Source organism: Zea mays, chromosome 2 (genome assembly GCF_902167145.1).
Source record: "Zea mays cultivar B73 chromosome 2, Zm-B73-REFERENCE-NAM-5.0, whole genome shotgun sequence".
Taxonomy (NCBI): domain Eukaryota; kingdom Viridiplantae; phylum Streptophyta; class Magnoliopsida; order Poales; family Poaceae; genus Zea; species Zea mays.
The window spans coordinates 199,871,280-199,941,807 of record NC_050097.1 but is presented as its reverse complement, the minus strand read 5'-3'; the positions used below and the strand labels follow the sequence as shown (position 1 = coordinate 199,941,807).

The 70,528-nt window shown below is 44.2% G+C and overlaps 6 protein-coding genes, 2 long non-coding RNA genes, 1 other non-coding gene and 1 pseudogene across 9 annotated transcripts; 4 read left to right on the top strand and 6 right to left on the bottom strand.

Moving 5' to 3' along the window:
- Positions 1-22,045: 22,045 nt before the first annotated feature.
- Positions 22,046-23,916, top strand: LOC109944063 (uncharacterized). The gene has a single exon (XM_020548530.3). The coding sequence runs from the start codon at positions 22,476-22,478 to the stop codon at positions 23,514-23,516; it is 1,041 nt and encodes a 346-aa protein (XP_020404119.1). The 5' UTR covers positions 22,046-22,475; the 3' UTR covers positions 23,517-23,916.
- A 1,033-nt stretch (positions 23,917-24,949) lies between these two features.
- On the bottom strand, positions 24,950-28,712 carry LOC109944064 (uncharacterized). Its single transcript, XR_002267327.2, has 2 exons — positions 25,701-28,712; positions 24,950-25,561 (listed from the first exon to the last, which is right to left on the bottom strand). It is a non-coding gene; the product is annotated as an uncharacterized lncRNA (long non-coding RNA).
- A 3,889-nt stretch (positions 28,713-32,601) lies between these two features.
- LOC100277178 (uncharacterized) lies at positions 32,602-34,964 on the bottom strand. Its single transcript, NM_001328636.1, has 3 exons — positions 34,820-34,964; positions 34,524-34,622; positions 32,602-32,804 (listed from the first exon to the last, which is right to left on the bottom strand). Exons 1-3 carry the CDS (start codon positions 34,886-34,888, stop codon positions 32,763-32,765), a joined length of 210 nt encoding a protein of 69 aa, NP_001315565.1. The 5' UTR covers positions 34,889-34,964; the 3' UTR covers positions 32,602-32,762.
- Positions 34,965-37,440: 2,476 nt separating this feature from the next.
- On the bottom strand, positions 37,441-41,457 carry LOC109944062 (ankyrin repeat-containing protein At5g02620). The gene is made up of 4 exons (XM_020548529.2): positions 40,936-41,457; positions 40,153-40,846; positions 39,056-39,465; positions 37,441-38,674 (listed from the first exon to the last, which is right to left on the bottom strand). Exons 2-4 carry the CDS (start codon positions 40,559-40,561, stop codon positions 37,805-37,807), a joined length of 1,689 nt encoding a protein of 562 aa, XP_020404118.1. The 5' UTR covers positions 40,562-40,846; positions 40,936-41,457; the 3' UTR covers positions 37,441-37,804.
- A 3,391-nt stretch (positions 41,458-44,848) lies between these two features.
- Positions 44,849-45,516, top strand: LOC118476409 (uncharacterized; annotated as a pseudogene).
- Positions 45,517-48,180: 2,664 nt separating this feature from the next.
- On the top strand, positions 48,181-48,258 carry TRNAR-ACG (transfer RNA arginine (anticodon ACG)). Its single transcript has one exon. It is a non-coding gene; the product is annotated as a tRNA-Arg (tRNA).
- Positions 48,259-53,656: 5,398 nt separating this feature from the next.
- Positions 53,657-54,766, bottom strand: LOC103649209 (crocetin glucosyltransferase 2). Its single transcript, XM_020548528.1, has one exon. The coding sequence runs from the start codon at positions 54,602-54,604 to the stop codon at positions 53,888-53,890; it is 717 nt and encodes a 238-aa protein (XP_020404117.1). The 5' UTR covers positions 54,605-54,766; the 3' UTR covers positions 53,657-53,887.
- A 3,292-nt stretch (positions 54,767-58,058) lies between these two features.
- Positions 58,059-59,526, top strand: LOC100275961 (uncharacterized). The gene has a single exon (NM_001150408.2). The coding sequence runs from the start codon at positions 58,169-58,171 to the stop codon at positions 59,207-59,209; it is 1,041 nt and encodes a 346-aa protein (NP_001143880.2). The 5' UTR covers positions 58,059-58,168; the 3' UTR covers positions 59,210-59,526.
- A 1,116-nt stretch (positions 59,527-60,642) lies between these two features.
- On the bottom strand, positions 60,643-64,760 carry LOC118476410 (uncharacterized). Its single transcript, XR_004856406.1, has 2 exons — positions 61,394-64,760; positions 60,643-61,254 (listed from the first exon to the last, which is right to left on the bottom strand). It is a non-coding gene; the product is annotated as an uncharacterized lncRNA (long non-coding RNA).
- A 781-nt stretch (positions 64,761-65,541) lies between these two features.
- Positions 65,542-67,925, bottom strand: LOC103647592 (UDP-glucosyltransferase UGT13248). The gene is made up of 2 exons (XM_008672103.3): positions 67,177-67,925; positions 65,542-66,501 (listed from the first exon to the last, which is right to left on the bottom strand). Exons 1-2 carry the CDS (start codon positions 67,840-67,842, stop codon positions 65,773-65,775), a joined length of 1,395 nt encoding a protein of 464 aa, XP_008670325.1. The 5' UTR covers positions 67,843-67,925; the 3' UTR covers positions 65,542-65,772.
- Between the last annotated feature and the right edge of the window lie 2,603 nt (positions 67,926-70,528).

Below are 70,528 nucleotides of genomic sequence, written 5' to 3'. Positions count from 1 at the left end.
ATCGCAGGTGAGTTTGTTACTTTTGTTCTACTATTTAATTGGGTTGGTATTTACTTATACTTAGTAATTGCTAATAAAATTTTGACCAACTTTAAAAGCAATGCTCAGCTCTAACCATCTCCTTTGGTAAGCCTTACACTTCATGTGAGCTCCCACCTTTGGCGAGTTCATGCACATTATTCCCCACAACTTGTTGAGCGATGAACGTATGTGAGCTCACTCTTGCTGTCTCACATACACCACAGGTCAAGACCAGGTACTGCAGGATGATGCTCATAGAAGATGCTGCGATGAGTTCGTGAGTGGTCTAGGTCGTCGTCTCCCAGTCAACTTTGGGTTGCTGGACCGTTGTCTCCTTATAATGTAATTATTTATTTTGTATAGAACTCCTGTGATATATAATGTTGTGACATTCGATCCTGTGCCACTATACATCATATGTGTGAGACTTGGTCCCAGCATACCTGGTGTTTATGTTAACCCCGGGTTTTGGACCCCTAAAATCCGGGTGTGACAGAAGTGGTATCAGAGGAATGTTGACTGTAGGACGAAACCTAGATAGAACTGGACAACCATTATCTACTCACCTTTGCTACTCTGATCCTTTCTAAACTTATCTTAATCTTTTCTCATCTATTTCCGCTTTACTCTGATTATTCTTATCTTTTCTTTCTGAAAGACAAATGTGGATTTCACACTTTGAAATCCTATGCCTAAAGTGACTTTTAGGAATAGGAGACCTAATCCTAGGAACAAAAACAAAACTATTTTTATGAGTGTTTATATATTTGAATGTTTGTTCTTATGATACCTGTCTGATTTGGATCTTTGATTGAGTGTGATGGGTTGTGGAGTAATGTCCACAATTGCATCTGTATATACACATAGGTATAAAAATATATTTATAAAGTAACTAGACAACCTAGATTATTCCCCATTGGAACATATCTAGCTTAAGAGATTTATCTTATCCTAAAAGATCTCATTCTAACCAATTCATCTCATCTTAAAAGATTCTCCCTTATCTTAATAAATCCATCTCATCTTAAAAGATACTCATCTTATCTTGAAAGGATTTTATCTCAGCCTAATAGATCTAACTGACCTCAAAAGATTCATCTTATCCTAATAAGCATACTTATCCACCCTAGATTAAACAGCCATGATCTAATGCAACTTAATTAGATCTTATTTAGTCAAACTAGTAATACCAATCTAACCTAGATTCAATCTTGTGTAATAGATCCATCTTATATTAAAGGATATTCTATTACCTTAATAGATTCATCTTACCTTAAAAAGATTTTATCTGGTCCTAATAAATCTAACTAACTTCTAAAGATTCTAACATATCCTAATAATATTTATCCTACCCTAGTAGATCTATTTAACCTAAACTAGTCTAATCTAGTCATATTCAATCTAATCTAGCTCCTACTTAATCTAATACGATCTAATCTAGTGTGTGTTACTTAATGCTGGTACAAAGGATAAGGCCATACTCCTAAATCACTTAAGCCTAATTTGGAGACTTATATCAACTTGGCCATACACAACAACTCGATCTATATAACAAGTTATATAACTTACCCAATCAATAAAGTCTTAATGGATTGCATAATCTATCAACCGCCACCTGACATCAAACCAGATTTTGACCTATATCATGTAGTCTATCTTACCACATATATCTTAACCATATGTCCTTAACTCGGATGGCAACTCCAAGAAGAAAGGCCAAAGAAGACCAACCACGTCAAAGAAGGATAAAGCATCAACTCAAGACTTCAAAGATCAAGTTGAATCGCCAACGGAGTCAAGATCCACAATCTTGGATGGAGTCTTTCTTTACCCCACTCTTTCTTACCCAAACCTATATATACCCTAAAGACATCTTCTATCCTACATAATAAAGTGGACATACATATAATACCCATGCTCTCCTATCACTTACTAATAATAAAAAGAGAGACCCTTGATTTAGAAATTAAAAGCTAAATTGCAAACCAATCCTTTTGTATTCCCTTTTCTTACAAATCTCGAGGACGAGATTATTTTTAAGGGGGGTAGGATTTGTAATACCCAATTTGTGCATATAAAATAAAAGGATTATTTTCCTTTATCTATATATGTGTGTTGTATCTACTTACTATCACAAGGGAACACCTCATGTAAAAATAAAGGATTAATAAAAGCCATTAAATTGTACATCATGCTGGAGTTTAATTGCTTGTGCATTTAATAATAAAGAAAATATTAATAAGGCTACATTAATGATGTGAATTGAGGATTAAAAACCTAATTCAAATCTTAGAGTTAGGAAATAAGAAAAGAGAAGGGATATAAAACAAAAATATAAATAATATACATATAAATAAATATATTCAGAATTAATATCCCTAATTTCACAAAAATAAGTTGAAGTGATGAGCCATAGAAGTTTGAACTCAAACTTGAAATTCAAATGGGATTTGAAAATGGAGAAAAGGAAATAGAAAAGAAAAAGAAAAAGAATAAAAACCTTATTTGGGCCAACAACCTCACATTCGGCCCACTTAAGCTTCTCCCCTCCCGCGCGGCCCAAGTCCCTCCGCCGCGTTTACCTCACGAGTCACTGACAGGTGGGGCCATGCTGTCGGCGCGCTGTGGAGCTTGTGCGTGAAACGGGCTCTCGCTGACGCATGGGGCCCCCTGCCCGGTCTCTCGCCCCGCGCACGCTTACGCTCGGATTCACTGCTCCGCGGGACCCACATGTCAGCTCGTTCTCTCACAACGGAAACGCGCGCGATCCCGCCTCCGTCGTCGCCGGGGATCTCGTTCCTCACTGGCGGACTCCGCGCTCGGGCGCGTGGTAATCGGCGCTTCCGTTGCGCCCTGGACTATATAAGAAGACCGCCGTGATCCCCCACCCTCATCTCATCCAATTGTACCCGCCTCCGTGCACCAACACCGTCGCCGCCGTGAGCTCGTAGGGCCGTAGCGACCCGTCGCCGGCGACCCTCCTTTGTACTCGCGCTCGGGTTTGCGCGTGTGGGCGGGGAGCTCCGCCTTGACTCGGCGGGTGTTTCCGTGGCATCGACATCGGGTTGGAGGGCGGTCTACACCGGCAATTTCTCACCGGAGCTTCAACGCCGCCGCGGATCCGCACCGCGCCGTGGACGGAGCTGGACACTGCCGGAATCCTTGTAAGAAGCCGCCTCCCATGTTCGCCTACTTCTCCTTTACGTGTAGAACCTAACGGATTAGAGTTTTGGGCGTTGGTGCCCTGGATTGGTTTCCACCGGCGAGGACTCCGCCGTGGCTAGCACGCGCGCCGCCAGACTCGGCTGCCGGGGAGGAAGATGGGTTTGGTACCGTTGATCGGTCTCTGAACGGCTGCGATTAGGCAAAGGGATACCCCTTCGCGCTTTAGATCTGGACCGTAGGATTCAATCGGAGGGCTGCGGCGTGATCTCGGTGTCATTAAATCTGGGCCGTTAATCGTCGATCGAACGGTTGTAGATGCGTACCGGTTCGGGTTATACTAAATCTAATCCGAGCCGTCCGTGTCTGATCCAACGGCCTAGAATCACCCATACCCCTTCGTCATACATTTTTGTTAAAGAGACCCTGACAAACACTGGAATCAACCCGCCGTCCCTCGGGCACTATTCCCTGTGTCTCGGGCTTCTTGCGCTGAGCCCCCTGTGCTTCTGTTTAAATGAGGCCCAGTCCAGTGAATAGGAAAATCATAGAAAATGATTTTTAGTGTTAAAATAAATCCAGAAACTTAATTAATTCATAACTAATTCATTTTAGCTCCAAATTGAGTCATTCCAATTCCTAAAATTTTGTAATAATATTCTCTACCATTTAGAATCACTGTTTTGACATGAACTCTGTCAGAAAATTTATTTATCATTTAATCATATTATAATCACCTTAAATCTTTGAAAATTCATAACTTAAAATCTATAACTCCAAAATTAATGAATCCTGTTCCTATGATCTTATTTTAATATGTATATTAATAATGTGTATTTTGTTCTTATGTTTGGTGTAATGTTAATCTTGCCTATACACTGTTTGTTGTATTGCTACGACTAGTGCGAGGTCACGAGTCATCTGAAGATCATCCTGGTACCTGGAATCTCAAGGCCCAGGCAAGTTGTGCCCTTGATCACTTCTTTTTACCCACTCATGTTCTAATTAATCATAATGATCTGCATAGGTTAATTTGATGGGACCCAATAGGTTACCCTAGTTTGTCTATCTTTATACCTTGTTTACCACTGAACTTTTTGGGTAGTACTTGCTAGTGCTTTATGTGGTTTTGGGTATGAAGATACATTATTCATGATCACACTTTTATTATCTGTTTATTATCACTGTTCATGATAAGATCATTATGTTAATTGGAACATGGAGAACCACCCGGGAAAACAGTGCTACCACAAGGGTTTAATGGGACGCCCTTGGCCGATTAATTAGGAAAGCTAGTGGAAGACTACCTTACCCGAAAGGGGCAAGGGCAGTAGGGGAGTGGTCAGTGTAGGGAGGCCCTCGGGAGGATTTTGCTGTGATGGCGGTCCTGCAAGGGATTCCTGGGAAGGCCCTCGGGAGGATTTTGCTGTGATGGCGGTCCTGCAAGGGATTCCTGGGGAGGCCCTCGGGAGGATTTTGCTGTGATGGCGGTCCTGCAAGGGATTCCTGCATTGGAGCTTCCTATAAACTGTAGCGGGTTTTCTGAAGCTAGTGGAACTTTGTAAAGGCCTCGTAGTGTTACCCTGCCTCGCCTCCTCGGTAGAGGTGTATGGGAAGTCGCGATCCCTTGGCAGATGGGTAACATGACTTGTGGGTAAAGATGCGCAACCTCTGCAGAGTGTAAAACTGGTATACTAGCCGTGCTCACGGTCATGAGCGGCTCGGACACTCACATGATTAAATTATGGAACTTAAACTCAATTTGTCATATGCATTGCATCGCAGGTGAGTTTGTTACTTTTGTTCTACTATTTAATTGGGTTGGTATTTACTTATACTTAGTAATTGCTAATAAAATTTTGACCAACTTTAAAAGCAATGCTCAGCTCTAACCATCTCCTTTGGTAAGCCTTACACTTCACGTGAGCTCCCACCTTTGGCGAGTTCATGCACATTATTCCCCACAACTTGTTGAGCGATGAACGTATGTGAGCTCACTCTTGCTGTCTCACATACACCACAGGTCAAGACCAGGTACTGCAGGATGATGCTCATAGAAGATGCTGCGATGAGTTCGTGAGTGGTCTAGGTCGTCGTCTCCCAGTCAACTTTGGGTTGCTGGACCGTTGTCTCCTTATAATGTAATTATTTATTTTGTATAGAACTCCTGTGATATATAATGTTGTGACATTCGATCCTGTGCCACTATACATCATATGTGTGAGACTTGGTCCCAGCATACCTGGTGTTTATGTTAACCCCGGGTTTTGGACCCCTAAAATCCGGGTGTGACAATTTGCCTTTTGCTTTCATCCTTTTTGATGGTTATCTTTCTTGACCGTGCAAGGTCTTGATTCTTCATGTGGGGGCATGAATCAATTTCATGGCCCTTCTCCTTGCATCCATAGCACCTCCTATCGCTTCTCTTTGATCTTTATTTGTTGAAGCACATAGGTACATTGTTAGAGCAAATCATATGAGCATTAATTTTCTCCCCATGGATTTTGCTGATGTCCTTCTTGGAAAGCTTGGTATTCTTTTGAAGGGGTTTTGTGCATGCTACGGTTGTCCCCTTCTCAAGCTTTTTCACCATATTATCACGGTTATCTTGAGAAGGTTGAGCATGACACTTTCCCTTCAAAAGAGTTAAGCTCTTTCTTAGCCTTCCAACTTCTTCCTTGAGCTCTTTATTTTCTTGTGTGATAAAAATATCACTAATTCCTGAAATTTCTAGCTCAATGGAAGATTGGCTTTCTTGAGAGCAACATTTGTTAGCACATGATAATATAGTTTCTATTTGAGTACATGTGCATATGTGAGGTTGGTATGATTTCAAATTAGTTAACACAACCTCATGAGCCATTTCTAACATGATATGTGAATCCATAAATTTATTATGAGAGCACACAAACATATCATGTTTTTCTTGCAAAGCTAGTTTTTCAATATTTAGCCTTTCTATCGTGTTCTTGAACATAGCATTTTTATATTCTAATTGAGCAATATATGATGAATGATTAACAACTTTAATTTGCTCAATTGAAATGTCTTCATACCTTTGGACCAAATCATCATGAGAGCACTTTAGCTTCTCATGCTCTTTGGTCAACTTCTCTAAGTCTTCGATTTTTCTGATGAGGAAGTCTTCTTGCTTATGAAGCATTTCTTTTTGTTCTTCCGCTCTTTTCATGAGTTTGAGCAAGCTCATCCGATGTTTCTTGCTTAGCTGAGCGAAGAATTGTTGAAGATCATCCTCATCTTCACTATCACTTTCTTGCTCCTCCTCATCCTCACTTTTGCTTTCACTGTCACTCCCATTAGCAATAAAGCACATATGAGAAGTAGATTTGAAAGACGAACCTTGTGAGGAGGGGGATTCATCGTTTGGTCTCCATCGATCATTTTCTTCTTCAATCTTGTTCTTCGCCTCATCTTCCTTCATTTTGAGGAACATCCTTTCGGTGATTCTCATGGCAAGGTCTATTGCCCTAGGATCAACATCTGCACCAAAAGATGAAGTCGAGGCAACCTCAACTTTTTCAAGCATAGAAGCACTTTCGTTTCTTAGTCCCCCCCAACATGATCTTTTCCTCACGCGGTTAAGCGTTAGAACGAGGATTAGGCTCCGATACCAATTGAAAGTTGCCTAGAGGGGGGTGAATAGGCAAGTTAAAACTTTTTCAACAAAAACAAGAAGCAAACTGGGTAAAACTGAATTGATCTTGAAATTCACCCAGTTAACTTTGGAAATGAGATGTTCTAGTTGATCCACAGGGTTCAAAGTAGTAGATCTGAGAAGGGCTTTTCTCAAAATCCACACACCAAAAATATATAAACAAATCTTCCACGCAATGGTGAGAGAACGAAGAACACGAATAAGCACAATGAACAAGAACACAAAAGACACAAGATTTATCCCGAGGTTCGGTCACACCACCAAGGTGCCCTACTTCCTCGTTGAGGCGCCCACAAAGAGCCGGGTCTCTTTCAACCCTAATCCTCCCTTTGCTGACCACAAAGGTCAAGCTCACACACTAATCTTTGCTCAAACGAGCGGGTAATACAAACTTTCTTGTGGTCTTCCACAAGATTTGGAGACTCACAAGAGACACCTAGTCGTCTAGGAGCTAGAAGCTCCAAGAGTAATGAATCCACAAAGAACTCGATGTAGTACCAAAGCTCGAATGAAGAAGAGCAAGAGAGATTTGGAGATGAAGCTCAAAAACCGCAGCTCTCAAACTCACTCAAAGATTTCTCTCCAAAGATTTGAAATGGGAGAGGCAAGAGATGTGTGGGAGAGAGTGGGAGGTGTTCTTCAAGTTAGAAATGGAGTTTGGGTCGTGCTCTTGTGTGTGGGGAGAGAGGTAGGAGTGAGTATATATAGGTGGAGCTCAAAACTAGCCGTTGGGCAGATTTTTCTGTCTGAGACCGGTTGAACCGCCCCCTAGGGCGGTTGAACCACCCCTGGCAGGTCAGGCAGACTGTCTGCCAGTCTGACTGTCAGACTGACTGGCAGACTGACCTACAGACTGATCAAGTTGACCAAGACCGGTTGAACCGCCCCTAAGACCGGTTCAACTGCCTGGGGCAGGCTGACAGACAGTCTGCCAGTCAGACTAGCAGACTGCAGGTCAGACTGCAAAAAATAGGTCCTGACACCGGTTGAACCGCCCCTAGGGCCGGTTCAACCGCCTAGGGGGTCACACTGGCAGTCAGTCTACCAGTCAGGAGGTCGGACCGGTCAGGTGACCCTGACACCGGTTGAACCTCCCCTAGGACCGGTTCAACCAGTTTTGACCAGTGAGGTCCGGGGAAAATACCCCGGCTGAACTTTCCCTGTGTAGGAAACGGGTGACGCCTAAGAGGGGGGGGTGAATTAGGACTTCTAAAACTTTTACTAAACTAGGCCACAATTAAATCCCTAGAGCAAAACCTATGCAAATAATCAAAACTAGAATGTGCAAACTGGGTTTTGTCTAAGTGTTGCTATCTCTACCGCAAAGGCTAAGTTTCAATCTACACTAAATAAGTATGACTACAAGATTGAAACTTAAATGCTTAATATAAATGCGGAATGTAAAGAGCTAAGTAGAGAAGCAAACTCTCGTGGATGACGCCGGTATTTTTACCGAGGTATCCGGAACCACGCAAGGTTCCGACTAATCCTCGTTGGTGCCCCTACGCAAAGGGAAGCCCACGCGAGGGCCAAGCACCACGGTCGAGTAACTCCGTAGAGGGCCACGGGCCTTCTCCACGCGCAAGTGGTGCTCCGCTTCCGGCTCCTCTCGGATGCTCCCCGCCGTCTCCACTATCGAGCTTTCGGCCGAAACGCCGCAGGCCTCGTTCCCTCCGGTACACGGTGGCGGCCGTGACACAAACGCGGTTGTCACGGTCTCGCAAGACTCTCGCCCCACTCGGTACAATTACAACGACTCACGCAAGAGCCGAGGGGTTGTGAGGTTTATCTAAACTCACTCAACAATCTAGGGTTCACCTAGAGCAAGCGCTAAAGCGGTCTAACTAACCTAAGCACTTCGCAAAGCACCTACGCTAATCACCGAGTGATTCTATTAAGCACTTGGGTGTTTGAGCTCTTGGAAATATGCACTATGTGTCTTGGTATGTTGCTTGGGCTCTCACACTTGAGAATGGCCGGTTGGGGTGGTATTTATAGCCTCCACACCCCAAACTAGCCGTTGGACAGAAAGCAGCAGCTTTCTGTCGTCGGGTGCACCGGACAGTCCGGTGCACCACCGGACACTGCACAGTGGATGTCCGGTGCACGCCACGTCAGTCGATCGTTGGCGCCTGTAGCAGTCGACCGTTGGATCCGACCGTTGTCGTCTGCCCGTTGGCACACCGGACAGTCCGGTGCACACCGGACAGTCCGGTGCTACAGCTAGAGAGCGCCTGTCTGCGGCCTCTATGCGCAGACTGTCCGGTGCCTCACCGGACAGTCCGGTGCACACCGGACATCAATGTCCGGTGCGCCACCAGGCGCTGGCTGACAGCCCTCATCTTGGATTTCTTCGCTGATTTCTTCGGGCTTCTTTTGTTCTTGAGTATTGGACTCCTATGCATCTTTTTTATGTCTTCTTTTGAGGTGTTGCATCCTCATTGCCTTGGTCCAATTTTCTTTGCATCCTGTGAACTATAATCATAAACACTAGCAAACATATTAGTCCACAGGTTGTGTTAATCATCAAACACCAAAACTCAATTAGCCAAATGGCCCGGGGTCCATTTTCCTTACAATCTCCCCCTTTTTGGTGATTGATGACAACACAACCAAAGCAAGCAAATAATACAAGTATTTGTACTAAAATATGCAATCTACTTGCTAAGATGCATGATTGTCCCCACAATGTGAAGTTATGGACTTAAGCCTCCCCCTAACTCCATAATTCACTTACTTCCTATTTTTGGACCAAATAACCAAAACCACTGGAAAAACCATTTGTAGATATAAAGTTTTAATTTGGTGGTGTTTGGTGTTTGATATAGTTTTCATTGCTTTGGTCCCTAAACTTCTCCCCCTTTGGCATCAACCACCGAAAAGGAAGACATTAAAAGCATGTAGGAAGTAAATAAAAGCTTGCCCTCATCAAGAAATTTTTCAAATGATACCACTAGAAGGATATTAAATTAAACCATGTGAATGATATCAGTTGAAAGGATTACTCCCCCTAAATGAGTGTTCTCTTTAGAAAGAGATTTCTCCCCCTTTAGAGATGAAGAAATACTCCCCTGACAGAGACCCTCTACTTAGGAAAAAGCATGTGAAAATTAGAGGTGCAAGACATGATTTGAAAAGACTAACTTCCCTTATGCATAGGTAACAGAATATGAGTTAACTACTTATGCATTTTTGCAACATGGAAGCATATGATATGAAATATAGTCTAATCAAATTTTGGAGAAGACATGTAAATGATACTGAAAGTAGTCTCAAAACATATCAATTGAAAGTCAATGATGAGCTTGAGAGACATGAGAGTTCTTGGAGATTTTTGCAGTGGAAGATTGTTGTCTTTCTCCGAGGACCTTATTTTCCTTACAATGAGACTATCACATAAAATATACTTGAAAAGGTGTTAGTCTCAAAGTGTTAGATTATAGAGTAATCTCCCCCTAAAGGTGTGCATACAAGTTTTGAATACTTGTTGGAGACATGCACTTTGATTTGATATCAAGAGGGGCAAATTATCTACAATCCTAACTTTGGCACATATAAGTTAAATGATACAACTTGTAGAGATCAAAATTTTCAATTGATGCATCATTTACTATGGAGTGATATAAAAGCTATGTGTCGTGCTTAAATAAACATTTTAAGCCATGTAGGTTTGCTTAAGTATATGAATTAAGGACAAGCAATCCTACCATATGATTTACCTAGTATGCATGATTTTAAACAAAAGTACATAACAAATGTAATACTAGGCAAGAAAGGTAAACTAGATAAAAGGTAAACAGATACGCATATCTAAAAAACGAAGAATACAATAAAACTAGTTACCTTAGTCATGGGTGGGAAATTTGGGTCCGAAATTTTCACTAACCCACTTGGCAATAAACTTGATCCAATATGATGTATCCCATGATATACATCCCAATTTAGCCAAGTCTCCAAATTTCCCGAAGACCTTTGGTCCACTCACTTCCCTTTCGGGATCCAAACCTTCTTGGTGCTTTTCATGGTTGAAATTATCTCCTTTGGCACCCAGATGCGTTTGGCCCCCTTTCCTTTGTTGGCTTGCTTGTTGGCCTTGATTGTGATCACCTTTCCATTCTTCTTCTTTTTTATTAAGTATGGTGTAGCAGTCTTTTTATCCACCTTTTTGATGTAGGTGTTGGAGATTTTGCTTGATGGCTTTTGCTTGAGCTTTTGCCTTTGTTTATCCCCGGTCATCGCCTTGCATTGGAAAGACTTGTGGCCTTCCTTGTGGCACAGCCTACAAATCACAGTTTCTCCCTCCATAGGCTTGTTCACTCCCGCAGTGGTGTTATCCTGTGGAGGTTGGATTTGTTTGGCTTTGCCTTTCTTGTTATACAAGGCCTTGCCAAGGCGAGCCACTTCTTGCTTTAATTGTTCATTTTTCTTTGCAACCTCATCCGAACATGTCTCTACAACAATATTCTCAACAACGACTTGGTTGCAGGGGTTAGAATCATCAATTAAATCAAAGCAGGAAGTAGAAGCATCTTTCTTAATTATTTCAGGTATTTCAACTAAAGATGCTGCTGGGGTGCTACCAATGTTTTCTAGCTTAGTAGTTAGCTCATTATTGTGTATGCTAAGAATTTCCATTTTCTCTAGCAAATTTTCAATAGCATCTTGGGAGCTAGCTAACTTAGCCTTAAGTTTTTCATTCTTTTTAATAAGGTTGTCATCGGTAGCAGTGGATGGAGCACTAGATTCTAATAGCTCAATTTTAGTTGATAGCTCACTATTTAAGTTTGCAAAAGTTTCAAATTTTTCTAGCAAACTTTTGTAATCATTTTGAGAGCTAACCAACTTATTTTTCAAAGTTTTAAGTTGAGCTTTTTGCTTAGTGCAAACATCCTGAAAAAATTCTACGGCTTCCGCAAGCTCATCTAGAGAGGGCTTTCCCCTCACCTTCATCATCACTACTACTTTCATCACTAGAGGATGGAATGCTTTTGTTACCTCTTGCCATAAGGCATTTGTGTGATGACCGTGATGAGCGTGATGAGGACCGGTGGCTGCGCGTCCTTGGAGGTTCATCTTCACTTGAAGAATCATCCCAAGTTCTAACACTTGTTAGTGCCTTGCCTTTGCTCCTCTCCTTTTTGGGTTTGGCCATATTTGGACAGTTGTCCCTGAAGTGGCCCTTCTCCCCACATGCGAAGCATCCTCTCTTCCTTTGCTTTTTCCTGTCAATATTAAAGAGAAGATCCTCGACCTGCAGGGGCACACCCATTAGATTAATCTTGCGGATCATCCTCATTACCTTTCCGACGCGTCGGATTGTTTCTTCGTCCTCGGAGGATGATGTGCATGGTTGATTATCTTCATCATCATCACTTTCTTCTTCTTCTTCTTCTTCTTCGCTTGAGGAACTTGGAGTGGGAGCCTTCTTTTTGCCCTTCCTTTCATCACATGCAAAAGCATATGGTCTTGAGGAAGTTGGCTCCTCTCCCTGACTCATTTTTCGCGACATCTCAAAAGCCGCGATTTTCCCAATCACGATGGTCGGGGTCATGTTGCTCAAGTCCTCCATGTTGTGAAGGATGGTGATGATGCTCCCATATCTTTGTTGTGGTAGTAGGGAGATAATCTTCCTCACAATGTCCGCATCACCTAGCTTATTAATGCCAATAGAATTGAGCTCATTGATTATTAGATTCAAACGAGAATACATGTCTCTAACAAGCTCATCATCTTTCATAGCAAAAGAATTATACTCATTTAAGACTAGGCAATGTTTTTGCTCACGGACATTGGATGTGCCGTCATGGAGCTCATGCAATTTTAGCCAAATCTCATTAGCAGTTTTCAAGGTAAATACTTGATTAAAAATATCCATGCTAAGAGATTCATACAAGCAATTCTTGGCTCTAGCATTTAAATGAATTTCTTTTTCCTCACTCGTGGTGGGTTTCTCGGGATTCTTGAGGGGTTTCATCCCGTCACGAGTGACTCTCCAAACACCTAGATCAACGGCCTCTAGGTAACAAGCCATTCTAGCACTGTAATATGGGAAGTTAGTGCCGTCGAAGTGTGGTGGCCTATGGGTATCCATCCCTTCCTCTAAAAAGTGTCGGCTCTTTTAGCGGTGAAGCTAAAGCGTTTCAAATGAGCCAAACCGGGCTCTGATACCACTTGTAGGAAACGGGTGACGCCTAAGAGGGGGGGTGAATTAGGACTTCTAAAACTTTTACTAAACTAGGCCATAATTAAATCCCTAGAGCAAAACCTATGCAAATAATCAAAACTAGAATGTGCAAACTGGGTTTTGTCTAAGTGTTGCTATCTCTACCGCAAAGGCTAAGTTTCAATCTACACTAAATAAGTATGACTACAAGATTGAAACTTAAATGCTTAATATAAATGCGGAATGTAAAGAGCTAAGTAGAGAAGCAAACTCTCGTGGATGACGCCGGTATTTTTACCGAGGTATCCGGAACCACGCAAGGTCCCGACTAATCCTCGTTGGTGCCCCTACGCAAAGGGAAGCCCACGCGAGGGCCAAGCACCACGGTCGAGTAACTCCGTAGAGGGCCACGGGCCTTCTCCACGCGCAAGTGGTGCTCCGCTTCCGGCTCCTCTCAGATGCTCCCCGCTGTCTCCACTATCGAGCTTTCGGCCGAAAAGCCGCGGGCCTCGTTCCCTCTGGTACACGGTGGCGGCCGTGACACAAACGCGGTTGTCACGGTCTCGCAAGACTCTCGCCCCACTCGGTACAATTACAACGACTCACGCAAGAGCCGAGGGGTTGTGAGGTTTATCTAAACTCACTCAACAATCTAGGGTTCACCTAGAGCAAGCGCTAAAGCGGTCTAACTAACCTAAGCACTTCGCAAAGCACCTACGCTAATCACCGAGTGATTCTATTAAGCACTTGGGTGTTTGAGCTCTTGGAAATATGCACTATGTGTCTTGGTATGTTGCTTGGGCTCTCACACTTGAGAATGGCCGGTTGGGGTGGTATTTATAGCCTCCACACCCCAAACTAGCCGTTGGACAGAAAGCAGCAGCTTTCTGTCGTCGGGTGCACCGGACAGTCCGGTGCACCACCGGACACTGCACAGTGGATGTCCGGTGCACGCCACGTTAGCCGACCGTTGGCGCCTATAGCAGTCGACCGTTGGATCCGACCGTTGTCGTCTGCCCGTTGGCACACCGGACAGTCCGGTGCTACAGCCAGAGAGCGCCTGTCTGCGGCCTCTCTGCGCAGACTGTCCGGTGCCTCACCGGACAGTCCGGTGCACACCGGACATCAATGTCCGGTGCGCCACCAGGCGCTGGCTGACAGCCCTCATCTTGGATTTCTTCGCTGATTTCTTCGGGCTTCTTTTGTTCTTGAGTATTGGACTCCTATGCATCTTTTTATGTCTTCTTTTGAGGTGTTGCATCCTCATTGCGTTGGTCCAATTTTCTTTGCATCCTGTGAACTATAATCATAAACACTAGCAAACATATTAGTCCACAGGTTGTGTTAATCATCAAACACCAAAACTCAATTAGCCAAATGGCCCGGGGTCCATTTTCCTTACACCCTGGACACCGGTTGAACCTCTCTGGACCCCGGTTGAACTTGCCCTGGACCCCGGTTGAACCTATCTGGACCCCAGTTGAAGTTGAAGTTCAGCTGGAGTTGAGAAAGCTCAACTCAGCTGAAGTTTAGCTCAGCTGAAAAGCTCAGCTGCAGCTGAAGAAGCTTAGCTCAGCTGAAGTTCAGCTCAGCTGAAAAGCTCAGCTGCAGTTTAAGAAGTTCAGCTGCTTTTCAACAAGAACACTCTAGGTTTCTCAAACCTAACCACAGTCAACCATAGAATTTTAAAAAGTTTTTTGGTTTTCAAAAAATAGCTTTTGAATATAGAGGCTTCAGCTTTGGCAAAACACCAACCTTCTTTTTGGATCCCCCTTTATAGTACGACGATTCCTATACTCAAATTAAATAAAATTAATTAAGTAAACTTCTTGAGTCATTGGTGTATCATGTGTGATTTCTCCATGGCGTTGCTTCATAAGGATCACAAACATCTTTGTCTCACCTTTTGAAGCAAACACAAATCAAACCCTATGACTTGTACCATATCACCATATATGAGATCAAATCATGGCTTCAAGTCATCTTACTGATGCATCAACATGTTATAACTCTTCATAGCTGATTAGTTCATCGACTTAGTGCAAGTACTCTCTTCTTCACCTTAGCCATGGTACCTCGGTCCACAAGCCGTCGCTTGACCTTCACCTTCGCTTAGTTCCTCGAAGCCCTTTCCTTGCTATCTTCACCCTATCAAGCCATTCTTGAGTCACATCATATTGAGCATCCATTGAGAGAATCATTTCTTCAATATTGTGAACCTTGCTTGAATGTCTTCTAGATATAACTATTAAGATCAATCAAGCTCTAGTTTGATTCTCATAGGAGCATATATGGACTGATAGTAATATGGTCAAGCCAATTCACGATTCCTCATATATTATTCACTTTGGCTTGACCAATCCTCTTAATCACTTCAACCTCTATTCTGATCATATCTATGTAGTGATTTCTTAGGTTTTGTCCATATATTCAAACCAATATAGAGACCATATTATATCCATTTGCATTGTCTCATTGATCATTATACACTATTCAAGTATGTTCATCATACTGAATTTCCTGTTCAACACTTAGCAAACTCGTTAGACCTTTAAATGTGTTGTTATCCAAATCACCAAAACTCACAAAAGGGATGAATGCACTTTCAAATAGACACAGTAAGAACAAGCACAAGAGACACGAGGATTTATCCCGTGGTTCGGCCAAGTACAAAACTTGCCTACTCCACGTTGTGGCGTCCCAACGGACGAGAGTTGCACTCAACTCCTCTCAAGTGATCCAATGATCAACTTGAATACCACGGTGTTCTTCTTTTCTTTACTCTTTTCCTGTTTGCGAGGAATCTCCACAACTTGGAGTCTCTCGCCCTTACAATAAGAATCAATATGAAGCACAAGAGTAAGGGAGGGAAGCAACACACTCAAATCCACAGCAAATACGCACACACAAGACCAAGACTTGAGCTCAAGACAATATCTCGAGGTTCTCACTAGAACGGAGCTCAAATCACTAAGAATGTCGAACAAGTGCGCAAGAATGAAGTGTGAGTGATCAACAATGCTCAAGGAATGCTTGGTGTACTCCTCCATGCGCCTAGGGGTCCCTTTTATAGCCCCAAGGTAGCTAGGAGCCGTTGAGAGCATTTCAAGAAGGCAATTCTTGTCTTCTGTTGCCTGGCGCACCGGACAGTCCGGTGCACCACCGGACACTGTCCGGTGCGGATTTCTTTCCTTCTTTGGCGAAGCCGACCGTTGGAGATTCAGAGCCGTTGGCGCACCGGATACTGTCCAGTGCACACCGGACAGTCCGGTGCCCCTTTTGACTGTTGGCTCTGCCACGCGTCGCGCGCGGATTACGCGGCCGACCGTTGGCTCGATCGACTGTTGGCTCACCGGACAGTCCGGTGCACACCGGACAGTCCGGTGAATTTTAGCCGTACGCCGCCGACGAAGTCCCGAGAGCAGCTAGTTGATAGACGCCAGCCTGGTGCACCGGACAGTCCGGTGCACCCAGACTGCACAGAGTCTTGGCTGCTCAGCCAAGTCTTTTCCAAATCGGTCTTTTCCTGTTTCTAGCACTTAGACACAATACATTAGTCTTCAAAACAATGTACTAAGTCTTAGAAACATACCTTTACTCTTGATTTGCACTTTGTCCATCAATTGGCATAGATTAACACTTAAGCACTTGTGTTTGCACTCAATCACCAAAATACTTAGAAATGGCCCAAGAGCACATTTCCCTTTCACTAGCCTTGCGCTAGACGCTCATACAACCAATCACATGGATAGATGATTGGCCATGGTGTGCGTATATATACGTATGTCGGGATGTGTCGACGTGTGTAGTACCAAATTGACTATTTGTCGCGTACCAGGAATGGGTAACCAAGCAGGCGAGGTCCATAAGCCTCTCTCTCGCTGCTTATTTACTGGTCAAATCTCTGTCGAGCAAGTCTACAAGGTGAGACGAACGAACAAGTCCCCGCCGAGCACCAAAAGGTCTCTGGCAGCCACGACGGAACACCCTGTATGCGCCCACGGTTATACCCTCATTGGCTCATGGGCTAGTCAACCTCGGTCATAGGGGCCTCAGCGCCGGAGTCTCTATAATGACACACATACCCGAAGGAGCGCAATAGGTACACCATATCGAGGTGTATATATGTCTACGCACGCCAAAGGGTGATGCAGGCCCATGACGACATGCAGAACCGCGCCACACACGATTGCTCTGTGGGACTGACCCGAGTGACCCCCGCACACTACTATGGAGGTGTTAGCAACGGACTAGCTACGAGGGGCCATATGACAAACGAGCGAGACAATACGCCATACCAAGAGTACGGCTATGCACGACCCTACGGAGAACACACACGATGGCCCAGAGAAGCCTCTCTCTCTCCCTCTCTCTCGTAGAAGACAGATCTCCAGTGTAAGGTCCAACCTTTGAACTATAAAAGGTGCAGGCCCACTTTTCTCTAGGGACACAAGCACACTTGATATAACAATTCTCAGAGCAATATTACGATCAACACTACATTGGACTAGGACGAATGTCTGAACCAGTATAACCCCAGTGTCCCAGTTTCTCGCTCGGATTCCCGTGATCCACCATTCAGAGTGAGTCCGTGCTGGCATCCTCTACCGAACACAAATCTATTGTTTCCCGGTTTTCGAAACCATCGCACTGCTATTCTATAAGTTGTATGATTTTCTTAATCTGTTATTGCGTGTATATTTACTACTACGGATAGAGAGACACTTGTATTTTCCTGCCCATATATGTCCGCTTCGTGTATACTCGTACTTTTGGAACCGACGCTAGAGTACGTCGGTTTGCTGTTGCTTTTATCAATTTGCTAGCTGTATAGTAGATCTATCCGGCTTATATTGGTGAGCCAAAAAGAAGCATGTGTAGCTTAGCAGAATGTTCACCTAACTACCGGATCGGACCGGAGTTCAAGTCCTTGAGTTAATTAACATGGGTGTTCATATTTTGTTACTATTATTTTTTTTAAGAAACTGGAGGGGTTTGCACCCTACTGGAGATCTATTAGAAACAAATAGTTGCCGTGCAGCTTATTAGTTTAAGAAACAAAGAGGACTGAAGGAAAAACCAGATATATACTAGAACGAATTGAACAAGCTTTGGATCGATAAGTGAGAAGAGGTCTGAGTCCTTGCTTTTTGGTCGTGTGTTGTCAGCAAATTTAACTCTTCAAGGAATGTTTCCGTGGCTGCATTAACAGTTGCCAGTTTATTTTTAAAGGTGAGGTCATCCCTAACCGTCCAAATTGTCCAGCACATCAGAATAGCTAGTAGTAGCATAAAAAAAAGTGCGGGTGCGATTGGTCATCCTTAAGGCCCGGTAGAAATTAGTAATATTTATCAACCGTTCAACATCCAGCAAGTTTGGCGATAGAACAGTCCAGCAACATGTATAGTATTGCACTGTCTCCTCTGAATTAGACCGACAAAGCACACAATTGTAGGATTCTAGCTGTATTTTTTCTTCTTCTCAGGAGGTTTCTTGTACTCAATAATCTATCCTTTGATGAGGAGCCAGAAGTAAACCTTATGTTTGGGTTGACATAAGCATCTCCAATGCCAAATGCATCCTTCCTGAATTTGCATGTGTCCCATGCATGCATGAGAAGCGTGTATGCTCTTTGCGGCTGAGAATGTTTATTTGTCCCCAGCTGTAGTTCGTTTCAGACGTCACTTTGGTCGATCAAACGGAGTTGGTGAAGTGTAGACTGGACTCAATTAAGCAGCTGGTTGAAATCCTCTAGTGATAGAGGCAAGTTGAATTCACTTGTGATAGGGTCTTTGGCATAGAATTTGTGCATTGAGATGTTCTTTGTCTTTGCAAAGCAACAAATGATTAACAAAGCCCAACAAGTTCTTATGGTTTGGCTTGCTCCCTTTTGCTCTCTAGCTCTGTTGGTGTATAATGGCTGACAAGTCAACTATTGGGTTACATAGAGTAGAAATTAGTGTGCTTCAACATTGGCCAAACTCGATGGTTAACACAGAGACAACAATTCATACTAGTTTAGACCACTAAATAGTACAATCCTCTATATCTAGCTAGGCATGTTGCCTTGCATTGGATTATTGGTTATCATCTATTCGATCGTGTTCGTTTGTGTGTTACAAGTGAAAGGAACGTAAACACATAAGCCAGGTGAATTAGGACTTCTATTTTTTCTTCTAATATAAGCCTTTAATTTTATCTTTTAAACAAAACTTATATGGATAACCAAGAAAACCATTGCAACTAAGGTATTGTCTAAGTGTTTCTACCCCTACCACAAAAGGAGTTTTGCGGCCTAAGTTCTAGTCCTATAAAATAGCCTATAAACTAAGCTAATATGATAAATCACATAACCAAAGGCAATAATATAAATACATAAGCTTAAATGTGATAGAGATACAAACTTTCCTTGATGCGCTGGTATTTTTATCGAGATATCAAGAACCACACACGATTCTTACTAATTCTTGTTGGTGCCCCTACGCAAGGGAAGCCCACGTGAGGACAAATCACCCGGTTGAGTAACTTTGTAGATAGTCGTGGGTCTTCTCCACATGCAAGTGGTGCTATACTTGCGGCCTCTCTCGAATGCTCCCCACCATCTCCACTATCGAGCTTCCAGTTGAAATGTTGTGGGCCTCGCTTCCTCCGGTACACGATGACAACCACACCACAAAAACACGGCTTGTGTGATCTCGCAAGACTCTCGCCCCACTCGATACAATTACAACGACGTGTGCAAGCGTCGAGGGTATTGAGGGTGTCTAACCTCACTCTAATCAACTAGTACTAGGCCTAGAGCAAGCACTAGCGGCAGTCTAACCAATCTAAGCACTTCACAAAGCACCTACGTCAATCACCGAGTGATTCTATTAAACACTTGGGTGTCTAAGATCAAAAGAATGAAGAATTAACTTCTTTGCAATGTTTCTAAGATCCCAACCTTGAGAATAGCTAGTTTGGGTGGTACTTATAGCCCCCACACTTAAAAGAGTCGTTGGAAAGGTGGCATACTTTTTCTGCGTGTATGAGGAAACCCTTAGGATCTTGGTTTTTTAAGCATCGAGCTCTTCAAAGTTGAACTTTTGAAGTCTTCTTGAATCTCCGAACCATTGCCTAAGAGAATCAAGTAGCATCTAAGTAGTCTTCTTTAGAGAAGCCATGAAGTGCTCTTTAAGTCTTATATATGTGTTATTGTATGGTGAAGCATATATTCTTAGCCCAAATCTTTGGTTGTTTAGAATAAATATGTTGAGGGTCGCTTATTCAAATATTCTAATCTTTTAAAGAATCTTCTAAAAATGCAATGAAGTGTTAATTGTGGGTATGTAGGGTATGTACTACTTTATAATAGATTAAAGGGTCTTAAACATCCTCGATGGATTAGTTGAGTAGCCCTCCTCAAAACAATGGCAAAAGGCCATTTTTCATCAAGTGGTTGTATTGCCTTTTTGCGCCCACATGTACAATGTCCTTCACTTATCCTCGACTAAAGCAAAAGTGTGCTAGTTTGAACACTGGGTGCTCTCCACAAGTTGCCATCAAATAAGTGCCTTGACATTTCACATGTGCATCGTTCTCTTAGCCATCAAATGAGTGCACTTGTTCTTTTAGCCATCTCCTTATCCCATCTCTTATTTCAAACTTCACTCTGTAAACAGTGTCATTTGCAGTTACATGTTCTTTATTTTACACTACCCGCAGGAGACAGTCTTAATATACTCTGAGTTGTACCCAAGGCTGACCATGTTCTGAAGTAGAATAAGCAGAACAAGAACATATCTTGCTTAGACCAACCTCTTCGATAGGGCTCAGCTCGATACTGTTTTCGTTATAGTAACACTCAAGTACTTGTCTTGTGAAGGACTGAAGGCCTATAAATGCAATGAAGTGTTAATTGTGGGTTCGATAACAGAATTAGAAAAAATGAGATTTATCATGTTAACCATAAGGTTAAATAAACAACAAGATAATACTCTCTCCCCGTTCATAAATATATGACACTGTTTTTTTTCTCGTCTTATTCAAAAAATAATAAGTTTTTTGTGATTTGTTTTATCTCTTAAGGCAGTTTGTTTTAACTTAAAAATTTTTATTTTTGAATAAGACAAGTGATGAAAGTTTTCGAAAAAAGTCAACGCGCAAAGATAGTGGAGCCGCCAATTATTAAAGACGCGAAAATGGGCTCAAAGCTTTTCTGTGCAGCCGAACAGTTGTTTCTGGGCCAGTCCAGACCCCAAACAGTACAGCTGGGCTGAGCGCAAGGCTATGGTTGTTTGTGATCCGAATCAGATTCTTCCAGCGCCAGGCACCCCGGCGAATCAGCGACGCGCGTCATTGATTGATCGCTGCCTGCCCCATCGGCCCGGCGGACCGATCACTGTCGCCGTGCTTGCAGGTGCGCGCGCACTTGATCCGACAGCTCCGTGGCAACCACCCTTGGCTCCCAAATTCTACTTGCGCACCAGCCGAAGCAGCGACCACGGGTGAGTATCGCACCCCCATGACGTCGCCTTGCCATCGTCCGCGGCCCTCCCCTCAGCCAATTCTTAGCTTGTGTCAACAACAACTGCGACGACCTCTTCGCTCCTCGCCGCCCGAAAGCGAAAGGCTTGGCGGCGCTTGATCCGTGCCCGTGAGAAGGCTGTGTGTGGCCGTCGCGGTGGTGGTTGAGAAGCCAAGGGAAGGGTTGAGTTGAGCACCAGAAACGGGTGGTGGGACACTTGTTCGTCCTTCTAGAGAACAGGCGGTGGTGCTGTAGGCTGTGTGTGAGGGTGAGGCAGGCAGCAGAGACTTGGTCGGAAATGTACGGTTGCTGAATTTGAACGGCGACAGCCGCACGAACTGATCGATCGTTTCAACGGTTTCCATGTCCAGACTTCAGAGTCCGGTTGCTGCTCTGCTTGCAGGGCTTGCAGCCAGCCAGGTACCATGCGAAGATCCCAGTGCACCACTGACATGCCAAGATCTTGCCTGCATCGCATACCTCTAAGTCTGACGCTCGCTTTTCATGTACTTTACTTTTGGAATTTCCTAGTGCTTCCTCCAAGTTCAGTTCCTGCTCCTAACTGCCATCAGACTCGCCACCCAAAACGCACCAACCAGAACAATCACCCCTCACCAACATCTCTTTCTTGTTTCCTCTCCTATTTATTTATTTATTTAGGAATCCAAAAAAAAAGGTTATCTTGGCTTGTTTTACACTATCCTCACTCCAACCAAATACTAGGGGCAATATATATATCAAACCAAACTAAGCTAACAACCGCTGCTAGTGCTAGCTGCAGCTCTCCGTAGCTATTAAATACTATAAATAACGGAGAATCCAAAGCCTAATCCTTGGATAAAAATTCTAGCTAAACCGAGGAATAAAGAGCGATAAGCCCGGTGTCTGTCAACACTCCAGAAGAGCCGCAGCGCAAAGGAGACTCCTTTGTGGCGTGCGCGACCAGCATGAAGCCACGTCCACCGGCGGGGGCGTCGTCCGCTTCCGCCGCGCCGCCCAGGCTGCGGCCGCACCTGGCGCGGCTCGCCTCCTTCCTGATCGTCTTCGCCGTGGGCTACTCGCTGGGCCTCCTGTCGTCGTCCACCCGGCCGCCGCCACCGAGACCGTCCCAGTCCCAGTCCCAGTCCCAGGCGACGACGATCGCGCGGCCGCACGCCGACGCTTTATTCCCGGCGTCGTCGAACTCGAACGGGACCGCCGCGTCGAGCTACCCGCGGTCGCCTCCGCACGACCTGTTCCGGTTCAGGGAGCGGTGCGGGGAGCCGGTGCCGAGCGACGCCGTGGTGCGGACGCTGCTCGACAGGCTCTTCGGCGGCGAGAGCCCCTACGCGGGGTTCCCGCCCGAGCGCACGGCGGCGCTGCTGCGCCCGGCCGCGGCGCGCCCGCGCGGGTGGGGGTCGACGGGGGCGGTGTTCGCGGAGCTCATGGAGGCGGTGCGCCCGGCGGTGGTCGTGGAGCTGGGCGCGTTCCTGGGCGCGTCGGCGCTGCACATGGCGGCCGTGGCCAGGAACCTGTCCCTGTCCCCGGCCATCCTCTGCGTCGACGACTTCCGCGGCTGGCCGGCGTTCCGGGACCGCTTCCGCCGCGACGTGCCGCCGCCGCGGCACGGCGACGCGCTGCTGCTGCCGCAGTTCATGGCCAACGTCGTGGCGGCGGAGGGGGCGCGCGTCGTCCTGCCGCTGCCCTTCTCCACGGCGTCCGCGCTCGCCGCGCTCTGCGAGTGGGGCGTCTACGCCGACCTCATCGAGGTGGACGCCGGCCACGACTTCCACTCGGCGTGGGCCGACATCAACCTGGCCTGGGCCGTGCTCCGCCCCGGCGGCGTCATGTTCGGCCACGACTACTTCACGTCCGCCGACGACCGCGGCGTGCGCCGCGCCGTCACGCTCTTCGCCAAGGTCAAGGGGCTCACCGTCCGCCCGCACGGCCAGCACTGGGTGCTCTCCCCGAAGCCGCGAGGGCGCGCCGACGACGCCCGGCGACGGTGAGGGCTCGTTGCTGTCGGCTGTCGCCGTCGCCGCGGGGCCGTGCACTCGATCGCCCGGCACCGAACCTGACGTGTCCCGTACTCCCGTTGCACCAGCGGCCGTAGCACGCACCCACCCGCCTCGATCGAAAGCTGATCGACGAAAAAGGTTGCGCCGCCCCCGCCACTGTTCTCTGAAGCGCTCGTCTCAACCACCATTTGCTTTTGCTGTAACACTCTTCTCTAACTACGCCGGGATCATACAAGAACGATACAATATTGTATTCCAATACGAGACGTTTACGTGTAGATATATATATGGACGTTCGGACACGGCAATTTCCAGTGTTTTCTGGAGCAAGTAGGTTAAAAAGCTGGTTAGATGGGATGCTGTTGTTCAATGTTGATGGTTTCTTTCTTCTTGCTTGTTTATTTCGGCGATGATGGTGAGGTACGGTGACGCCCCATAGTGGAGGGTGACGCAGTATGCGCGTGCCCGGGACGCAGGAGGAAGATGCACTGAACTCGTAATAGGTATTTCTGTACGTGTTATCATAATACCATGCATCATTGTAGATAGAGTAATTTACAAGGCGGTCAAGACGATCGAGCCACTCGATGCCGATGGTGTATGGGTTAAGTTACTGGATTCGAGGACGGCGACTTGGATTAGTTCAGTGCTTGAGTGGAGATACACGAGCGAAAGGGTTTACGATTAATTGATGAGCTAACAAAGGCAGCAGCAGCTGTATATGACTTGCATCACATGCACCCTTGTAGCACCATATGTGCATGAGAGCGATGGCTTAAACCGTACCGCATCGATCGTGATCCAAGACCAAGGAGGAAAGCGAACTTTAACTGACGTCTGACGGCCATACCGAGTTGAAATCAAATACCGATGCCATCGGTCCTAGATCCCTCATCGTTTCAGATGATATCTGATCGATCCAAAACAGGCATCAGATCTCATCTAGCTGCCCTACATACAAGACTCAAAAGAAGGGGGAAAAACATCTCAAACAAATAGTTATCAGGTTGTAATATCATTACCTGTCTGCTTAAATTCTAGCGTGCCTCTAACTCTCTCTAAGGGCTGATTTGATGACCAGTGACTTAGAGGGGTCTATGAGAGATAAATCCCTTCCTATTAAAAGGCTATTCAAATTTTGAATAGCAATGATATTTCTCCCCATGCACCTATCCAATTCCGTAGTCACCAAATCAGTACTAAACAAGACATAAAAAATATACTCTCTAAAGAGTCTAAATTATACTCTCTAAATCACCATTTGAAGAGTCATTTGCATAAATGTCACTTTCTATATCTTTTCAATCTCTGGTAGTCTTTCTATATTTTGTTTGCACTCACGTTATTTATACTTGGCTAGCGAGAAACTCGGAATAAAATATGGCTATATTTTGATAGCCATTTAGATAAGATGTTCGAGAATATTTTTTATAAAAAAAACTTTATTTATATATATTAGAAAGAATATAGGGAGTTTATTGGAGTTGCTCTTAGAACAACAACAATAAAAATGCTGTACATATCCTGCTGGAAGGAGAAAATGGTGGCCGGCCGAGCTATACGTTGCCTGCGGCGACCCTCTCCGCAGTTCAATTCCAGCACACGTCTCCATCACGCTTCTCTCTCGCCCATGGGCCATCGACAAGCGACGTCGTGCTTTTCTATGGACGGGAGGCGACGAGATACCTGGCCGGAAATGTGGGGTTGCATTGTGGACGGTGCGTCGCCCACGTGAGCTCGGTGATCTGGAGTCTGGACCCTCAGGCTCAGCCGCTCAGGTGGGAGTGGATCCACAGGGCTGGGTTGAGGCGTGCCCAGCCTAGCCTTCAGAGGACAAGGCTGTCCAGATTGCTTTCTGCCTTCCTCGCTCCACGGCCTGGGTCTTCCATTGGTGACGAGAAATCCACCCTCTTCTTGTTCAGCCGGTGAATCAATATTGGCCAATGTGTTAACTTACGTAGCGTTTGGTTTCGAAGCCACTTGGGATAGAATGGCTTCGTTCCCGCTAGCGGCTCCATCCAAAAGATTTTGAGAAGCTAAAATGGTTCAACATTTGAGCATAATTTTTCATTTTTAGAACCACTCCATGCTATATAGAATCAATCCAAACAATAATAACAACAATAAATTAAAAGCGAAGCCACTCCAAAACCATACTACAAAACTAAACACTACCTTAGTTGCCCTTGCATTGTTTGCAGCGATACCAAAGAGGCGCTATCGTGGTATAATAGGTAGCATATGTTATCACTAAGGTCATCTCCAGCAGGTCGTGCAAAGTACTGTTTTGTACTGTAGATTACATTGTTTGCAAAGTATAGAAAATCTGTTAGAGATAGTCTAAGAACAAATATAATAAGATGATGTAGATGGGCTGCAAGGGATGATATACCAAATTATAATGATGTGAAAGAAAGAGAAATAAAGAGAGAGAAAATCAGATTACTCACTAGTAGCTAGACTCTATAAAAGAAAGAGTTTGACGAAGTATTAAATGTGCAGTTTTTATCGTGAGAGAGTTATTATAGCTACAGGCCTGCTTACACGACATTTTTTCTTACGTGGAAGAGAGAGATAAAAAATTAGGAGAAGTGGGCTCTTATACAAGAGTCAGCTGCTACACGAGCTCCAAAATAAAAAGATAAAAGACAAAAAGACAAAATAGTAATCTAAGAGTCAACCTTATAGTTAACACCATTATATGAATGTTTTATTGATGGCTATAGAGGTTTTAAGCCCACCATAGGCACTATTGTTAAACTTGCTCTTATAAAGCTCACTATAGGTTGCGTTATTAAGCTTGCTCTAAGAGTAAGTATAATTAAGAGGTTAGAAGCTAGCTAAATGCTGAGATGGATGAAAAAGAAGAGAAGAGAAGCGGACTGTAAATTTACCGCCAAATTTAGACACAAGAACCAAGAAACTTTGTGAGAGAGATAAGTAAGATCCTGCATTAATAGCGAAAAGCTAACTACTAATACAAATGTGCTAAATAGTGTATTGAACACTTTCAATGTGCTAAATAGTGTATTGAACACTTGCATGAAACGAACAAACTAGTAGAGCTGCTCTATAGTAGACCTGTGTGGATTTGGAACTGATGAAGCTCTGCCAAACATCTTAAAAAAATGCTAGCTACCCTAGCACCTGATTACATTTTTTCTATTGATTTATTTATATAACAACATAATACCGGATGATAGCTCACCTTTTTCCATTGATCTGCAGAACATTGTAAATATATTTTTTTATTTTAAATAACAAATGTAACACATTGCATAACATGCAGTGATTTTTCTTAGCCAAAACGCAGGTTCAGCAATTATTTACACACTTAAGTAAAAAATGTGCATAGCTAATCTGAAATCTTTGTTATCATGTGATTTTAGTTTAATAAAGAAAAAGATATGAACTATTTTGCTGAAAGGGTCCACAGGTTCAGTTCAAGACAAAGCAGCATTTACAAGTCACACCACCTGAACAGATGGGGAATGATGGAACTTCTCTGGAAAGACAACTTTAGAGGCCATCGTATGATGGAACTTCTCCGGAAAGCAAGCAAAATGCGGACGAAAAAGATTTTATTGTAACATTTGATAATTTTTTATTCCATTTTAATTTATATTTATATCGCTTCACTAATATATCAAACTTGGATAAGCAGCAAAAAAAATAAGATGTTTTCGAATTGGTCTAAAAACTGCCTTTTCAAAGTAGTAGCAGAAAGTGTTCAGGAAACACCTTTTTCCAAAAGTCAGGTTAGAGGCCAACATTGAGATATACCTCTCATCAATTCAAACTATCGGTGTGCTCTCAGTTCCTCTTACATTCAGGAACAGACATAGGGTGTATTTGGTTCAGTTTTTTGAACCAAATTCGCTGCCAAAATTCCGGAATTTCAACCAAATGAGTAGAATAAATTCATGAAAATCTATAGAGTCCTCTAGTTCAATTCAGAATCACCTTCTATCTCAGATTTTTATCATTCATATTAGTTATTTTGACCAAACATATTTTAGTTTTTCCACAACACAACAGTCATCTCGCCACAACTTTCACGGCTAGAATTAGATTTTCAGGAATCTACGGCTAAACCAAACGGGCCATAGATTAACTTTTGCTACACGCACAGATCATAGTAACAAAACGTCAAACATTTAAAACAGAGGGAATATCAAATGTATAGAATGTAGACAGGAATGCACTCCCCTCATCAATTGAAGCCACGTGTGTTGTGAGTTCCCCTCACCTATCAAAAACAGAACACGGGCAAACTAAACCATGTTATCATTACACCTCAATGTCACAGAAGCATGGCTAGAAACCAAAACTGATTGTGGATATTGCAGGCACATCACTAGTATCCCTTGTTCCCGCGTATTCGGGCCCGCATGTCAACCTGTTACATGATTAACAAAATTGGTATTTGCATGTTTATTACTTAAATGTTTGTGCAATTCAGCTCACACGAGCAAAATAACAGTATGAAAGGCCAAATCAAAACAATGATAATATGGAAGATCATGAACAGTATATTCATGGCATGGTACTGGAATATGTTAGCCATATATGGACCAATATTATTGGATGCTGCAACAACTTGGACACGAAATGCAATAACTATGGACCAGTGCAATCCATAATGTTCCTAAGCTAGGTTATGTGTCACTTGTCAATTAAAAACATCAAGCTTTCATAGATAAGGCAATAAGCCCATAATCGTACTTCAACTAGAAGAAACAGATGAACTGACTATCAGAAGTATTATCAATTATCATTATTACATAATTTACACGAGTTGCACACAAGTCTCTAACCTTGCATATAAGGATTACCAGGTGTTTCAGCCTTTCCGGTTAGTGCTACTCAAAAGGGTACATAAAGATGAGCATATTAAATTGCATTTTTTTGTTTAACAAATACAAGAGATAAATCAAAGGTGTATGTCTCCATACTCTTTTAACAGCAATGATCGGAACAATTAATTGGAAGTTTGGCAGACAGGAGAAAAATGATAATTCTGACCACATTCCAAGATTAAGTTTTTCAAAGTCATTGAATCAATATTAAGGAAAAGTTTTTTTAAAACAACCCAGGCCTCGCCTGCCGCACCATAAACCAGGCCAGTGACCACTGCCATTATCTGCTGCTGCTGGTAGGACAACAACGTTACCACAGGCCAGCTCCCTGTCCAGTGTTTTCTGGAGCAAGTAGGTTAAAAAGCTGGTTAGATGGGATGCTGTTGTTCAATGTTGATGGTTTCTTTCTTCTTGCTTGTTTATTTCGGCGATGATGGTGAGGTACGGTGACGCCCCATAGTGGAGGGTGACGCAGTATGCGCGTGCCCGGGACGCAGGAGGAAGATGCACTGAACTCGTAATAGGTATTTCTGTACGTGTTATCATAATACCATGCATCATTGTAGATAGAGTAATTTACAAGGCGGTCAAGACGATCGAGCCACTCGATGCCGATGGTGTATGGGTTAAGTTACTGGATTCGAGGACGGCGACTTGGATTAGTTCAGTGCTTGAGTGGAGATACACGAGCGAAAGGGTTTACGATTAATTGATGAGCTAACAAAGGCAGCAGCAGCTGTATATGACTTGCATCACATGCACCCTTGTAGCACCATATGTGCATGAGAGCGATGGCTTAAACCGTACCGCATCGATCGTGATCCAAGACCAAGGAGGAAAGCGAACTTTAACTGACGTCTGACGGCCATACCGAGTTGAAATCAAATACCGATGCCATCGGTCCTAGATCCCTCATCGTTTCAGATGATATCTGATCGATCCAAAACAGGCATCAGATCTCATCTAGCTGCCCTACATACAAGACTCAAAAGAAGGGGGAAAAACATCTCAAACAAATAGTTATCAGGTTGTAATATCATTACCTGTCTGCTTAAATTCTAGCGTGCCTCTAACTCTCTCTAAGGGCTGATTTGATGACCAGTGACTTAGAGGGGTCTATGAGAGATAAATCCCTTCCTATTAAAAGGCTATTCAAATTTTGAATAGCAATGATATTTCTCCCCATGCACCTATCCAATTCCGTAGTCACCAAATCAGTACTAAACAAGACATAAAAAATATACTCTCTAAAGAGTCTAAATTATACTCTCTAAATCACCATTTGAAGAGTCATTTGCATAAATGTCACTTTCTATATCTTTTCAATCTCTGGTAGTCTTTCTATATTTTGTTTGCACTCACGTTATTTATACTTGGCTAGCGAGAAACTCGGAATAAAATATGGCTATATTTTGATAGCCATTTAGATAAGATGTTCGAGAATATTTTTTATAAAAAAAACTTTATTTATATATATTAGAAAGAATATAGGGAGTTTATTGGAGTTGCTCTTAGAACAACAACAATAAAAATGCTGTACATATCCTGCTGGAAGGAGAAAATGGTGGCCGGCCGAGCTATACGTTGCCTGCGGCGACCCTCTCCGCAGTTCAATTCCAGCACACGTCTCCATCACGCTTCTCTCTCGCCCATGGGCCATCGACAAGCGACGTCGTGCTTTTCTATGGACGGGAGGCGACGAGATACCTGGCCGGAAATGTGGGGTTGCATTGTGGACGGTGCGTCGCCCACGTGAGCTCGGTGATCTGGAGTCTGGACCCTCAGGCTCAGCCGCTCAGGTGGGAGTGGATCCACAGGGCTGGGTTGAGGCGTGCCCAGCCTAGCCTTCAGAGGACAAGGCTGTCCAGATTGCTTTCTGCCTTCCTCGCTCCACGGCCTGGGTCTTCCATTGGTGACGAGAAATCCACCCTCTTCTTGTTCAGCCGGTGAATCAATATTGGCCAATGTGTTAACTTACGTAGCGTTTGGTTTCGAAGCCACTTGGGATAGAATGGCTTCGTTCCCGCTAGCGGCTCCATCCAAAAGATTTTGAGAAGCTAAAATGGTTCAACATTTGAGCATAATTTTTCATTTTTAGAACCACTCCATGCTATATAGAATCAATCCAAACAATAATAACAACAATAAATTAAAAGCGAAGCCACTCCAAAACCATACTACAAAACTAAACACTACCTTAGTTGCCCTTGCATTGTTTGCAGCGATACCAAAGAGGCGCTATCGTGGTATAATAGGTAGCATATGTTATCACTAAGGTCATCTCCAGCAGGTCGTGCAAAGTACTGTTTTGTACTGTAGATTACATTGTTTGCAAAGTATAGAAAATCTGTTAGAGATAGTCTAAGAACAAATATAATAAGATGATGTAGATGGGCTGCAAGGGATGATATACCAAATTATAATGATGTGAAAGAAAGAGAAATAAAGAGAGAGAAAATCAGATTACTCACTAGTAGCTAGACTCTATAAAAGAAAGAGTTTGACGAAGTATTAAATGTGCAGTTTTTATCGTGAGAGAGTTATTATAGCTACAGGCCTGCTTACACGACATTTTTTCTTACGTGGAAGAGAGAGATAAAAAATTAGGAGAAGTGGGCTCTTATACAAGAGTCAGCTGCTACACGAGCTCCAAAATAAAAAGATAAAAGACAAAAAGACAAAATAGTAATCTAAGAGTCAACCTTATAGTTAACACCATTATATGAATGTTTTATTGATGGCTATAGAGGTTTTAAGCCCACCATAGGCACTATTGTTAAACTTGCTCTTATAAAGCTCACTATAGGTTGCGTTATTAAGCTTGCTCTAAGAGTAAGTATAATTAAGAGGTTAGAAGCTAGCTAAATGCTGAGATGGATGAAAAAGAAGAGAAGAGAAGCGGACTGTAAATTTACCGCCAAATTTAGACACAAGAACCAAGAAACTTTGTGAGAGAGATAAGTAAGATCCTGCATTAATAGCGAAAAGCTAACTACTAATACAAATGTGCTAAATAGTGTATTGAACACTTTCAATGTGCTAAATAGTGTATTGAACACTTGCATGAAACGAACAAACTAGTAGAGCTGCTCTATAGTAGACCTGTGTGGATTTGGAACTGATGAAGCTCTGCCAAACATCTTAAAAAAATGCTAGCTACCCTAGCACCTGATTACATTTTTTCTATTGATTTATTTATATAACAACATAATACCGGATGATAGCTCACCTTTTTCCATTGATCTGCAGAACATTGTAAATATATTTTTTTATTTTAAATAACAAATGTAACACATTGCATAACATGCAGTGATTTTTCTTAGCCAAAACGCAGGTTCAGCAATTATTTACACACTTAAGTAAAAAATGTGCATAGCTAATCTGAAATCTTTGTTATCATGTGATTTTAGTTTAATAAAGAAAAAGATATGAACTATTTTGCTGAAAGGGTCCACAGGTTCAGTTCAAGACAAAGCAGCATTTACAAGTCACACCACCTGAACAGATGGGGAATGATGGAACTTCTCTGGAAAGACAACTTTAGAGGCCATCGTATGATGGAACTTCTCCGGAAAGCAAGCAAAATGCGGACGAAAAAGATTTTATTGTAACATTTGATAATTTTTTATTCCATTTTAATTTATATTTATATCGCTTCACTAATATATCAAACTTGGATAAGCAGCAAAAAAAATAAGATGTTTTCGAATTGGTCTAAAAACTGCCTTTTCAAAGTAGTAGCAGAAAGTGTTCAGGAAACACCTTTTTCCAAAAGTCAGGTTAGAGGCCAACATTGAGATATACCTCTCATCAATTCAAACTATCGGTGTGCTCTCAGTTCCTCTTACATTCAGGAACAGACATAGGGTGTATTTGGTTCAGTTTTTTGAACCAAATTCGCTGCCAAAATTCCGGAATTTCAACCAAATGAGTAGAATAAATTCATGAAAATCTATAGAGTCCTCTAGTTCAATTCAGAATCACCTTCTATCTCAGATTTTTATCATTCATATTAGTTATTTTGACCAAACATATTTTAGTTTTTCCACAACACAACAGTCATCTCGCCACAACTTTCACGGCTAGAATTAGATTTTCAGGAATCTACGGCTAAACCAAACGGGCCATAGATTAACTTTTGCTACACGCACAGATCATAGTAACAAAACGTCAAACATTTAAAACAGAGGGAATATCAAATGTATAGAATGTAGACAGGAATGCACTCCCCTCATCAATTGAAGCCACGTGTGTTGTGAGTTCCCCTCACCTATCAAAAACAGAACACGGGCAAACTAAACCATGTTATCATTACACCTCAATGTCACAGAAGCATGGCTAGAAACCAAAACTGATTGTGGATATTGCAGGCACATCACTAGTATCCCTTGTTCCCGCGTATTCGGGCCCGCATGTCAACCTGTTACATGATTAACAAAATTGGTATTTGCATGTTTATTACTTAAATGTTTGTGCAATTCAGCTCACACGAGCAAAATAACAGTATGAAAGGCCAAATCAAAACAATGATAATATGGAAGATCATGAACAGTATATTCATGGCATGGTACTGGAATATGTTAGCCATATATGGACCAATATTATTGGATGCTGCAACAACTTGGACACGAAATGCAATAACTATGGACCAGTGCAATCCATAATGTTCCTAAGCTAGGTTATGTGTCACTTGTCAATTAAAAACATCAAGCTTTCATAGATAAGGCAATAAGCCCATAATCGTACTTCAACTAGAAGAAACAGATGAACTGACTATCAGAAGTATTATCAATTATCATTATTACATAATTTACACGAGTTGCACACAAGTCTCTAACCTTGCATATAAGGATTACCAGGTGTTTCAGCCTTTCCGGTTAGTGCTACTCAAAAGGGTACATAAAGATGAGCATATTAAATTGCATTTTTTTGTTTAACAAATACAAGAGATAAATCAAAGGTGTATGTCTCCATACTCTTTTAACAGCAATGATCGGAACAATTAATTGGAAGTTTGGCAGACAGGAGAAAAATGATAATTCTGACCACATTCCAAGATTAAGTTTTTCAAAGTCATTGAATCAATATTAAGGAAAAGTTTTTTTAAAACAACCCAGGCCTCGCCTGCCGCACCATAAACCAGGCCAGTGACCACTGCCATTATCTGCTGCTGCTGGTAGGACAACAACGTTACCACAGGCCAGCTCCCTGCCACTTTTTGTGTGTGTAGCAGTGAGGGTATGGGTATCTGTTTTGTGCAAGCTAGGATTTCAAACGCAGGTGGCTGTTACCACCACTCACTGACGAACCACCGCACTATCATTGTGCACCAAGGGAAAGATCAACATCATTGTACAGCCACTATTTATTTTCGCTAGATTGAAATTAATTTTTAGCCTCATTTGTTGAACAAAGTCCTGTTCCTCAGACTCTAAGCTGTAACACCCATAAAAACTAAGAAACTAACAACATTCATTGAGAAACAGCAACGATGTGAAATAACTGAAACAAATAAAACTGGCAAAGCTACTCCAGAAATATAACTTTTATGTTTTCCACATTTACAAAATACAATTAACCAAACAACTGCGACAGAGATCTTTCACTGCATACACAATGACATGATACAGTAACTTTTAATCTATTAACAATTTTAACATTCAACTCAGGCATAGATGGAAACCTAGCTCGTCGCCTGTCACACAATTCTGTGTAGGCATCGGATCAGCCATAGTCTACAGGTCTAAGATCAGAATGGTATAGTGTCCTTGAACATTCCACAAACTAATCTCATGAACATAATAACATGAGCATGAACACCATCTTATTAGACTGAGGTACGGGTATTAGCGCCATGCCCAAGAATGTCTAATTTCTAATTATTCGGCTCTGAATGTTGATTACTGGCACCTCCATAAAGCATAATACCACGGGAATTCAAGAATTAACGGTGAACAGTCACTAGGCACTACTTCAAATGTGGGAGAACACCGAAACAAATGGAGAATCAATGTCTCCAACGAAACAGTAATACATTCAAGTCCACGACATATCATCTGGCACTCCGATTCGCAGTATGACCTATCAACAGGAAGCTAGCAATAACTAATACAAGTAATTTGCAAGGATCAGGACACACCTGGCCCCTCTTGCAGTTGAAGTAGGTCTCCCGCAGGCCAACGCACTCGCTGGTAATGTTTGGCACCTTCTCCCCAGCGCACTCCTTGTACGGCCTTTTCTGCACCTGCACACAACCGCATCATGAGAATAGAAATAGCCAGTATCACCCATACTGGATCTCATCGCCCGGCACTAGCTTGCGGGTGATGTCCGCCGCAGCTAACTACGCTTACGCCTAAATCGGATTGAAACAGGCAACGGGAACCTGCGGCGTGGGTGGATTAGGAAGAAGGAAGGAAAACGGAGCCAACCAACCTTGACGCAGTCGGTCTCGCTGAGACACTTGACGAGCTCCATGGCCAACCCCTTGCACGACTTCGCCATCGCTTCCGCCTCTCTTGTCGCGTTTCCACGGACCCCCCACGCGGAACCACGAATGCGAGCCGGCGGCGACTTGCGGGAGGGGGAAGGCGGAAACGAAGCGAGCGGCGAGACGCCGTCTCCTCCGCTCCTACCGGCAGCCGGCTTGACGGGCCGAGCCAGACGGAACCAGATCCGCTGCCTTACGGCAGGCTGCCGTGCGCTCGTCGATCTTCAAACCAACGGTGATCTGCTGCCCTCTCCTTTAGCGTATGGAGCAGCCCAACAGAACAAATTCGGTCCACTTTTTTCATATTTCTTTTTCCAGTCCTGTGGCTCCCGTAGGCTGCACCACCCACCCACCATCAGCACAGCGCCAATAAAACAGAGTGCGGAGAGCAAAATTTCATAGCGATTGAGATTGTTAAATTGGATATGAAACAAAGTGAATACAAGTATTGATCCACTTGATATTGTTTTCACTGAACACTCCATCTACCTTGCAATTAGCAAGAACAAGATACAACAATAAGCTACAAAATAGCATTGACTTGCTTCACAGCTCCTCAAAGAAATCTTCAGTTTTTTAGATCATCACTGCTTGCTCCAGTCAACAGTTGAGTGAAGGAATTGACGGTGTTATATTCTTTATGGAACTGAATGTCAATACTTGCTGGATTGTAACTTAACTTCAAAAAATAAAACTTGCTGGATTGCTTGTTTCCCTTACCTCTTGTGTCTTGCAAGAAACAAATTTATAAACTTGAAAGTTCTTTTCAGTTCTTTTTTATGTTAATGACGTATTGACGACTTGACGTTCACCACGTAGCCTCTTGATGGGGGACTTTCCACTATCCTAAACCACTGCGGTTTCTTGACAGAATTTGCACCATATATATGCTGAATTCACGATCACAAATTGAGAATAATGTACTGTAACAACTAACACAACATATTTCGTCACACAGAAAACTAACTCGTTCACGCAATACAACTCCTAGCCTGCAAGGCGTTGAAATAGCAGTTAGAGTCGAGGAATAGACTCGTAGCACAGAAGAGCAACGTGTACCCCGCTGCACAGATTCTTCCGATTGTCAACCACGGTTTCGTTTCCAAATCTTCATCAGCCACTTCACTTTCCGTAGAAGTTTCTCAAAGTATCCCATGTAGTAATAGACGCACAAAGATTGATCATGGTTGAGCACTAAAACGAGGGACCGGACGGTCCGCTGGCGGACAGTCCGCGCGCACAGAGACAATTAGGATTCCGAGTTTTTGCTACGGTTGTTAGCTAAATTCGTGAAATTAACTCGGGAGATTGTTTGTAACGGGTCCAACCCCCTCCTCTATAAACATAGAGAAATACGGTCGATTAATGATGATCAATCAAATCAATAATCAGTTTATCTCTTGTTTTTATCTTAGACATTAGGAGTAGTTTTAGTTTAATCTCTCAATCCCCAAATTTTCCGCTTCTCTTCGGCTCTACGTCGATTAGAGGTGTCTAGATCGGCTTGTCGACCGTAGACAACACCTAAGATCTCTCCTCCCCGATGGGGTCCCTCTCGGGAGCGAGATTCAAGCGCCATCGACGAACTCCGCTGCCCCCGCGCACGCGCGGACCGTCCGGCCCGTCAGCCAGGAAACCCGAGCCTTGTGCCAGGTTGTGGACCATCCATCCCTGACCAGTAACCACGGACCGTCCGCGCCTGTATAGGACATCGCCGCCGATTCTCGACGTGGTGATTGGCGGCCGGATCGGTGCCAACAATCACGAAGGCCGAAGACTAGAAACTTGGAACTGACCTCATGTTCTTTGCTTCCTCTCTGTTCTTCCTGACCACCAACACCAACCAGCAAGTTGCCGCATGTTGTTTGCGGCATGCGGAGTTGTCTGCAGACTTGTAGCTGAATGATTGCGGGGGCTGAATTGATCTGGTCCGGTCGCCAATTCCACGAGTCATCTTGTGCGTGCGCAGCCAGTGTTCAGTCGCTCTACGCTACGTGACTGGGGTGGTGGCTGGTGGGTGGGCCAAACAGATGGCACACTTGAGGTATCTGAATTTGTGGACTGCTGCCGATGACACCGCAGTTAACCAGCTGGAAACGCAAGGACTGAGCAGGGTTCAGAGGCGAAGACGGACTACACTCTAAATATCTTCTTGTGTTTTCCACGGAGAGAGCAGCAATTTTGTCAAATTCTCGGTCATGTTTTAACTCCGAGATAAGAGTCTTTCTAAATTTCACTATTTAAGTTATTATTTAAAAAATGTTTACATAAAAACCGTTTTCTATACCTTTTTACTCTCTAACAACTTTTCTGTTGCACTAAAAAAAGTCATTCTCGTCCTCTATCTTCGTCTAGCAAGAAATCACAAATAGAACATGAATATATTTAAACAGCTGTAAAAACTCTTAAGTTCCTCTAGGCATTTGCATCTCACAGAACGGCTGCAAATGCCGCATAACCACAGCGGCCAACAAAGTCTCCCAGCTTTCTCCGGACCAATGTCCCAAAGGGCATTTGTGATCATTGTTTTTTTGCCTCCGTCTAGTCAGTCTCATGTCGCATCATAAGAGCATCCACGACCACACAAATTTTGACATAAAGACAACTTATTCCATACTATTCTACCATACAGATACAATCTAATGATTTTCATTTTTCACTGCCATCCACACCCACACAAAACATGATATAGGGACATCATGCTTGGCAATATTTGTATTTTGCCAACAAAAAAAGTGACTACACCTATCACCTAGACTTCACCCCTATGTTCATGTCTGGAGGCTGCAAGACTACAGTTACATACAGGTGCCATGTTCTAGGACTAAATATAGTTCTGATTGAGTCAATCCCACTCAATGCCATGGACTGGTCTCAGGCAAATGGGTACCAATATATACAAGACTCAGCCGACAAGAACAGACATCATCCTAAAGGGCATACATCTTCTTGTACTCACTGTTCATCAGCTCTGCTTCCGAGTCAATTGATATGGACCATGACTGGCTCATGGAGGTCCTCCTGATCTTCCTCAAGCTCTTCTCTTCCATCCTGTGAGCGACAACGCAGTAGCACATGGAACCGACAGTGGCCACCATGGTAACAGTGCCAATTGCCATAGTACACCAGGCCAGCCACTCGTCGTCTCGACCCACGACAACGTAGGTTAGCGCTATGAAGGCTGCCGAGATGCAGAGGCATGCGAGCCACATCAACTTGTTTATCACAAAGACCATCTTCTTCTTGGCCTTCTGTTCAACAACAATTAGAGATGTCTGGACTACTACGACAGCAAGCGAGATAAAGAGAGCCAAAGCATCGAAAACCAAGAAGATTATAAAGGCTGGATCACTGGCTATCAATGCTTGCCCCAAGGTCATGTCTGGGTCAGGTGCTTGAGTCATGTCCTCCAGAAAATTACCGGGGAGTTGGAATATGGCAGCAAAGGCAACGGTGGCAATAAGCACCGCAACAACAGTGTTGGAGTTGATGGCATTGTTTAGCCCACCAATGTGGAGCTTCTGAATCCTCTTCTTGATTTTTTGGAATTGCATCTTGGTCTGGCGTGTTTGCTTCATCTGTGATTGAACATCATGCCTGATATCGCTGACTGTCTGCTTAAGCTGCTTTGCTGGATTAGGAGGATTTACTTGCTCTTTTGCAGTTCCTCCACCGACCTCTCTCAGGATGTTGACGAGCTCTTCATTACCTTGTTTATCTGCAATAGCAAAAGCAGTCTCTCCAGCTCTATTAACCGCATTGATTTCAATCCCCTCAACTGATATTAGGGTCTGAACCATCTGTAATTTCAGATAAAGCACAAGTAATTAGTTCTTTGAAATGCTGATTGCATGCTATTCTTAAGATTGAGAAATATTCAATCCAAAATCTGAATTCCTTGCTTTTAAAAAGATAAGAAAGTATTCTTTTTTTAGTACAACCTGAATTAAACTTCTGTTTGATTCCTGAAAAGATGTAATTTCTTCTTAGAATTCTTTTATAAAACATTGGGGACTTAAGCAAGTGATATCTCACGAATGTGAGTAACTCTGTTTTAGTAGTTCGCCTGAGCAACATAGCTTCAACGATAAATACAACAAAACATCTGATTGTTAAAATGTAAAACAGGAAGACTCAAACCAGTGGTAAAAATCAGAACATTCTGAGATAATATCACTTACAATGGTGTTTCCCTTCCGAGTTGCAACATGCAATGGTCTATTCCCCTTGCTGTCCTCCACATGGATAACTGAGATATCAGGCTTCAACAACTCAAGCAGAATTTCTGCATTTTGGCCTTTCGAAGCCATGTGTAGAGCTGTTTGTCCCTTCTTATCTGTTCTAAACCCAATCCCCGGGTCCTTATTTAACAGTGCAGTGACCACCTCCACATGGCCCATTCTTGCTGCTGAATGCAAAACTGTCTTGCCATTATTTCTTGCAATCCTAGCAAGGCTTGCATCTGTTTCTAGCAGAAGATTAACAATGTCAACGTGGCCCTGAGTTGCAGCAGTGTCCAAAGCTGTGGCATTTACAGAATTTGTTGTCATTGCTAATGAGGGAAAGGCCTGTAACAGCTCCTTCAAGACATCTGCAAAGACCAAAACTGAATTAATATGATCTCTTTCTCTGAAACAAGAGAATATACAAGTTTTGAAGAAAAAAAACAAGATTAAATAACAACTGTGTAGTAGTTTGCTCTTCAACACAACATACTGACTAGTTTTCATTAAAAAAACACAGCATACTAACTCAAATATCAGAAATTCATAGCCTAATTGGTCTGGTGAAAGTTCCTAGCTGAGCAGACAAGTACTAGGGAGCATATCTCGTCACTAGATATAGGATTGTCAGTTCTTTGATTTAGACACAATAGCATGGCAAGATTGTAGAAAAATAGAAATTGCCAACTCAGAGAAATCAACAATTTGTCTGTAAAACCAAGAAAGAAAGAAATGCTAGGATGTAATCTAGACCAGATCAGCCTAGTAAATTTATCAGACATCTGAGCAAAAGGAAATCAGGGACTCAGTGTCACTGTTTTAATACTCCATGTTCCTGAAGGAAAATAAATGAGGGAAACAGTTCATGGTCATAGAGATTTGCAGAAGTCAATAAGATACAAGTCAAGTTTTATAAACATACCAATTGCAAGCAGAATGAGTACTACAGAAGATCACAGAACTGCCAGTACAAACCAGTGAATCCGTATATAAAAGAATTCCAATTCACACTACCTAAAACTCGACTATTTAATTATGAAGGAATGAAAGCTCACCCAAATGGCCCTGCTTTGCCGCAATATGGAATGCATCGAAGCTGTTACTGGCCTTGATCCCGGCTGACTGCACATCCGAAGCCTTCAAAATCTCACACACAACCTCAACATGCCCTTTCTCAGCAGACACATACAACGCAGTCTCGCCGTCTTGATTCGTGCGGCCAGCTAACTCCACCACCAGTTCTGGATCACACTCCGCAAGGATCTTCTGAACATGTGCGACACTGCCAGCTCTCGCCGCGAGGTGGAGCGCGGTGTCACCCCGCTTCCCAGGGCTGTCCTTGTTCCTTTTGAAGCTCTGCTGCTTCTCCATGGACAAGAACTTGAAGCTTCTCTGCTTCTCCATCCCCCGGAAGCTCTTCAGTTTCTCTAGGGCACCATGTCGCACGCTGGGTTGCTTCTCCATGTCCAAGATCAAATGGCTCCTAAAATTGCGAGGTTCCGCAAATCTGGCCGGAGTTGATGGAAAAAATATCAACCAATAAGAGTGTCTCTGCAGAATCTAACAAGCCCTTCTCTTGTTTCTCCCTGCATCTCTTGTATCCTCACCAACTGCTGCAGCTTTAGCTTTGATCCGCAAGAACACCAATTTGGCTGCTTTGCACACAGACTAGGGTTCATTCCCAAATTTGTCCATACAAACAGGGAGAAGAAATCTGGTAGCTTTTTAGAATCGAGATATCACCTCAAACTGCAAAAGGAATCAATAAATTAGCATGCATAAATTTCAAGGAGAACTATAAAACGTCTTATCACCTAACAAGGAAGATAATTCCTCACCACGAGAAAACAGCCAACAAACTTAGAGGCCAGATCAAGAACACGCAGGGCGCAAGGAGCAGAACTATTTGTCTTAGAGCTCCAAAAATCCCATCTCCCTAGCATCAGCCAAGGGTGGAAAGAAGACGGTGGGAGGCTGGGAGCTAGTTGGTATCTTGGAAGTTAGGAGCCTCCAAAGTTTTCCATCGGCGGTCCGCCGGCCAGTCCCTCTCCCCGGCCTGGAAGCTCACTTATTAGGTTCGAGTGATCCACCTCCCCTTCTTATCATCGAGGAGACGAGGACGACGACGGCTGAAGGAAGCGAGCACACGTTCGGTAGTCTCCGGCACCTGATTTTTCTATTTTCACCCGTGACGGAATAATTGTGCGACTTTGCTACCTCCTCCTTCGGCTCTTCCTTGCGTTAAAAAGGCAAACTTTTTGCATTACTTCTATATCTCTTCGCAGTACTTTGCTGTCAAGCTGGTTTTGTCAGTCAGCCTCTGCAGTTTGTTGTTTTTAAGTGCTAATTTCGTTGGAGAATTTTTGTACGCACAGTATCTGCACTTAACTTTAATCTATACTGATCTGATCTACTATTTCTATAGTATTTTATTTTTATAGACTACCGCTGCAACATTCTAAACAACCAGATTTAATCTCAAACAAATGTTTATTTCTAGACATCAAATCAGTCGTTTCACGATCACCAATGTCAGTGCGTAAAAGTCCGGGTGGACCGTGGACGCACCATGCCTCAATAACAAACTTAGGAAAACATGCTCCTGCTCAAACGACTCCGGACTCCGGAGGGCGGAGGCCGCCAGGCGTGAAGCGAGACTCCTGCAGACCCACGACAACTTGGAAGGAGAAGGAGCCAGCCGACGGCCCGACGCCATCGATGTGCGCCTCCGTCGGCGCCACAACAGTCAGGGACCTATGACCGTGCTGCAATAATTTATTTGGATATATTAAACTATCTATAATATCCCACGGGCAGAATAAATGCAAGGTGATGCAAGAGGATAAAAATACAAAATAGCAGATATAGTTGGATATAAATTAGATGTTTAGGGTTTGGTTGTAGACTTGCACCATATAAGATATTGTTCGTCTACACTAATCCAGCTTTGAATCAGTATAGATTGAAATTAAATCTATGTCACAATCCATGTCCCAAAATAATCCAAGTCTACATAAAAAAATTATTCGGTTAAACCCGTGATGGATTATAACCCAAGGATTTAGGGTTTTTTTTAAACTATAGAAAGCATGAGTTCTATCTATAACTCATTAGGTATGGAATAAATCCATAAAGATATTGCACAAGTTTATAATAGAATCCATAGATAAAAAATAACTACCTTTAATAATAAATTTAATCTCACCATAGGATTGAGTGTGAGGTATGGATTCACCTAATCCAGACATAGATTAAATCTATAGTGGGGTTTCATCCAGTAGCGAAGCTAGCAATATTCTATCGGGGTCATCAATATTATCTACTGGATCTTTATTATAAAACTCTTGTTATTAACACCGTTTTTCCATTGGATGTTCAGAAAATTATCGAAGTCGGTTGACCCCAAAATAAGGTCTGGCTTCGCCCATGATTTGATCCATTGTAACCGAACAAAGCCTAAGTGATTACACAAGTTAGACGAGCGCTCAACGCCACTTCTAAATTCTCCTAATGCTAAAAATGTACCATGATATGTTGCCTTATCATTAATACTTCCTTCGTTCTTTTTTATTTGTCGTGGTTTAGTCCAAAAATGAACTATGGGACGATAAGTATTCAAGAATAGAGCTAGTATAAGATATGATTCTAAACAAACAGACCACATCTACTCCCTATGTTTCAATTTATAATTTGTTTGACTTTTTAACCCAAATTTAGTTGTTATAATTTTTTTTAAGAGTTTGAATCTTTGGACTATAAATATCTAACCCTATATTATCAATATAAAAAGGTAAGAAAACCTCTCAGAGACTATACTCTTTATAATGTGATCTTCCTATTCTAACCCCCTTGGTTAAATAATGAATCTCCATGAGATTAACAAAATTCTCTGCAGAACCATGGCTTGATATATTGTTTTCAAGGGCCTTTTTTTGTGTGTGTACCGGGGTCTATAATTTCGTTTGCATAGATAAGAATTTTGTTTTGTTGACCAAATTTTGACTTTTATATTTTAAATCGAAATCTACTTAAATCCGGAACGAAATTCGATTTTCGGCGAGTAACGAAAACGAAATAAATCACCTAAATCCGTTGATCCCGGTCCGAGAAAGTGAACGCTGGTGTGAACGCTAGGCGGAGTGTGTGCTGGGAGCAAAGTAACCTTGCTTTCCAGCTGTTGAGAGAAGTACAATGACCAGGGAGAGGCAATGAGAGAATTCAACAAAATAACCAACTCAAAGCTTGAAACATACCTTTGAAATAATATTTGCTTGTCCACACTCCACACCACCTGCTTTACCTCCTTCTACCATCTTTTTTTAGACATCCATTTGTATCGTGCTGCTTGTCATCACTTTTTTTTTTTGTGCTTTACAACAAGGTTAGCGAGCGGACAAGCGGCGGTGGATCATGCAATTGTAATTATTTTGCATGTACTTGTCACTCGGTTAGTTAGATATTTTGTTGAGGCTTTGTTCGTTGATTATCTTTGTTCTGCTCCATCTACGATCTGTGCCCATGCTTGCGGAGGTGGTCGGTGTTCTGGCTAGAAAACACTATTTGTGTTGGCATGTTCGGTAGTTATAGTAGTTGGTACGTCTAGATATTGAGTCAGTTTGGTTCGGGTCAGTTCGTTTATAAGCTTGAGCTGACTTGTTTAGGTCACGAACCCAAACATAAAAAATAATCAATGCGTTTGGTTGCCTGCATCTGCGCGTGCTTGCATCGTGGAATACGGGTAGTTGCTGTTTGGTTGCTGTGACCCAGGCTATGTGCGTGCGAGCTCTGTGTTTGGTTGCCTGCATGCATATCTGGATCCAGGCTCGCACGATCCTCAAAGCACTCTGGGCCAGGCTCACCAGATACGAGTAGATTGGTCGCATCTGTGGAGCCAGGCTTCAGCGGTCCTGGCTCACACAGCCAGGTTGCCTAGAGAAACCAACCAAACAGGTTGAATATGTATATAACAATCATTTCTAGTTAATTTTAAACTAATTTAACAATAGAAAATAATAATTATATCTATAGTTTCACAGACCACATGAATGTAACACCAAATTAGCACAACTCATCATTCATCAATTCACATACATGTTCATCAGTTTAACACACAGTTATATTCGCATAGATTAGTTTATCACATAGACATAGTTCATCAATGACTAGTTTAACTCATAGACAATATACACCACACATACATATAACATGTTCATCAATTATTATGTAAATGATATGCATATAGTTTCGTTTTGCTGAAATGTGGTAGCTCGCAAACTGGCTCGTTAACAAACCGAGCTCGCTCGTTAATGAACCAAGATAGGATGTTAGCTCAACTCGTGAAAAAAAATTCAAACGAACCGATCTAAGTTGACCATAAACCGAGCGAGCCGACAAGCTACCAATATTTCGTCCAACCCTAGTAGTTGGTATGGAGTTCAATATGGTTTGTGTTAAGAAACCAGTTTGGGCCCCGAAGGCCCGTGTGGCCCATCTAGCCGAAACCCTAACTGTGCACTGTATATAGAGGAGGACACTACCATTTGTTGTAACCAGTGAGCAGAATAGATGAATAAGAATAACAATGCCCCATATATCTTTGTGTCTCCTGTGTTTATGAGTTAAGAAGCCTTTGGACTACACTCGGTAGCAAAGGGTTTTTAACACGTTATCAGCACGATTGCTCTTGTGATATAGGAGTTCACAAAGGTAAGAATCTAGTCACACTACAACGTACAGAGATATGTAGCAGGCATGTATTTTTTTCTCATTCCTTTGTTCTTGATTCCAAGTTTGCAACACGCAAGGCAGCAGCCGCCCATCGGCTCAAGTGCCGCTCGAGCACGCGGCCACAACAGCCACCGCACCGCCCTGCGCGCAGGCGAGCATGCGGGCACAACGGCCATGGCACCGCCACGCAGGTGAGCGAGCAGGCCGCGCTGCCGTACGCAGGGCACCGCCACGCAGGCGAGCGAGCAGGTCGCGTTGCCGTACGCAGGCGCGCGAGCACGGGCCCAGCCGCTACTACTGCAGGCGAAACCAGACATCGCCGCTCCGGCAAGTGGGCGCGCAGCCGTCGCAGCACCACCTCTACGACACGAGGGCGTCGCGCCGCTGTTGCTTCAAAGGTGTGCTGACGTGTGACGAGCAGACGCGACCCCATCGTGACCGAGCACAGGCCATCGCTGTTGCGTACGAAGCTCATGCTGTTGCTGCGCAGGCCAGCTCCCATGCGCCGACGCCGTCCCGCGGCAAGCGCGCAAGCCAAGCCACTGCGCCGCGAGCACGAACACAGGTTAAGCCACCTGCGCCGTTGCAAGTGAATATGTAGGCGCGGCTGATTCCGCGGGCGGCGTTCCGACTGCCGCCGCTGCCACTCCATGGGCACGCGAGCCTGCAGGCACCGACCGCCACCGGCGACACGACCTCGAAGATACGCAGGCTGGCGCGGGCACCATCGCCCCGAAGGCTGGCAGGCGCGCCAGCCGCCGCCGCAGCCTCGGAGGTAGGTAGGCACGACCGCCGCCACCCCAAATTTGCACGAACCAAAAATAGGAAGGAAAGAAAAAAAGGGTAACATGATGGGAAACCCTAAAAACACCCTAGAATGGTTAAATGGCCCTTTTTTGACCGAAAATTGGATGTCTAATCCACTGTTAATTAGTTGATTTTTCTTCTACCTCTTGAATTATATAAAATTCAAGAACAACCATGAAAATAATGAGAAATAGTTTCATGAAATAATTAGGATAAAAATTATTCCTTGTTTATGCATCTATATATTATTTAGCATGTTATTATAATTCTTCACTTTAAGCTTTAAGCATTTGAATCGTCAATTTATATCACCTTTGCACATTTGCTATATTTTCTCTATAGTGCAAAAGAAAATTACAAGAAGTAATTTCCTTATACTATATCCGTATATGTATTTGAAAAGTAATTTTTAAAGAAGGCCTATAATACTTTAAAATTTACAAGAAGTAAATTTACAAGAAGTAATTTTCGGTCTATGCTTTTGGGCTAAACTACAATTAGAAGAAGCATTGATGATGGCATAAAAGGATCATGGATTGAAGGTAATTGTACAGTATTATTTATTACCTTTATGCAATACATTTACGAAATTACTAGTGCAATTATATTTCATGGCTATTAATTTTCATGAGAAGCATATACCACTTATAGGATTGCAAAGGTTTTGTATATACCACTTATAGGATTGCAAAGGTTTTGTATATATTTCAAATACAAAAATATGGACAATTTTAAGTATTGTATTCACATGAGAAATACACCATTGTTGCTGACTGCAGTCGCCGACAAGAAGTCGATTGAGGTGTGGCATATAATTGTTGCTGATTTGAAATCGCCGACTTCTACGTCGATCAATTAATATGCACAAGTCACATGCGTGAACGTATGGTCGATAAATCTCTCGACCTAGTTGAAAATATTTAACAAGAAGTCTAAAACTAGCATATAAACAACAATAATCATCCATAATAACCATAGAAGGTCATCTTGTTGTTTCTAATATGCACAACCGCTTACCTCATGCATATCCAAATTTAGTCTTATGAATCGCCAAATGAAAGCACACTAACTTGGTGTATACCAAAGTAAGTTTATGGTTGAACATGCAAGTAGTAAGTCATTGACACTATGAATACTCTATCATGAAGAAATACCCCCTTGCCCCTAATCGTATAAAAACCACATGAGGGCTTGTTCGTTTCACCATTAATCCATGTGGATTGAGTGGTATTGAGTCGGTTTAAATCCATAGTAAGTCAAAATCCATCCCAATACATTCCAATACACTCCAATCCACATGGAATTGGAATAACCGAACAAGGCCTGAAGTGGATTGGAGAAGAAAATACCCCAAACAATAGTATTCAAATTAGAATCAATATTTATTTTGAATGATCTTTTATAAATGATCAACATCTCTTGCATCATTTTAGAATTGTGGTTGTCAATATTGTATGAATTAGAAAGCCACGAAGAGTAGACCCGTTTAGGCAAATAATTTCCAACTTTTGAAGAGAAGGTCACTTTTTCTCATCATTATATATGAATATTTACTTAGTATTTATTTGAAATACAATCGATGTTTGTTTCCACTTTGTATGGAATATTGCATTTACTCGATTATTATGAAGCACGAAAGTAATATAGAAGCGTATGAATCATCTCTTAAATTCTATGAAAGTATACGACTGATATAAAATGTCGAAAGAGATATCGACACAAAAAAGGAATTTTTAAGAAGAGTGCATCCAAGCGGGCCCGAAGGTTGCCCTCTATAATGTCATTCCTCGAAGTATTTATTTTACATTATATGCATAGAATGAAAAATGTTACATTATATCAGCACTTGAAGAAGCATGATCATACGAAGCATCGTACATGTAGTACCCTCTCAAGTTTAAAAGAGATCCATAAGAATTCGTTTCAAGAAGAAACAATGAACATCGTACCTTCACTATGAATTGTTAGGAAATATGGATGATTTTCCATATGAATTATTAAGAAAGGTTGAATGTGAAAATCATTTATGAAAATTTCCCGTTTTGAATCTCAATGCACACTTGAATTGTCAATTTATTATTTGGATAAATAGTTTAGAATCTTATATATCCTCACCCCTTTTTGCATCATAAGAAATTTCATTTATATTCGCAAATAATGAGAAGCAATCAATTTGCAAGACCATCACATTAGTATCCCCTGAATTAAGAAGATCCTTGTGAGCACTTTTGAGCCACTGGGGAACTAAAAGTGAAATACTCTCTTATAAAAAGTGTAATTTAAAGAATAACCCTTGCCTAGAATGCATCTAGGAGATATCCATGGTCATATAAAATCCTTATTAGGGATTTTAAGAATTTATATGTGTCAAAATATGCTTCATCAAAGTGGTCAAAATAGAGTGCGCCTCTCTCCCACTTCACACCTCAGAACGCACTGTTCTTATAGAGAGAAAGGCGCTTTCCCATCTTCTTAACCCGAAATGAAATGGCTGAGGAGAAGAAGGTTCCTTTTGGGGGGTATCCCCGGGAAGAGATCCAGTGGAGACGGGGTGGGCCTGTAGCTCAGAGGATTAGAGCACGTGGCTACGAACCACGGTGTCGGGGGTTCGAATCCCTCCTCGCCCACAGCCTTCCAAAGGGGGAAGGACCTTTACTTTCTCCCTGAGGGTAGGAAAATCATGATCAGAATAGCGGCTCCTTAGAAAACCACATACCAATGAAGTTGATAACATTGCTCATAAGAATTATGGATATAATGGGTAATCATCACTATGAAGTCTAGCAATGTGAAGAAAGATGCCAAAAGAAATAAGGATACACTTGGAAAATATGGTCGTACTAGAAGAATTACCCTTTTTCAAGAAAAGGACATGAAGTCCATAATTTCAAAAGAAAAGAAAAGGGGCATATAGTCATATTGCATATGACTAATGCAAATGATCATAAGAACAACTCCCCAACTTCAAATCTATGGTATATGTACTTACCACAATAATGCCCAAGTATCTACTCCACGACATTAGGGGGAGGAAAAGAATACTTGAAATAAGAATGCCGGGAAATCGCTTGAAAAGCCAAAAAGATCCCCGTGCAAGACCCGCACCAACAAGAAAACTAGAAAATCAAGAAGCCGGGAATTCACATAGAATAATCTCGTGCAATACCAATAAGTAAATTGGAATGTCAAGAAGACATTGGAACAAAGTATTGAACTGCCATTTTGTTTTGTGATTTGTAGAGCGTGATCAAGTCGCACTATTGTTTAGTGCACTAGAGAGGACTTAAGTACCATGAATGGTATTCCTCATCCTATTCTGAGGCCTCAAAGAAAAGGATAGGAAATCTAGTTACTCTAATTCCAAGTACCCGAGGACGCCTGGAGAAAAATGGATAAGAGAGCTTATCACAGCCTAGTCACGAAACACCCCAACGAAATAATGGGGAACCAGTTGAGAGCTGGTAACTGGAGAGCAGCCTTCTAGCGAGGTGCCTTCAGGATATGAATATACCGGTAAATGAAAAAGAAGAGAAAGCTGAAACAAATTTGAGCTCATCAGCTATTAATAAAGGAACTTGCTACCGTATTGAGAAATATTGGAGTAAAGCAAGATAAAATGCATAAAGCACTCCCGTGAATTCTGAAAAGGAATGGTAATACTTGAACAAGAGCAATAGTCATTATGTATCTAATGCAGACTATCTTGAAAAGATGGCAATCACTGTAGCAAAGATACAATGACCACTAGCAGCTCAATGTATTGAAGATCTGTTTTTCCTAATCATGGGCATTATCTCCTTTGTAAGTATGTTTATCTCATTGGCAGAAATCAACTTGAAGTTGAATAAGAGGATGATTAAATAAAGGAAAGATCTTGATTTGGACTTTATATATTTATAGGCACATGGAAGTGTCATTGACCATAACCTAAGAAAGGCAAATAAAATTAAGCATAGTGTAACTTCGAAAAGTTACCACAAGTATTGAAAGAATCGTGCAAGAATGCAAACATACTCGAAGTATGAGCATGCCACAGCTTAAGCATATAGCTTGAGGCATGCTTGAATGAATATTTGAAACCTATACCTTATCATACTGAAAAGGTTCTCAATATAGAAAAGTGCATTATGAAAATATTATTAATTGTTCGGTCATTTGTGAACCCAGACCTATAAGAACCTAAGGATGAGGGGGAGGAAATACCATGTCGATACAGCAAAGGTAGACACTCTATGTGTCATTGTGTTTGATTGGTAATGGGCTAATGGCATTAAGTATAAATAAATACCATGCATATGAATCATGAATATACTCCAATATATCCAAAGGGCTAAGAAATTTTGCATTGAAGATCAAGACATGTACCTAAATATGAATATGAATCCCTTTGTTGTAAATTAAAGTCATATTGAAGTCAGAAAGTGGACCTTTGTGTCAACAGTGACAAACTCATATGGGAACCAAAGTGTAGCATAAAGATTTGTGAAGATGTATACTTTGAATAAGAAACACTCCACGATATAAGTAATGTGGATTAAGGAATCCCACTACCAACTTATGAAGTAAAGAAGCTTGTGTTGCGTAAGTAATGATGGGATATGTGCTATGTATGAAAATCTCATTAATATATGATCAAGAAGGCATATGTTGAACCACGTTAGAGTCTTGCATAATAAGGCACAAGAGCATCTTGTAGATCTCCATTTAAGCATTGCATCCATCATTGAAAGGATGGACTTGAAGCAATTATAAAAGACTTAAAAGTGTGGTTCTCAGGGGGAGAAATTCGCATACTCCTAAATTGAATCTTGAGCATGAAGTTCAAATACCTAATTATAGTCTTAAGATTAAATGAGGAAAAAGGTGATTTGTACTCTTTTCCCCTTATGTGAGTTTTCAATAGAAGTTTCTCACGTATGGTTTTTAATGAGACAAATCATGCAACACAGCAAGCGTGAGCCATGTACTCTTTCTCCAAATTTTTCCCACTGGGTTTTTGTGGAGTTTTGGGACATGTGTATCTCGCGGCAAGAGGGCCAAGGGGGAGTGTTAAGAAACCAGTTTGGGCCCCGAAGGCCCATGTGGCCCATCTAGCCGAAACCCTAACTGTGCACTATATATAGAGGAGGACACTACCATTTGTTGTAACCAGTGAGCAGAATAGATGAATAAGAATAACAGTGTCCCATATATCTTTGTGTCTCCTGTGTTTATGAGTTAAGGAGCCTTTGAACTACACTCGGTAGCAAAGGGTTCTTAACAGTTTGAACCAAAAAAAATCTGAATTCGGCCTAACTGTCTTGGACCAAATAAAACAAACATGTTGTCTTGTAGCTGGTGGGGCTAACATGCCAGAAACTCTAACCCGTCTTCTATGAGCGGGTCTACAATGTCTAGACAAACCAGCCTATCGCTTCTTCTGTTCAGCCAAACAAACACGTAATGAGAGGTGGTTTTGGTTGGAGGTGTGCTCCCTTTTCTACGTTGGGAACGTATCCGATGTACATGAACTAACAAAGTTTATAAAAAAAATTTAAAAAAATGCATACATATTTTTTTCACACTACTTTAGTTGTATACAAAATTTCATGTTCAAATTTGTTATAACTGTAATAAAAAAGAGAACGTTTTAGCTGTTTTTTTTAAAAAAATTAAACTTGTGAGAAATTTTGTTCTTTTTATAATTACTCTTTATATAATATAAATTTGAACTTGAAATTATGTATACAATTAATTGGAGTAAGAGGAAAAAATATGTATGATTTTTTTTAGATTTTGTGGAACTTGTTAGTTTATGTGCACAGTATATACACTATAAAAGATTATATGCACCGGATGTATTCATGTCTGCGTTCGAGAACTGATAACACCCGGCCAGCACACTCGTCAAACGGTCAATTCAGCACGATTAAAGTGATCATCACGCATCCGTTCACTTGGTGCTTTTAATTTGCTGGTTGTGGTGGAGCCCGTGGTGTGAGCGCGACAGGCTGCTGGCTCGGCTGGTCCACGATGCTTTGCGAGGCAGCAGTAAACAATGTTCAGGTCCCCGTCGCCACCCTACCGCTACCCGCCAAACAACCGAACCAACCATTACAGCTCTGCGGCCCAAACGTTCGCCGTGGCGGCTTCGTTTCTCAGCCGTCCGTCACTGATCGATCGAGGAAGCTGCGCACTCAGTAAATTAGCTTCACTGTCACAACTGATTTTACCTTGCACTCAGTAAACCATTAAAGACGTTTAGTTAAGTCATTTTATTTATTGTTCAGATTAAAAATATTTTAAAATTTATTTAAATTTATATTATAAACTACAGCTCCATGTTGGAGTCTGAATCTAGAATCATCCTAAACATCCAATTACATCATCCGCTTGATTCATTGACACACCATCTTATCTTGAACCATCATATACCTTGACTTTATCTAAATTATTGTTTAATTTTTCTTTAAAAATATTTAGCTGTATTCACCCGTACGCGTGAAACATCTGTATCGGGCCGGCCGACCAGGACGGCGCGAGCAATCCAATTAGGCCTTATATAGACCCACACCCAGCCTGGAGGAAGGAAATGTGAACAACCAAAGACACTCGCCTGGAGGAAGGAAATGTGACCCGTGGCCGAGCTAAATCGAGCTTCATATTAGCGGACCTTAGCATATCAGTAGGGATGAAAACAGGCGGATACGGACGGATATTAGCTCATCCCGTATCCTACCCTAATGTATTTAAAACGGATTCGGGATCGGATACGGATAGTTAGAAACGGGACGGATACGGATACATGGACCGGATATTTATCCGGGCGGATAAGTGACGGATACGGATATTATTTGATCGGATATCGGATACTTGTCGGATAATGCATTAATTGGTTATCAAAAAATATTCTTGTTCGACCACGAAATTGCAAGTAGATTAATACTAATAAGCATTTAATAGAAGATAATCTCAAGTTCCCACGTAAAAATGGTAAAGTGAAGTATTGATTATGTTGAAACTTGGATACTTAGAGTGATTTCACGTGTAACTCACGCAATAAGTGGAAATAAAATAGAAGAAACGTTGACATCATGTGAATTTTATGGTCCCATTATTTTTTATGACTATATGTGGCCATATGTTGTACCTTCGTATAATTTTATAGATTTCTGAGGCTATTTATATATTATTAATTTCTTTCTACATAAAATCATCAAAATATAATTAAAATTCATAAATACACTAGTTTTTATCCAAAATTGCAAAAAGCTTACCAAAACAAATAAACATTCTATTCAAATAAAACCTCAAATCGCCACATGAAAATGATAAGTGAAATATTAATTATGTTGAAACTTCGATACATAAAATGATTTCACATGTAACTCACGCAATAAGTGGGAGTAGAATGGAAGAAACACCAACATCTTGTGGATTTTATAGTCCAAATGTTTTTGAGAACTATATGTGGATATATGTTGTGTCCCCGTAAAAATTCATGAATTTTTTAGGCTATTTGGTGTATTATTAATTTCTTGTTGTAGAAAATCATCAAAATACAATTAAATTCATAAAAATATTGTAGCGTCGACCGAAAATTGCAAATAAGTTACCAATATTAATAAATAGTTTATAAAAAGATAATCCTAAGTTCCCACATGGATATAATCTTAAGTCCCCACATGAAAATGATAAAGTCTATTATTTTGATATAAATTTAGACATTATTTTAATGATTTTGGCCTAAAGATATGTTTAAACAAAAATGTGATGTACTACAAAGTTATAGATCTCTTCGAGCTCTACAATTTTCATATAAATTTTATCTTCATCCGATTTCATATGTAAAAGTTATGATTTTATAACTATATTATTATGCAGAAAAAGAAAAAACGGGTACCCGAATTCCGGATACCCGTATCCGACCCGAATATCCGGGTATTTACCGGGTAGTACTCGCTCCGTATCCGATCCGAATCCGAAGCCATACTATCCGGGTATTACCCGTATCCGTCCCGAATCTAAAAAATACCCGTATCCGTATCCGAAAAATGGTCCCGAATCAGTATCCGTATCCGGTACCCGTTTCGGGTACCCTACCCGTTTTCACCCCTACATATCAGTTTCAGTAAATTAGCTTCACTGTCACAACTGATTTTACCTTGCAGCCAACGCCGCACATTATTCCACAACAACAAGGGCCCAGGAAAGAGAACAATAACTGAAGAGGGGGCGCTGAAACAAGCAAGTCCCAAAGACATCTGCCCCGGCCATTTATTTTTTCAGTCCAAGCGCGCCAAGGAAATCTAGGACGTTCTTGTCGGAGCTGCCGCCTTCGCTCATGGCACTCCTGGCCTTCTCCTTCCAGCCGGCAGCGTTCCGGATGTAGTCCAAGCTCCTCTCTCCTTCCATCACCTCCCTCACGCACCTCTCGAGCTCCTCCTTCCTCACCACGCCTCTCCCGTCCGGGCGCACTCGCACGCCTACGCGCCACACGTCCTCGATGTACTTGGCGTTCATGGTCTGGTCCGACCACTGCGGCATGGCCACCATCGGCACGCCGGCACCCAGCGCCTCCATCGTCGAGTTCCACCCGCAGTGCGTCACGAAGCACCCCACAGCCGGGTGCGCCAGCACCTCGAGCTGAGGGCTCCATGTCACGACGAGGCCCCTCTCCTCGGTGGTCCTGCCGGCGAAGTTTTCAGGTAGCTTCGCGCTCTCCGAGGCCCTGACGACCCACAGGAAGGCCTTGCCGCTGCCGTACAGCCCCTCCGCCATCTCCGCCGTCTGAGCCGCGTCTGGCTTGGCGATGCTGCCTAAAGAGGCGTACACGACCGAGCGCGCGGGCCTAGCGTCCAGCCAGGCCTTCGTCGTCTCCGTCATAGGCGTGTAGAGGTGGAAGCCGTAGGATGTGTCGTCCGGCAGCCGGTTGTCGAGGTACGCCGACGGGACCGCTGGACCCACCGTCTTGGCTCTCCAGGTCGACGCCATGTAGTCCGATTCCTTTGCGACACGCGAGCGGCGAGCATCAGTTCAGTCACACTGACCGCACGTACTCTGAGGCTATCCGCAAGCGTTCCCCCTAAATTTTCCCCCCTATATCGTTTTTTTGCGTCACATCATCAACATTTCACTCCTAAATTTTCATCTCCCGCAACGGTTTCCCCTGACCGCATTGGATTATTGGTTATCATCTATTCGATCGTGTTCGTTTGTGTGTTACAAGTGAAAGGAACGTAAACACATAAGCCAGGTGAATTAGGACTTCTATTTTTTCTTCTAATATAAGCCTTTAATTTTATCTTTTAAACAAAACTTATATGGATAACCAAGAAAACCATTGCAACTAAGGTATTGTCTAAGTGTTTCTACCCCTACCACAAAAGGAGTTTTGCGGCCTAAGTTCTAGTCCTATAAAATAGCCTATAAACTAAGCTAATATGATAAATCACATAACCAAAGGCAATAATATAAATACATAAGCTTAAATGTGATAGAGATACAAACTTTCCTTGATGCGCTGGTATTTTTATCGAGATATCAAGAACCACACACGATTCTTACTAATTCTTGTTGGTGCCCCTACGCAAGGGAAGCCCACGTGAGGACAAATCACCCGGTTGAGTAACTTTGTAGATAGTCGTGGGTCTTCTCCACATGCAAGTGGTGCTATACTTGCGGCCTCTCTCGAATGCTCCCCACCATCTCCACTATCGAGCTTCCAGTTGAAATGTTGTGGGCCTCGCTTCCTCCGGTACACGATGACAACCACACCACAAAAACACGGCTTGTGTGATCTCGCAAGACTCTCGCCCCACTCGATACAATTACAACGACGTGTGCAAGCGTCGAGGGTATTGAGGGTGTCTAACCTCACTCTAATCAACTAGTACTAGGCCTAGAGCAAGCACTAGCGGCAGTCTAACCAATCTAAGCACTTCACAAAGCACCTACGTCAATCACCGAGTGATTCTATTAAACACTTGGGTGTCTAAGATCAAAAGAATGAAGAATTAACTTCTTTGCAATGTTTCTAAGATCCCAACCTTGAGAATAGCTAGTTTGGGTGGTACTTATAGCCCCCACACTTAAAAGAGTCGTTGGAAAGGTGGCATACTTTTTCTGCGTGTATGAGGAAACCCTTAGGATCTTGGTTTTTAAGCATCGAGCTCTTCAAAGTTGAACTTTTGAAGTCTTCTTGAATCTCCGAACCATTGCCTAAGAGAATCAAGTAGCATCTAAGTAGTCTTCTTTAGAGAAGCCATGAAGTGCTCTTTAAGTCTTATATATGTGTTATTGTATGGTGAAGCATATATTCTTAGCCCAAATCTTTGGTTGTTTAGAATAAATATGTTGAGGGTCGCTTATTCAAATATTCTAATCTTTTAAAGAATCTTCTAAAAATGCAATGAAGTGTTAATTGTGGGTATGTAGGGTATGTACTACTTTATAATAGATTAAAGGGTCTTAAACATCCTCGATGGATTAGTTGAGTAGCCCTCCTCAAAACAATGGCAAAAGGCCATTTTTCATCAAGTGGTTGTATTGCCTTTTTGCGCCCACATGTACAATGTCCTTCACTTATCCTCGACTAAAGCAAAAGTGTGCTAGTTTGAACACTGGGTGCTCTCCACAAGTTGCCATCAAATAAGTGCCTTGACATTTCACATGTGCATCGTTCTCTTAGCCATCAAATGAGTGCACTTGTTCTTTTAGCCATCTCCTTATCCCATCTCTTATTTCAAACTTCACTCTGTAAACAGTGTCATTTGCAGTTACATGTTCTTTATTTTACACTACCCGCAGGAGACAGTCTTAATATACTCTGAGTTGTACCCAAGGCTGACCATGTTCTGAAGTAGAATAAGCAGAACAAGAACATATCTTGCTTAGACCAACCTCTTCGATAGGGCTCAGCTCGATACTGTTTTCGTTATAGTAACACTCAAGTACTTGTCTTGTGAAGGACTGAAGGCCTATAAATGCAATGAAGTGTTAATTGTGGGTTCGATAACAGAATTAGAAAAAATGAGATTTATCATGTTAACCATAAGGTTAAATAAACAACAAGATAATACTCTCTCCCCGTTCATAAATATATGACACTGTTTTTTTTCTCGTCTTATTCAAAAAATAATAAGTTTTTTGTGATTTGTTTTATCTCTTAAGGCAGTTTGTTTTAACTTAAAAATTTTTATTTTTGAATAAGACAAGTGATGAAAGTTTTCGAAAAAAGTCAACGCGCAAAGATAGTGGAGCCGCCAATTATTAAAGACGCGAAAATGGGCTCAAAGCTTTTCTGTGCAGCCGAACAGTTGTTTCTGGGCCAGTCCAGACCCCAAACAGTACAGCTGGGCTGAGCGCAAGGCTATGGTTGTTTGTGATCCGAATCAGATTCTTCCAGCGCCAGGCACCCCGGCGAATCAGCGACGCGCGTCATTGATTGATCGCTGCCTGCCCCATCGGCCCGGCGGACCGATCACTGTCGCCGTGCTTGCAGGTGCGCGCGCACTTGATCCGACAGCTCCGTGGCAACCACCCTTGGCTCCCAAATTCTACTTGCGCACCAGCCGAAGCAGCGACCACGGGTGAGTATCGCACCCCCATGACGTCGCCTTGCCATCGTCCGCGGCCCTCCCCTCAGCCAATTCTTAGCTTGTGTCAACAACAACTGCGACGACCTCTTCGCTCCTCGCCGCCCGAAAGCGAAAGGCTTGGCGGCGCTTGATCCGTGCCCGTGAGAAGGCTGTGTGTGGCCGTCGCGGTGGTGGTTGAGAAGCCAAGGGAAGGGTTGAGTTGAGCACCAGAAACGGGTGGTGGGACACTTGTTCGTCCTTCTAGAGAACAGGCGGTGGTGCTGTAGGCTGTGTGTGAGGGTGAGGCAGGCAGCAGAGACTTGGTCGGAAATGTACGGTTGCTGAATTTGAACGGCGACAGCCGCACGAACTGATCGATCGTTTCAACGGTTTCCATGTCCAGACTTCAGAGTCCGGTTGCTGCTCTGCTTGCAGGGCTTGCAGCCAGCCAGGTACCATGCGAAGATCCCAGTGCACCACTGACATGCCAAGATCTTGCCTGCATCGCATACCTCTAAGTCTGACGCTCGCTTTTCATGTACTTTACTTTTGGAATTTCCTAGTGCTTCCTCCAAGTTCAGTTCCTGCTCCTAACTGCCATCAGACTCGCCACCCAAAACGCACCAACCAGAACAATCACCCCTCACCAACATCTCTTTCTTGTTTCCTCTCCTATTTATTTATTTATTTAGGAATCCAAAAAAAAAGGTTATCTTGGCTTGTTTTACACTATCCTCACTCCAACCAAATACTAGGGGCAATATATATATCAAACCAAACTAAGCTAACAACCGCTGCTAGTGCTAGCTGCAGCTCTCCGTAGCTATTAAATACTATAAATAACGGAGAATCCAAAGCCTAATCCTTGGATAAAAATTCTAGCTAAACCGAGGAATAAAGAGCGATAAGCCCGGTGTCTGTCAACACTCCAGAAGAGCCGCAGCGCAAAGGAGACTCCTTTGTGGCGTGCGCGACCAGCATGAAGCCACGTCCACCGGCGGGGGCGTCGTCCGCTTCCGCCGCGCCGCCCAGGCTGCGGCCGCACCTGGCGCGGCTCGCCTCCTTCCTGATCGTCTTCGCCGTGGGCTACTCGCTGGGCCTCCTGTCGTCGTCCACCCGGCCGCCGCCACCGAGACCGTCCCAGTCCCAGTCCCAGTCCCAGGCGACGACGATCGCGCGGCCGCACGCCGACGCTTTATTCCCGGCGTCGTCGAACTCGAACGGGACCGCCGCGTCGAGCTACCCGCGGTCGCCTCCGCACGACCTGTTCCGGTTCAGGGAGCGGTGCGGGGAGCCGGTGCCGAGCGACGCCGTGGTGCGGACGCTGCTCGACAGGCTCTTCGGCGGCGAGAGCCCCTACGCGGGGTTCCCGCCCGAGCGCACGGCGGCGCTGCTGCGCCCGGCCGCGGCGCGCCCGCGCGGGTGGGGGTCGACGGGGGCGGTGTTCGCGGAGCTCATGGAGGCGGTGCGCCCGGCGGTGGTCGTGGAGCTGGGCGCGTTCCTGGGCGCGTCGGCGCTGCACATGGCGGCCGTGGCCAGGAACCTGTCCCTGTCCCCGGCCATCCTCTGCGTCGACGACTTCCGCGGCTGGCCGGCGTTCCGGGACCGCTTCCGCCGCGACGTGCCGCCGCCGCGGCACGGCGACGCGCTGCTGCTGCCGCAGTTCATGGCCAACGTCGTGGCGGCGGAGGGGGCGCGCGTCGTCCTGCCGCTGCCCTTCTCCACGGCGTCCGCGCTCGCCGCGCTCTGCGAGTGGGGCGTCTACGCCGACCTCATCGAGGTGGACGCCGGCCACGACTTCCACTCGGCGTGGGCCGACATCAACCTGGCCTGGGCCGTGCTCCGCCCCGGCGGCGTCATGTTCGGCCACGACTACTTCACGTCCGCCGACGACCGCGGCGTGCGCCGCGCCGTCACGCTCTTCGCCAAGGTCAAGGGGCTCACCGTCCGCCCGCACGGCCAGCACTGGGTGCTCTCCCCGAAGCCGCGAGGGCGCGCCGACGACGCCCGGCGACGGTGAGGGCTCGTTGCTGTCGGCTGTCGCCGTCGCCGCGGGGCCGTGCACTCGATCGCCCGGCACCGAACCTGACGTGTCCCGTACTCCCGTTGCACCAGCGGCCGTAGCACGCACCCACCCGCCTCGATCGAAAGCTGATCGACGAAAAAGGTTGCGCCGCCCCCGCCACTGTTCTCTGAAGCGCTCGTCTCAACCACCATTTGCTTTTGCTGTAACACTCTTCTCTAACTACGCCGGGATCATACAAGAACGATACAATATTGTATTCCAATACGAGACGTTTACGTGTAGATATATATATGGACGTTCGGACACGGCAATTTCCAGTGTTTTCTGGAGCAAGTAGGTTAAAAAGCTGGTTAGATGGGATGCTGTTGTTCAATGTTGATGGTTTCTTTCTTCTTGCTTGTTTATTTCGGCGATGATGGTGAGGTACGGTGACGCCCCATAGTGGAGGGTGACGCAGTATGCGCGTGCCCGGGACGCAGGAGGAAGATGCACTGAACTCGTAATAGGTATTTCTGTACGTGTTATCATAATACCATGCATCATTGTAGATAGAGTAATTTACAAGGCGGTCAAGACGATCGAGCCACTCGATGCCGATGGTGTATGGGTTAAGTTACTGGATTCGAGGACGGCGACTTGGATTAGTTCAGTGCTTGAGTGGAGATACACGAGCGAAAGGGTTTACGATTAATTGATGAGCTAACAAAGGCAGCAGCAGCTGTATATGACTTGCATCACATGCACCCTTGTAGCACCATATGTGCATGAGAGCGATGGCTTAAACCGTACCGCATCGATCGTGATCCAAGACCAAGGAGGAAAGCGAACTTTAACTGACGTCTGACGGCCATACCGAGTTGAAATCAAATACCGATGCCATCGGTCCTAGATCCCTCATCGTTTCAGATGATATCTGATCGATCCAAAACAGGCATCAGATCTCATCTAGCTGCCCTACATACAAGACTCAAAAGAAGGGGGAAAAACATCTCAAACAAATAGTTATCAGGTTGTAATATCATTACCTGTCTGCTTAAATTCTAGCGTGCCTCTAACTCTCTCTAAGGGCTGATTTGATGACCAGTGACTTAGAGGGGTCTATGAGAGATAAATCCCTTCCTATTAAAAGGCTATTCAAATTTTGAATAGCAATGATATTTCTCCCCATGCACCTATCCAATTCCGTAGTCACCAAATCAGTACTAAACAAGACATAAAAAATATACTCTCTAAAGAGTCTAAATTATACTCTCTAAATCACCATTTGAAGAGTCATTTGCATAAATGTCACTTTCTATATCTTTTCAATCTCTGGTAGTCTTTCTATATTTTGTTTGCACTCACGTTATTTATACTTGGCTAGCGAGAAACTCGGAATAAAATATGGCTATATTTTGATAGCCATTTAGATAAGATGTTCGAGAATATTTTTTATAAAAAAAACTTTATTTATATATATTAGAAAGAATATAGGGAGTTTATTGGAGTTGCTCTTAGAACAACAACAATAAAAATGCTGTACATATCCTGCTGGAAGGAGAAAATGGTGGCCGGCCGAGCTATACGTTGCCTGCGGCGACCCTCTCCGCAGTTCAATTCCAGCACACGTCTCCATCACGCTTCTCTCTCGCCCATGGGCCATCGACAAGCGACGTCGTGCTTTTCTATGGACGGGAGGCGACGAGATACCTGGCCGGAAATGTGGGGTTGCATTGTGGACGGTGCGTCGCCCACGTGAGCTCGGTGATCTGGAGTCTGGACCCTCAGGCTCAGCCGCTCAGGTGGGAGTGGATCCACAGGGCTGGGTTGAGGCGTGCCCAGCCTAGCCTTCAGAGGACAAGGCTGTCCAGATTGCTTTCTGCCTTCCTCGCTCCACGGCCTGGGTCTTCCATTGGTGACGAGAAATCCACCCTCTTCTTGTTCAGCCGGTGAATCAATATTGGCCAATGTGTTAACTTACGTAGCGTTTGGTTTCGAAGCCACTTGGGATAGAATGGCTTCGTTCCCGCTAGCGGCTCCATCCAAAAGATTTTGAGAAGCTAAAATGGTTCAACATTTGAGCATAATTTTTCATTTTTAGAACCACTCCATGCTATATAGAATCAATCCAAACAATAATAACAACAATAAATTAAAAGCGAAGCCACTCCAAAACCATACTACAAAACTAAACACTACCTTAGTTGCCCTTGCATTGTTTGCAGCGATACCAAAGAGGCGCTATCGTGGTATAATAGGTAGCATATGTTATCACTAAGGTCATCTCCAGCAGGTCGTGCAAAGTACTGTTTTGTACTGTAGATTACATTGTTTGCAAAGTATAGAAAATCTGTTAGAGATAGTCTAAGAACAAATATAATAAGATGATGTAGATGGGCTGCAAGGGATGATATACCAAATTATAATGATGTGAAAGAAAGAGAAATAAAGAGAGAGAAAATCAGATTACTCACTAGTAGCTAGACTCTATAAAAGAAAGAGTTTGACGAAGTATTAAATGTGCAGTTTTTATCGTGAGAGAGTTATTATAGCTACAGGCCTGCTTACACGACATTTTTTCTTACGTGGAAGAGAGAGATAAAAAATTAGGAGAAGTGGGCTCTTATACAAGAGTCAGCTGCTACACGAGCTCCAAAATAAAAAGATAAAAGACAAAAAGACAAAATAGTAATCTAAGAGTCAACCTTATAGTTAACACCATTATATGAATGTTTTATTGATGGCTATAGAGGTTTTAAGCCCACCATAGGCACTATTGTTAAACTTGCTCTTATAAAGCTCACTATAGGTTGCGTTATTAAGCTTGCTCTAAGAGTAAGTATAATTAAGAGGTTAGAAGCTAGCTAAATGCTGAGATGGATGAAAAAGAAGAGAAGAGAAGCGGACTGTAAATTTACCGCCAAATTTAGACACAAGAACCAAGAAACTTTGTGAGAGAGATAAGTAAGATCCTGCATTAATAGCGAAAAGCTAACTACTAATACAAATGTGCTAAATAGTGTATTGAACACTTTCAATGTGCTAAATAGTGTATTGAACACTTGCATGAAACGAACAAACTAGTAGAGCTGCTCTATAGTAGACCTGTGTGGATTTGGAACTGATGAAGCTCTGCCAAACATCTTAAAAAAATGCTAGCTACCCTAGCACCTGATTACATTTTTTCTATTGATTTATTTATATAACAACATAATACCGGATGATAGCTCACCTTTTTCCATTGATCTGCAGAACATTGTAAATATATTTTTTTATTTTAAATAACAAATGTAACACATTGCATAACATGCAGTGATTTTTCTTAGCCAAAACGCAGGTTCAGCAATTATTTACACACTTAAGTAAAAAATGTGCATAGCTAATCTGAAATCTTTGTTATCATGTGATTTTAGTTTAATAAAGAAAAAGATATGAACTATTTTGCTGAAAGGGTCCACAGGTTCAGTTCAAGACAAAGCAGCATTTACAAGTCACACCACCTGAACAGATGGGGAATGATGGAACTTCTCTGGAAAGACAACTTTAGAGGCCATCGTATGATGGAACTTCTCCGGAAAGCAAGCAAAATGCGGACGAAAAAGATTTTATTGTAACATTTGATAATTTTTTATTCCATTTTAATTTATATTTATATCGCTTCACTAATATATCAAACTTGGATAAGCAGCAAAAAAAATAAGATGTTTTCGAATTGGTCTAAAAACTGCCTTTTCAAAGTAGTAGCAGAAAGTGTTCAGGAAACACCTTTTTCCAAAAGTCAGGTTAGAGGCCAACATTGAGATATACCTCTCATCAATTCAAACTATCGGTGTGCTCTCAGTTCCTCTTACATTCAGGAACAGACATAGGGTGTATTTGGTTCAGTTTTTTGAACCAAATTCGCTGCCAAAATTCCGGAATTTCAACCAAATGAGTAGAATAAATTCATGAAAATCTATAGAGTCCTCTAGTTCAATTCAGAATCACCTTCTATCTCAGATTTTTATCATTCATATTAGTTATTTTGACCAAACATATTTTAGTTTTTCCACAACACAACAGTCATCTCGCCACAACTTTCACGGCTAGAATTAGATTTTCAGGAATCTACGGCTAAACCAAACGGGCCATAGATTAACTTTTGCTACACGCACAGATCATAGTAACAAAACGTCAAACATTTAAAACAGAGGGAATATCAAATGTATAGAATGTAGACAGGAATGCACTCCCCTCATCAATTGAAGCCACGTGTGTTGTGAGTTCCCCTCACCTATCAAAAACAGAACACGGGCAAACTAAACCATGTTATCATTACACCTCAATGTCACAGAAGCATGGCTAGAAACCAAAACTGATTGTGGATATTGCAGGCACATCACTAGTATCCCTTGTTCCCGCGTATTCGGGCCCGCATGTCAACCTGTTACATGATTAACAAAATTGGTATTTGCATGTTTATTACTTAAATGTTTGTGCAATTCAGCTCACACGAGCAAAATAACAGTATGAAAGGCCAAATCAAAACAATGATAATATGGAAGATCATGAACAGTATATTCATGGCATGGTACTGGAATATGTTAGCCATATATGGACCAATATTATTGGATGCTGCAACAACTTGGACACGAAATGCAATAACTATGGACCAGTGCAATCCATAATGTTCCTAAGCTAGGTTATGTGTCACTTGTCAATTAAAAACATCAAGCTTTCATAGATAAGGCAATAAGCCCATAATCGTACTTCAACTAGAAGAAACAGATGAACTGACTATCAGAAGTATTATCAATTATCATTATTACATAATTTACACGAGTTGCACACAAGTCTCTAACCTTGCATATAAGGATTACCAGGTGTTTCAGCCTTTCCGGTTAGTGCTACTCAAAAGGGTACATAAAGATGAGCATATTAAATTGCATTTTTTTGTTTAACAAATACAAGAGATAAATCAAAGGTGTATGTCTCCATACTCTTTTAACAGCAATGATCGGAACAATTAATTGGAAGTTTGGCAGACAGGAGAAAAATGATAATTCTGACCACATTCCAAGATTAAGTTTTTCAAAGTCATTGAATCAATATTAAGGAAAAGTTTTTTTAAAACAACCCAGGCCTCGCCTGCCGCACCATAAACCAGGCCAGTGACCACTGCCATTATCTGCTGCTGCTGGTAGGACAACAACGTTACCACAGGCCAGCTCCCTGCCACTTTTTGTGTGTGTAGCAGTGAGGGTATGGGTATCTGTTTTGTGCAAGCTAGGATTTCAAACGCAGGTGGCTGTTACCACCACTCACTGACGAACCACCGCACTATCATTGTGCACCAAGGGAAAGATCAACATCATTGTACAGCCACTATTTATTTTCGCTAGATTGAAATTAATTTTTAGCCTCATTTGTTGAACAAAGTCCTGTTCCTCAGACTCTAAGCTGTAACACCCATAAAAACTAAGAAACTAACAACATTCATTGAGAAACAGCAACGATGTGAAATAACTGAAACAAATAAAACTGGCAAAGCTACTCCAGAAATATAACTTTTATGTTTTCCACATTTACAAAAGCTTACCAAAACAAATAAACATTCTATTCAAATAAAACCTCAAATCGCCACATGAAAATGATAAGTGAAATATTAATTATGTTGAAACTTCGATACATAAAATGATTTCACATGTAACTCACGCAATAAGTGGGAGTAGAATGGAAGAAACACCAACATCTTGTGGATTTTATAGTCCAAATGTTTTTGAGAACTATATGTGGATATATGTTGTGTCCCCGTAAAAATTCATGAATTTTTTAGGCTATTTGGTGTATTATTAATTTCTTGTTGTAGAAAATCATCAAAATACAATTAAATTCATAAAAATATTGTAGCGTCGACCGAAAATTGCAAATAAGTTACCAATATTAATAAATAGTTTATAAAAAGATAATCCTAAGTTCCCACATGGATATAATCTTAAGTCCCCACATGAAAATGATAAAGTCTATTATTTTGATATAAATTTAGACATTATTTTAATGATTTTGGCCTAAAGATATGTTTAAACAAAAATGTGATGTACTACAAAGTTATAGATCTCTTCGAGCTCTACAATTTTCATATAAATTTTATCTTCATCCGATTTCATATGTAAAAGTTATGATTTTATAACTATATTATTATGCAGAAAAAGAAAAAACGGGTACCCGAATTCCGGATACCCGTATCCGACCCGAATATCCGGGTATTTACCGGGTAGTACTCGCTCCGTATCCGATCCGAATCCGAAGCCATACTATCCGGGTATTACCCGTATCCGTCCCGAATCTAAAAAATACCCGTATCCGTATCCGAAAAATGGTCCCGAATCAGTATCCGTATCCGGTACCCGTTTCGGGTACCCTACCCGTTTTCACCCCTACATATCAGTTTCAGTAAATTAGCTTCACTGTCACAACTGATTTTACCTTGCAGCCAACGCCGCACATTATTCCACAACAACAAGGGCCCAGGAAAGAGAACAATAACTGAAGAGGGGGCGCTGAAACAAGCAAGTCCCAAAGACATCTGCCCCGGCCATTTATTTTTTCAGTCCAAGCGCGCCAAGGAAATCTAGGACGTTCTTGTCGGAGCTGCCGCCTTCGCTCATGGCACTCCTGGCCTTCTCCTTCCAGCCGGCAGCGTTCCGGATGTAGTCCAAGCTCCTCTCTCCTTCCATCACCTCCCTCACGCACCTCTCGAGCTCCTCCTTCCTCACCACGCCTCTCCCGTCCGGGCGCACTCGCACGCCTACGCGCCACACGTCCTCGATGTACTTGGCGTTCATGGTCTGGTCCGACCACTGCGGCATGGCCACCATCGGCACGCCGGCACCCAGCGCCTCCATCGTCGAGTTCCACCCGCAGTGCGTCACGAAGCACCCCACAGCCGGGTGCGCCAGCACCTCGAGCTGAGGGCTCCATGTCACGACGAGGCCCCTCTCCTCGGTGGTCCTGCCGGCGAAGTTTTCAGGTAGCTTCGCGCTCTCCGAGGCCCTGACGACCCACAGGAAGGCCTTGCCGCTGCCGTACAGCCCCTCCGCCATCTCCGCCGTCTGAGCCGCGTCTGGCTTGGCGATGCTGCCTAAAGAGGCGTACACGACCGAGCGCGCGGGCCTAGCGTCCAGCCAGGCCTTCGTCGTCTCCGTCATAGGCGTGTAGAGGTGGAAGCCGTAGGATGTGTCGTCCGGCAGCCGGTTGTCGAGGTACGCCGACGGGACCGCTGGACCCACCGTCTTGGCTCTCCAGGTCGACGCCATGTAGTCCGATTCCTTTGCGACACGCGAGCGGCGAGCATCAGTTCAGTCACACTGACCGCACGTACTCTGAGGCTATCCGCAAGCGTTCCCCCTAAATTTTCCCCCCTATATCGTTTTTTTGCGTCACATCATCAACATTTCACTCCTAAATTTTCATCTCCCGCAACGGTTTCCCCTATATTATCCCCCTATACTCCACTACAACTATAAAATATTATTATCTACCCCTATTCATCTTTTATTTCTATTTTTGTTCAACTATTAAATAGGGGAGCACTGTGCAAGGGGGCGCTACAGTGCTCCCCTTGATCTGGGGGACGTGCGCGTCCTCCCCTACGCCTGTAGCACGTAGGGAGCCGTTTAGGGTGCGCCGCTGCAGCGTGAGCGTCGCTCTAAATCGCTACAGGGAAAGGGGAGCGCAGGTGTAGCGGATGGCGCTGCAGCTAGCCTGATCCCTACTGGCAACGACTTAGGGGGTGTTTGGTTTATAGAGACTAATGTTTAGTCCCTACATTTTATTTCATTTTAGTGTATAAATTGCTAAATATAGAAACTAAAATAGAGTTTTAGTTACTATATTTGGCACTTTTGGAACTAAATAAAATAAATTATAGGGACTAAAAATTAGTCCCTAGAAACCAAACAGCCCTTTATTACGAGGAGCTTGGCAGTGGAGTACGCACGCACCTGAGGCTGCAACTCGTAGAACGAGTTGACCAAGACATGGTCGGCCGTGTCCAGATCGACGAACTGGCTCACCAGCAGGTCCAGGTAGGCGCGATCGTCCTTATCGGTCAGGAACGTCGGCAGATCGCACGGCCTGAGCCCGCCCGGGAGCCCGGGCAGCGGCTCGAGCTGCTCCTCGCCGAGCGGGAGCGGCGGCTCCACCCGCCCGGCCCAGGCGTGCCCATACGCCACGTCCACCGCGCACGGCTGCGTAAAGAAGGCCGCGCACGCGGCGCCGTGCCGCCGCCCCACCCGCTGCGCCCACGGCAGGAACGCGTCGTACACCAGCGCGCGCACCGGCCGCCCCCGCTCCGCCTTGGACCGGAGGAGCTCGCCCACGGTCGCCGACCCGGCCGACTCCAGCCGGGCCGTGCACGCCTCGATCCCGCCGGCCTCGCCGTAGCCGCCGCGGTCGCAGCCGTCGGAGATGGGGGCGATGTGGACGGCGCCACCGGCGGACGATTGGCCGCTCTTGCTGAGCACGAACCGGGTCACGGCGAGAGTGCACTGGACGCCGCGGTGCGCGGCGAGGCGCTTGCCGAACTCGAGGATCGGGTTGATGTGGCCTTGGGTCGGGTTCGGGAGCAAGAGAACGTGGACGATGTGCTGTGAAACTCGCTCTGCCATGGCTGCTCACTTAGCTGCGTGCGCTGCGGCCTGCGGGCAGTGCAGATACAACAGCAGGCCTTGCTAGTTTTTTTAAACAACGGTGATGGAATGCATAAGGCCATAGTATACTATTGTCGGCGTTTCGAGACCGGGGTCCCTTGGGCCGACGAGTGAGTGTCGTCGCGTGCCCCAGCCCAGATGGGTCGAGCGCGAGGGCGAGCGCGAAGGGGGAGAGCGAGGCGGCCGGAGACCGGCGTGAGAGAGGTGGGAATCCCGCGGCCTTCGTGTTCGTCCCGCGCCTAGGTCGGGTGCGCTTCCAGTAGGGGGTTACAAGCGTCCACGTGGGAGAGGGAGCGAGCGGCCCCAAGCGAGCGCCTGTCTCGTCATCGTCCCCGCGCGGCCAACCCTCTCTAAGAGGGCCCTGGTCCTTCCTTTTATAGGCGTAAGGAGAGGATCCAGGTGTACAATGGGGGGTGTAGCAGAGTGTTACGTGTCTAGCGGAGGAGAGCTAGCGCCCTAAGTACATGCCGTCGTGGCAGCCGGAGAGATTTTGACACCCAGCTGGTGTGATGTCGTGGCCGTCGGAGGAGCGATGGAGCATGGCGGAGGGACAGCTGTCGGAGCGGTTGGGTCCTTGCTGACGTCCTCTTGCTTCCGTAAGGGGGCTGAGAGCTGCCGTCGTCACAGAGCATGCGGGGCACCATCATTGCCTATCTGGCTGAGCTAGCCAGATGGGACGCCGGTCTTGTTCCCTGCGGCCCGAGTCAGCTCGGGGTAGGGTGATGATGACGCCTCCTGTTGACGTGGCTGGCCTGTGCCCTAGGTTAGGCGACGTGGAGGCTCCTCCGAAGCCGAGGTCGAGTCTGTCTTCTGTGGCCGAGGCTGAGTCCGAGCCCCTGGGTCGGGCGAGGCGGAGGTCGTCGGCTGAGGCCAGGGCGGAGTCCGAGCCCTGGGGTCGGGCGAAGCGGAGTTCGCCGTCTTCCGGGACTTAGCCCGAGTCCGAGCCCTGGGTCGGGCGGAGTGGAGTTCGCCGTCTTCCGGGACTTAGCCCGAGTCCGAGCCCTGGGTCGGGCGGAGCGGAGTTCGCCATCTTCCGGGACTTAGCTCGAGTCCGAGCCCTGGGTCGGGCGGAGCGGAGTTCGCCGTCTTCCGGGACTTAGCCCGAGTCCGAGCCCTAGGTCGGGCGGAGCGGAGTTCGCTGTCTTCCCGGACTTAGCCCGAGTCCGAGCCCTGGGTCGGGCGGAGCGGAGTTCGCCGTCTTCCGGGACTTAGCCCGAGTCCGAGCCCTGGGTCGGGCGAAGCGGAGCTTCCTATGGTGCCTTCGGCAGGGCCTGACCGCTTGTCAGCCTCAATCTGTCAAATGGCACCGCAGTCGGAGTGGCGCAGGCGGCGCTGTCCTTCTGTCAGGCCGGTCAGTGGAGCGGCGAAGTGACGGCGGTCACTTCGGCTCTGTCGGGAGGCGCGCGTCAGGATAAAGGTGTCAGGCCACCTTTGCATTAAATGCTCCTGCAACTTGGTCGGTAGGTGCGGCGATTTAGTCAGGGTTGCTTCTTAGTGAAGGCAGGGCCTCGGACGAGCCGGAAATATGTTCGCCGTTGGAGGGGGGCCTCGGGCGAGACGGAAATCCCCCGGGGTCGGCTGCCCTTGTCCAAGGCTAGGCTCGAGCGAGGCGTGATCGAGTCGCTCGAATGGACTGATCCCTGACTTAATCGCACCCATCAGGCCTTAGCAGCTTTATGCTGATGGGGGTTACCAGCTGAGAATTATGAGTCTTGAGGGTACCCCTAATTATGGTCCCCGACAGTAGCCCCCGAGCCTCGAAGGGAGTGTTAGCACTCGCTTGGAGGCTTTCGTCGCACTTTTTTGCAAGGGGACCAGCCTTTCTCGGTTGCATTTTGTTCCGGTGGGTGCGCGTGAGCGCACCCGCCGGGTGTAGCCCCCAAGGCCTCGGAGGAGTGGTTTCACTCCTTCGAGGTCTTAATGCCTCGCGTAATGCTTCGGCTGGTCTGGTTGTTCCCTCATGCGAGCTGGCCGTAGCCCGGGTGTACAGTCGGGTCCCAAGTTCTCGGGCTGCTATGTTGACGCTGTCAACGGTTCGGCCGGAGACGGGTTTGCGAGAGCAGCCCCCGAGCCTCTGCACAGGGCGAGAGGGCGATCAGGGACAGACTCGGCTTTTTTACATACGCCTCTGCGTCGCCTTTCCGCAAGGAGGAGGGGGGGGAAAGCACCATGTTGCCCTCGATGGGCGCCGAACATGGTGTCTCCGGTGAGCTGCAAGCGGGTAATCCGAGTGGACGTCCGTGCCCCGTTCGTTAGGGGTCGGCTAGGGGCCCAGAGGCACGCCCAAAAGTACCTGCGGGTGATCTGCCGGACCCAGTCCCCTGGCGACGGGGTCCGAGGGCTCGATGCCTCCCTCTGATGGGATTCCATTACAAGATCGTTCCCGCTGGTCTCGGAAATGTCCTAGGGTACCTCGGGAGCGCAGACCGAGCCTTGGTTATGTATCGAACGTACCCATGGTCATCCCTCGCTTGGCGTCTGAGGCGGCTGTGAACCCTTCGGGGGCCAGCCTTCGAACCCCTGATCAGTAATGGGCGCGGAGCCCGAGTAGCCTGAGGCGGCCGTGGAACCCTTTGGGGGGCCGGCCTTCGAACCTCTGACCAGTAGTGGGTGTAGGGCCCACGCGATCTGAGGCGGCTGTCGA

Bases quoted from the DNA above. Each gene is read 5' to 3' on its own strand.
- LOC109944063 (XM_020548530.3), top strand. From the start codon at position 22,476: ATGAAGCCACGTCCACCGGCGGGGGCGTCGTCCGCTTCCGCCGCGCCG.
- LOC100277178 (NM_001328636.1), bottom strand. From the start codon at position 34,888: ATGGCGAAGTCGTGCAAGGGGTTGGCCATGGAGCTCGTCAAGTGTCTC. The intron at 34,623-34,819 runs GTTGGTTGGCTC...GTGCAGGTGCAG, and splicing joins GCGAGACCGACTGCGTCAAG to AAAAGGCCGTACAAGGAGTG. The intron at 32,805-34,523 runs GTGTGTCCTGAT...ATCATGTAACAG, and splicing joins TCAACTGCAAGAGGGGCCAG to GTTGACATGCGGGCCCGAAT.
- LOC109944062 (XM_020548529.2), bottom strand. From the start codon at position 40,561: ATGGAGAAGCAACCCAGCGTGCGACATGGTGCCCTAGAGAAACTGAAG. The intron at 39,466-40,152 runs GTGAGCTTTCAT...TGGTCTTTGCAG, and splicing joins GGCAAAGCAGGGCCATTTGG to ATGTCTTGAAGGAGCTGTTA. The intron at 38,675-39,055 runs GTAAGTGATATT...CTGAAATTACAG, and splicing joins CTCGGAAGGGAAACACCATT to ATGGTTCAGACCCTAATATC.
- LOC103649209 (XM_020548528.1), bottom strand. From the start codon at position 54,604: ATGGCGTCGACCTGGAGAGCCAAGACGGTGGGTCCAGCGGTCCCGTCG.
- LOC100275961 (NM_001150408.2), top strand. From the start codon at position 58,169: ATGAAGCCACGTCCACCGGCGGGGGCGTCGTCCGCTTCCGCCGCGCCG.
- LOC103647592 (XM_008672103.3), bottom strand. From the start codon at position 67,842: ATGGCAGAGCGAGTTTCACAGCACATCGTCCACGTTCTCTTGCTCCCG. The intron at 66,502-67,176 runs GTGCGTGCGTAC...CGTGTCGCAAAG, and splicing joins TCTACGAGTTGCAGCCTCAG to GAATCGGACTACATGGCGTC.